This window comes from Mustela nivalis, assembly GCF_964662115.1.
Source record: "Mustela nivalis genome assembly, chromosome: 3".
NCBI lineage: Eukaryota > Metazoa > Chordata > Mammalia > Carnivora > Mustelidae > Mustela > Mustela nivalis.
The window spans coordinates 133,415,257-133,487,345 of NC_139022.1; the positions used below are offsets into that span (position 1 = coordinate 133,415,257).

Consider the following 72,089-nt stretch of genomic DNA (forward strand, 5'->3'; position numbering starts at 1 on the left):
AATAAAAGAATATGTATATTAAGAAAATCTTTGTTTTAGAATAGTTTTAGGTTTACAGAAAAATGATGAAGATAGAATAGAGAGTTCCCATATACCCTACACCCAATTTCCCCTATTGTTAACATCTTACACTGTGGAAATGGTGTATAGTAATAATTAATAAACCAATATTAACACATTATTATTAGCCAAAATCCAAAATTTCCTTTGTTTTCACCTCCTGGCCGTTTCCCCTTCCAGGAACCTATCTAGGATGCCACATTACATTTGGTTGTCACATCTCCTTAGGTTTCTCTGGGCTGTTCACATTTTTTCAGACTTTCCTTGTTTTATATGATCACAATGGTTTTGAGAAGTATTTGTCAAATAATTTTGTAGAATGTGCCCCAGTTTGGTTGATGTTAAATGTTTTTTCTCATGATTATACTAGGATTATATTCTTGGGAGGAAGACTTGATCACAGAGGTAAATCGCCATTCACACCACATCTATCAAGGGTGAAAACCATCAACGTGACTTATCTCTGTTGATGCTGACTTTAAACATATGCCTGAGGTAACATTTGCTAGATTTCTTCACTCTAAAGGTAATCTTTGTTCTCACTGTCTTGGCTGGATGTTTTGGAAGAAAGTCACTGTGTCCAGACCACACTCAAGGAGTGGGAGTTATGCTCCACCTTCCCTTTAAGGATGAAGTCTCTACATAAATTATTTGGAATTCTTTTGAATGGAAGATTTGTCTCTTCTCCCTCACTTATTTATTGATTCAGTCATTATATCAGTATAGACTTCTATTTTATACTTTGTGCTATAATCCAGTACTAATTTATTTTGTTGGTCAGGTTATTCCAGCTTTGGTCATTGAGAACTCTTTCAGTTGTCTCCTGTATTCCACTAACAATTGCACCATTGTGGGTTCTATCTATCATTTATCTATCTATTGATCTATCGATCTATCTATCTATCGAACCTCTACTTGTTTATTCAGCATTTTCATACTTTCTAGTACAAGATGTTCCAGATTCATCTGAAGTACTTGTTGCCCTAGTCCTAGAATCAGCCATTTCTCCAAAGATCCCTGGTTCCTTCTATTGGAGAGTGGTATTTAGAAACTAATATCTGGGTGCCAGGTGTGCTCAATATGTACATTTTTTAAAGTAAAATTATCTTAAAAGGTGTAACTAAAAAAATAGTTCCTTTCCTACTCCTTCCCATAAAATGTAAGCTCTTTTGAGTTGTTTCTTCTTTTTTTTTCTCCTTCCATATTACAAATAATGTACTTATACTGGTATTGTTTGACTGATTACTCTGATCACTATCTATTGACCTCCTCTAAGGGTGACTAGGGTTTGGCTTTCTTGGTCCCCCCCCCCCCCCACTTCCTCTCTGCCTATCTTCCCGATGTATTCATATTATAATTTTGTGTTAAACTAGTAGCCAGAGTTTACATTATCATGACCATATAACTGTGTTTCACATTGAGCAAATATACTATAATTACATATTCTTTCTTATATAATATTTTATCTTTCCTGATTGTAATAATTGTCTCACATTTTCCTTTTCTTAATTTTCCAAGTGTTTATCAAAATTCATCCCAAACCATTCTACTCTTTTTTTTAGTTTTTTTAAATTTATTTTTTATTTATTTTCAGCATAACAGTATTCATTATTTTTGCACCACACCCAGTGCTCCATGCAATCCGTGCCCTCTATAATACCCACCACCTGGTACCCCAAGCTCCCACCCCCCCGCCCCTTCAAAACCCTCAGATTGTTTTTCAGTGTCCATAGTCTCTCATGGTTCACCTCCCCTTCCAATTTCCCATTCTACCCTTTTTTTGTCAAAGATCTATTGAATCTGTTTTCAAAATACCTAAATGCATGAGATGATCTACCAGTTACACTTACCACCACCACCGCAGACCTTATCTCTCTGCCCTTCTGCTCCAGCCTGGTTTGCTCATTGTGGTAACTAGTCCGCAAAGATGCTTCCCCTTTACTTCCAGCGAACTTTCTGATATTCACACTCTCATATTGTTCCCTCTACTTGAATCTGGGATGGTCTTATAACTTACTTTTTGACCAACAGAATGCAGTAGAAATGACACTGAATCATGTGTAAGTTTAGGTCACAACCTTTGCAGATTCTTCCTGAGCTTGTTGGAACACTCATTTTTGAGAAAGCCAGATACTATGTAAGAAATTTATTTGCTCTGAGACTGCCATACTGTAAGGAAGCCCAAGATGCCTTGGGGAAAGGCCATGTGGAGAGAAAGGGTTGCCTATCCAACTCTTAGGTCTTCTAGTCATCCTATCAATTTGCTATATAAGTGAGGGGGAAAAAGTCATCTTGGATTTTGTCATCTTTTTCATAGTAAAGACTTTCCCCACATGTCTCAGATCCTTGGTTATCTGTTTTTACTTAAAATGACACTAATTTGGAGTGCTACACACAAGACTGAGGCTCATGCACTGGTGACTTTATTGAAGGGCAATTGTGTTAATATTATTGGGAAAAACCTAAATATCAATATCTGTAAGTGTTTTATTAGGGCTGTTCAGTTTATCCAGAGAATAAACCTCTCAGTTCCCTAGGGAGAGGATTCCATAATTCAATGGGTATTCAATGGGAGGGTTTCCCTGAGTCCCTCATTTTCATTTCTTCCCCATTTTTCTGGCTTCTCTGAGTCCAGAGCCCCATCCAATATTTGTATTTTCACCAATACTTTTACTGTGAGCTATGCTAAATGTCTGAGGCTCATTTGACTGGTTACAATCAAATGAGGTATTTTTTTGTTTGTTTGTTTTTAAATCTAAAACATTTGTGAATCCTTAAACTCCTTCTCTGGGGCTGGGTGGGATCTGATGGCCACTGGTGTGGGCGTTCCCATGGCTGTGTTACCCTAAGTATCACAGGTCAAAGGAGGGTGCAGTAGTTAGGGGCATGGGCTTTGGGATCAGGGAGACTTGGGCTTGAGCCTTGTTTTCACACCTTCTTAGCTGTCAATGTCATTTATGTAGCTCCCTTAAGCCTCAGTTTCCTCATGTGTTAAATGAGAAAAAATATATCTATTTCTTAGGATTGTGAGAATTAAATAATACTTCTGTATCATGTAGCAGAGTACCTGGTATATAACTAAGGATTCAATAACCAATGATGATGATCTAAATCTAATTAATTAGTTAAATTTAAAGTAGGCTGTAGGCCCAGCATGAGGCTTGAACTCACAACTTTGAGATCAAGAACTGAGTTGAGATCAAGAGTTGGTCGCCTAACTGACTGACTACCCCAGGTGCCCCTAAGTCTCTTTTAGAAAACACAACTGACTAATTTGGTTCTTTCTATAACTGGTTCTGTGGTTCTTGTATAGATCATTGAATTTATAGAGTCAAACCATGTAATCTGGCTTGTGAATTATATTTTATCAAGTGGCTTCACTTAAAAAGCAGTAGAATTGGGTCTGGACCTTGGGTTTCTTTATTATCTGAGCCCATCCAGTAATGGCCACAGTATGCTTTTTCTATTGAATTCTTCTTTCCTTGTTTAGTAGACTCTAATCACCATTATGTGATGGTTGATTGCAGCCCTGCTTTTCTTTTTTCATTATTGGAGTAAAGGAACCAAAGATCTGAGTGAAGGAGAAACAGGTGAATCAGGCAAAGGGAGCAGAGGCAAATTCTAGGCTAACTTTCCTTTGGCCCCTAAGAGGAGTCCATTTGTAAACAGCTGCCAGTGAGGAGAGTTCATGGCATTTTATTCTGAGCTGCACAGTAGCCAGGAAGACTGTAGCTTGAGCACAGCTCTCACATGCACATACACATCAGCACATGCATGGATGCTAACACATAGGTAGGAAATCCCTCGATAAATGTGGACAAAGGAATACACATGCAACCTCACGATCTGTGCACACATTTGGCATACACTAGTGGCTGGGAGAAAAGTGCTCAGCACATTTTATCGTACATCCCAGATTGAGGGAAGCCATTCAGGAGGGGGGAAAGGGAAGATTATGAAGCAGAAAGAGAAATGAAACTAAAATGTCCTGCCCTGTCAGCATTCACTGGAGTATAAGAAATGGGCTTTGGACAGACAGACAGACTCCTGGGGCCTGCCAACCATCAAAATGTCCAAAGGGCCTCTTATTCTCTGGCTGCTGATTGAGCTTGGGCGGCTCTCTCTGAGTAAGTGTTCTGAATCCTTCCATGCAGGAGTCTCTGGATAGCTTTGCATCCTGTGTTGGATTCTCATGGCTGATCAGGCCTCCATAGAGCAGAAGCCTGCTTCATCCCTCCTTCCCTCCAGGCTTCCTTCTTTGAGGGTCTCTCCCCTTTCTTGTTAACACAGGATTTTTATCCTGCAACTGGTTTTGGAGTTTTAGGGTGGGACAATTTGTGTTCATATCAGAAAGGACCATTTAAGAAGAAACACAAAATAAAGGGTCAGATGAGATGGGAAAAAGAAATTTCTTCTGCAGGTACTATTAGCACAGTTGGAGTCTGGGGAATTTGTTCTACAAGAGCTCCTATTATAATTCTTACTTTCCCTCTTGATTTTTAGAAGTTATAGTTTGCTTTTTGTTTGTTTTATTTTGCTGAGGATGAGGCTTCAAGGCGCGGCTTCTTTTCTGTTCATTGTTTCCAGGTTTTGGATGCTGCAGATGTATACACTCAGTTTGGGCAAGCTTAGACTTCTGCATCCTGGCAGCATTGGGCAAAATGCTCTGCACTGAGCTGCCCTTGTGTCTTGGTCACTAACCATTAACATTGGGAACCTTTCGAAAATTGCTGACTTTTCTATGTATAAAATGAGGGGCTTTGGTAAGACCAATTTGAACAATCCATGATTCTGGAACTAGGCAGTATCTAATGTCCCTAGCACTTTCTAAAGTTCATAGTTATTTGCACATGATCTTTCAAATAGGCTGCGTGAGAAAACACCTGCATTCCAAGGAAAACAAATGTATTCTCTCTACCCTTTGAACCTTTGTCATGCTGATTTTTGTCTGACTTTCTTTCCTCTGAAACTATGTGGTCTCCACCCAAGTGAGGCTTTTCTGGAGCACCCACAGCCTCTGGAGCGGTTTAGGTGCTTCTGCTCTGAGTTCTTATCTCCCATGGAGTCATTCATTAGAAAATTTATTACCCTGAGGTAACTGATCATTTAATTGCCTCCCTCCCCTGGTACTCTGTAGGAGTTCACCGAAAGAACACAGTCCCTGTCACTTTATCAGTGTTTTCACTTGTCTTTATCTTGTCCTGAGTAAGTTGAGGTGTGGAGGTTTCATTGTGCTGAAGGTTGCTGGAGTCTAGGTCCACATTTCCTGCTACTGGCTGGATGCTGGTTGTGTGGGCTTCTCCAACCTTACATGTAGGAAGCTGTACCTGGAGAATGGTCTGTTGCTTGTTTTTTCATTTGTACCTTTTCCAAAATGACTAATTTAGAGGAGAGCGACTGCTCAGAATCACAAAGAATCAGTCAGGACTGGAGATGCTCTTGAAAGATGCAGAATGAAGGGCAGCCTGGGTGTCTCACTAGGTTGTGTCTGACTTCGGCTCAGGTCATGATCCCAGAGTCATGGGATCTAGCCTCATGTCAGGAGGATCCTGCTTGTCTCTTTCCCTCTGCTCCTCCTCCCCCTGCCTCTGTTGCGCTCTCTTGCTCTTTCAAATAAATAGTAAATAACCTCCCCTCCCCCCAAAAAAGAAATGAATGAATGGAATGAAACCCTTTATTCTCTAAATGGTGAAGCTGAAACCCAGGTTGGTAAAGGACCTTTTCTGAGGTCACCAACTGGAGAACGAAACCAGCTGGCACCAGAACCTTCATTGCACCTACCATTTCTGAAGAGGGGAATTGATTTGATGCCAATGATTCCTCTACTCCAAGATACTTTTATAATGGCAAGAACAGATTCCCATCCTATTTATAAATTCTGAAATTCTTGGTTACTTGTACCAATACTTTATTACTTTCATGTGTCATTTGATACTTCATGGCGTGTGAAACTCTGAACTATTTCTGAAGCAAGTATTATATATCCCCTTTGTCTTTTGATGGTAATGAAGTCAGGATTGTTGTGGATTTCCTCCAAGAACACAAAAGCAGTAACTGGCAGAATGAGGTTTACAATGTAAGCCTAATGAATGTTTTTCTGCCACACCAAATTGCCTGCTTTCTTTTTTTAATATTAATTTTTAATCAGATTGGTGATATGGAAACACTCTTGGTGAAAAAACAGTAGCCATTATAAAGCTAAAATCCCTTTGACTACTACTTCCAGCTCCAGTTCCTTTTCTCTGATCACAGAGGTGACTGGTACAGAGTTAGGTGTGTATCTCACCAGACATTTTTCTATGCATTTGCCTTCATTCATCTGTGCCAACCAAAAAAAAAAAACAAAAACAAAAAAACAAATTGTCTTATTTATGTTAACAGATACTTTTATATTTTATGTATTGTTATGAATTTGTCCTTTTCATATATTAATAAGAAGTTTTCATGTCCACTGATATAGCTCTCTCTACTTTTACTAGCCTTGGAATGGTTACAGGGAATGAATGATTCATTCATGATTCCTTGGAATGCATATGCCATAGTTTTGCCATTCCCCATGCATGCATTGTTCGTTTCACTCATATATACATGAAAGCTGTAGCAAACATTTGCAAATAGGATTCTTTGCGGATATGTGTTTTTCTATTTTGCATAACAAAACATAAAATTGCTGAGGCTTAGCTAGGATATACCCATGTTTGGTATTAATGGAAACTGCCAGATTGCCCCATAGTTTGGCTCTATCAATTAACTTCCCATTTTATTCCAGTATATTCCAGTAGTCTAAATCATTTCCTAGGTCCCTGTCTGGCCAACCTTAATATCAATGACATTCTAAATTTTTGCCAGTTTCACAGGTGAAATTGACTGGCTGCTTACATTTCCTCATCTATGCCTGTTTTGTCTGCTGTATCTGGTCTTTTCTTACTGAGTAATAGGATGCCTCCTTCCATACTATGATACTAAGAAAATAAACTGTCCAGTTTCCAGCAGAAATAATTCCTGCACATATTTGTTATTAATTTTCCAAATATAAGAATAAGTTCACATTGTAGGAGTTACTAGTTTTAGGAGCATATGTTCTGTGTTGTTAATATAGGTGAAAGTGATGACAATGAATTTCTTATTTATTTATTTTTCCTTCTTTTGTGGTGGGCCAAAGGGACTTCCAGAGCATTTACAATCATTGAAACATTTCTACTAGGATGAAATGAAGAAACTGTGATTTCAGGGAAGGCTCTAGGCTGCTCTGAATTTGCGGACTCTTAAAGTTTGTGCTCACCTTTTTCTAGAGAGGGATATGTGGACATTCCTGACACTTGAGTCAGAGAGGAACCTGGTAATGCTGGCCTTGTCTTAGACAGCTTAGCCGTATAGGTCCACAAAGTTAGTGAATGGAGAGTCTCACAGGAAGTTACGCTGGAGAAAACAATAAGCAGGATCTATAGACCCCAGCAGGTCCAGGATGAAGTCCTAATGGTCTGGAGCTTCAGCCTGTCTTTAAGAGAATTTTTTGTGGGGTGAGGGTATTAGAATAATTGCTGATGCTCTCTTAAACTACTGGGCTTGATATTTGCAGCAGTGAAAATATTTAATAGATTCTCAGAGATGGAAGTAATCGTAGAAGAGCTTGTCTCTTGGTCCTCAAACAGTGGGTGAGAAGCAAGCAACATCAGAATGACTTGGAGAGGGGCACCTGGGTGTCTCAGTGGGTTAAAGCCTCTGCCTTTGGCTCAGTTCATGATCCCAGGGTCCTGGGATTGAGCCCTGCATCGGGCTCTCTGCTCAGCGGGGAGCTTGCTTCCTCCTCTCTCTCTTTGCCTGTCTCTCCAACAACTGTAATCTCTGTCAAATAAACAAATAAAATCTTAAAGAAACAAACAAACAAGCAATGACTTGGAGAATTTGGTTAGGTGTATTTCCATGGCCTCAGAGGTTCTGATTCAGGGTTGGACAATAAAATTTACATTTTTAACAAGCGCCCCAGGTCATGCTGATGAGCAGCCAAAGCTGGCAAAGATGACTACTTCATCTTAGAAATAGTGATGCCTTCCATCTTACACAGCTTATCTGGTAGGACTAACCTTCCTGCATTTCTGTATGTCACAGCCGCCATTGTATCTAATTTCTGTGGTCTTTTCCAGTTCTAACATTAAAAATGTTTTCAAACTCCACCTAACTTCATATTCTCTAACAATGAATAGATGGTCAAGAACAATTAATTTCTGTATCCAGTACTGAAACAGGAGAAGGAAAATAGAATGTAGTTCAAAAGCCCATGTTACTGCCATAGCATTCTCTGGGTTGGAGGCTGGAGCGAGTCCCATTTGAAGCATTTGGGTCTGTAGTACATGCTCACTGCTTATTGAGATACAGTGGGTAGAGTGTTGGTTTTGGATCTGCTCAATAAGTTAGTGGAATTGGATTAAAGTGATGGCCTTTTCATGAGAGAATTTTTTTTGTTTATGGAATGGTACTCAAGATCATTTTTTGAATCGTGTTTTTATTTATTTATTTACTTAAAAATATTTTATTTATTTATTTGACAGAGAGAGAGGCAGAGGGAGAGGGAGAAGCAGGTTCCCCGCTGAGCAGAGAGCCTGATGCGGGCTGGGATCATGACCTAACCAAAAGGAGATGCTTAACCAACCGAGCCACCCAGGTGTCCCAAGATCAGCCAAAACATCTTTTTGTGGAGACAAGTCTGGATACTCACATGGGTCAACTGTCTCCAGTTAGGGTACAAAAGGGTATGGAGTTAGGGACTCAGCAGCAGCTAAGGACATGCCAGAATTTAAGCTAAAAAGATATACACTACAACTCTTTTCATCATCCTGGAAGCGGCTATCTACACAAATGCCATGTAGCATATTTGAGAGATTTTAGAACCACATAGCCTATTTTTCTCATCTTTCCTCACAGGTTCAGCTGCAGAAGAGACTGTGACAGCGTATTTGGGTCAGACGGTGACTTTGCCCTGTATATACTCATCCTGGTCTCACAACAGGAACAGCATGTGCTGGGGGAAGGGTGAGTGTCCCAAATCCAAATGCAATAATGAGCTTCTCCACACCGATGGGAGGCGGGTGCTGTCCAAGAAGTCACCAAAATACGAACTTCTGGGCATTATCCGGAGAGGCCATGTCTCCTTGACCATCTTCAACACCAATGAAGATGACAGCAGTGTGTACTGCTGCCGCATAGAGGTCCCTGGCTGGTTCAATGACGTGAAGAAGAACATTCGCCTGCAGTTGATGAGAGGTACGTGCACAAAAGGGCTTGTATCTGCAGAAGGAGATGAAATCTAAGATGTGTCTCTATGGCTAGAGGAGTCACAGTAGGAAGCAAATGGCATGGGGGCCAAGAAGACCTTAGAAATGAGTGAGTGGTGAGTGGATGGTACATGGAGAAGACTACCAGTGAATTTCAAGATCAATGTGCAGAAAGCATCTGCTTCTTACCTAGGAGATTGTCACTTTGCAGAAATTTGTGTGCAGTGTTTTCAGATCTCCCAATTTTTATGTGCATGGCATTGATTTTTGCATGTTGCCTAAGATTAAAAAAAGAATTACCATGTAAACTAAATAAAATGTGTCCATGGGTCAGCTTCAGCCCATCAGCCAATAGTTTGTGACTTCCAGCAGAGGGGAGAGGGCATGAGATTTGGAGACCATCGTAACAGTTTTCAGGTGGCCTTTCCTTCTGTTAATATTAGTTGCTTTTGAAGAAACTGGAATATGGTGGAACTCTTAAAGATTTGAGATGCATGGAAAACAGCCTAAGGTTGAATTATGCTAACAGTAATCAGCTTTCCTGCTTGCTTGGAATGGAGCCTTTCAGAGTAAGCTCTGTGTTCAACCTACATCAAAGATGGAAGATTCTTGTGCTCTGTTCCTAACTGGGTAGGCATTTTGGGAGGCAGGGTCATATGCTTATAGCCAGACAGTTAACAGGATTCTCAGGGGACTTCAGTGCAGTCTAGAATTTGAGAACAACTTATATGGATGCTTCTCCCTCGAGAACATTCATACATATTAGTATATTTTTCTCTGAAAGTGCTTTGTGATAAAGAAGTTATTTTTTCTGATTTATTGAAGTTAAATGATGCTAATCCAAACATTCTCTTTTCAAGCCTGGTATAACCAGGTATTATTTTATAAAATACTTGTTGAACTCAATGTCCATGGGTCATTTCTAAGCTCTCTGGAATCTGTTAGAGTTAATTGAAATTTGTCATATTTAAGAGAGGGTAGCACATATAGAATAATTGTGGCTGATGGGCCCAAATTCAAATATTAGGGGTCAGTGGAGTTGGTGTAAGTTTACCTATAATATCTGAAAGAGACTATTTTCTCAACCCATGTGGCATACTTTGGGCTCACTTTTTTTAGATTTTAATTTTATCTTATTATGGAAAGAACACCTAAGATGAGTTCTACTCAGCAAATTTTCAAGTGTATAAAATATTATTGTTAATTACAGGTGCTATTTTGTACAGCACAACTCTAGAGCTTCTTCATCTTATTTGACTGAAATTTTGTTTGGTTTCACTTTTTTTTTTTTTTTACGATTTTATTTATTTGTTTGATGGATGGAGATCACAAGTAGGCAGAGAGGCAGGCAGAGAGAGAGGAGGAAGCGGGTTCCCTGCTGAGCAGAGATCCCGATGTGGGGCTCGATCCCAGGACTCTGAGATCATGACCTGAGCTGAAGGCAGAGACTTTAACCTACTGGGCCACCCAGGAGCCCCTGTTTGGGCTCACTTTTGAGGCAATTGTTCATTTGCTCACTGATGCAATGTTTTTGGAACACCTCCTATGTGTCCAACACTGGGGTAGGTATTAGATTTGTGGCAGAGAACAAAGAAAATACCACATTTCCCCTCATGGAGCTTGCAGTCAAGAGGGAGAGAAAGGTGTTAAACCATAATTATCAGATAAAATGTGCAGTTAGGAATGCAATAAATGCTGCAAAGGCAAAGTATGGCAATGCAAAACCAAGAAACCTAATCACAATGGCAGAATATGGATGACCTCCGTGCAGCAATGTCCTTTTAGCTGCTACAAGAGGGTTCAGTAGGAGTCAGCCTAATAAAAGGAGAGGCTAGGGAGTAACAGGTACAAAGTCCCTCCAAGGTGAGATCACTGTTCAGAGAGATGGAGAAAGGTCAGCGGGCTGGGGAAAGCAAGAAGAGTAGAGTGGAGACTTGAGATTGTAAAGAAAGGGCAGGATCAGGTGGAGTTTTGTGGGTCAAGTTTGGGGATGGGGTCCTTTATCTCAGGGGCATGGAGGACCCAGTAAAAAGTTTCAAACAGGGGACTGACATAATTATTTGTCATCTAAAAAGATTATTTTAACCAATCTATGAAGAGCAGATTGGAAAGGCCAAGAGTAGAGGTAAGAAACCCAACTTTCATGGGCAGACAGTGGTTCAGCTCAGGAGACCAGGTAAGGGCAGCAGAAATGAAGAGAAATAGACAGATCCCCCATATATTTCTATGGTTTCCCTTCTCCTCTGTCTCTGATTGGTACCAGACATATCTTCTACTGGTTACAGCCCCATCAACCAGGCGCTCCACAACACGTCTCCCAACCACCACCACTGCTCTGACAACAACCACAGCTGTGCTTCCAACAACAGCTATGATTACACCTGAGCTCACAACCAGAACGCCACTTCAGACAAGAACCACCACTGCCCTCACAACAGTGGCAACGACATGCCCTCCAGCCACATCAACATTTCTTTCTGAAACCACCACAGTTCTTCCAACCACTGAGCTTTCCACAGAGGGGACCATCCTCACTGCAGGTACGTGGTACATTTGGCCATTCTTCCCCTTCTGCTGGTCACATGTATCTTGGTCCCTTGAAACAGGGTTCTTTTTACTGAATGGGGCAATCCAGAGACTTGCTCTTGAATGTGTGTGTGTGTGTGTACTGGTTTGCTAGGTCATAACGAATACTGCACACTGAGAGACTTAAGCAACAGAAATTTATTTTCTCACAGTCTGGATGCTAGAAGTCTGAGATAAAGGTCTCAGTAGGATTGATTTCTTCTGGGGCCTCTTTCCTTGGCTTAAGATGGTCACCTTCTCCCTGTGTTTTTACATGGTCTTCCCTCTGTGAGTGTGTGGCCTAAAGTTATCTTCTTATAAGGACACCGCTCATATTGAATTCGGGCCTTTCCATATGACCTCATTGCACCTTGGTTACCTCTTTCTCCAAATATGGCCACATTCTCAGGTTTTGGGGGTTAGGATTTCAAAATATGAATTTTGGGGAATATAATTCAGCTTATAGCAGTGTATGTGTGCGTGTGTTCATGTGTGTGGGTCTCAGTGAGGATGTGGTTTCACTACCTGTTCCTTTTCTTTGTTTTATGGTTTCCTTTTTTCACTCTATCCCCCCCCCCCTTTTTTTTGAAAGTCATTTTTTTTGTTGTTTTTTGTTTTGTTTTGTTTTATTCTCCAGTTGACCTTCCAGGAATCTCAGAGATATTTACTGAAGAATCAGGAAATGTCACCCAGGGTCAGAATCTGGTTTCAGTTTGCCAGGGGCTAAGTCTCTGCCTGGCCAGTAGAGACTGAGGAAAAGTCTCTAGACGCCTAAAATACCCTTTGATGATGAACAAGTTCTACGTTTATTTATTTATTTATTTATTTATTTGACACAGAGAGAGACACAGTGAGAGAGGGAACATAAGCAGGGGGAGTGGGAGAGGGAGAAACAGGCTTCCCGCTGATTAGTGAGCCCGATGTGGGGCTCTATCCCAGGACCCCGGGATCATGACCGGAGCCGAAGGAAGAATGTTAACGACTGAGTCACCCAGGCACTCCAACTTCCCTTATTTTTTTTTTTTCTTCCTTTTTTCTTTCCTCCTTCCCTTCTGTTCTGTTCCTTTTTTCCCCCCCTTTCCTCCGCCCAATCCTTTTTGATCCTGCGTCTTGGACCCTTGTTGAGTTGAGTTACTAGCTCCATTTCTTACAGGGCCTATCAAAGGTCCTACCATGTTTTAACCTTTGATTCTGATGTAAGAATATTAGAAAACCATTAAGAGATAGTGTGAAGGCTTTCTCAGGTGTCCCAGCTGCCTCAGTAAGGCCTAAATAGTTTAAATAGCTTGACGACATTGAATTTACTAGTCCTTGTACCTAGTAAATGAACTAGGTACTAGCTACTAGTTAGTACTAGTAGCTAGTAACACTACTACTAGTAGTAGTAGTACTAGTACTAGTAGCAAGTACTACTAGCTACTAGTCATGAACCATAAACCAGTCAACTTTTGTATGTATTTTTTATTCTTTTGGACTTTAAAATAATCATCTTAAAATATAAGTTTATAGTTTTCTCCCCTTGATCCTAAAAATTACTTGGAATCCTTGAAGAAAACCTGAGATACATAAAAAAGCACGAAAGACAACTATAAAAATAGGCCCAAATCCCAGCACTCGGCACAAACACTTATTATTTGCTCCCTTTTACTGAACTTTTTTTCTCTTCCAGAGTCAGAAACTTCCTTTCTCTCCAACAACCCTGAGAGAAGCACTGAGGTGACTTCTGGAAGCACTGCCTTGCTGACATCCAAAGGTACGTGGACAATTTCTTTTTCTTTTCCTCATTTCTTACACTGAGGAGAGTAAAATATTGTTGAATCAGATGATTAGAGATGACTTTGCCATGAACCCCACCTAGGGCAAACTGGACAATATTTGTGGCTCATTCACTCTTGTGGCTTTGAGAGAAAGGGGGCTAGGGAGAGAGAGATAAAGAGAGGGAGAGAGATTGGGACTGACTTTGATTTGTTTTTCAGCAATTCTTCATGGTAGCACTCTCTGGAATATTTGCCTTTCCGGTTTAGGCGAGGTAGTGCTTAGCTGTCTCATCCTAATTCCAAGCACAAGGATCTCTGTAGATCCCTTTGAGGGATATCCTCACTTGTCTCACTGGCTTTCTGTAGTAGAGGGAGAATTCTTTCATACATGTGACCTTTCATCCATCCCTCAAGCCTTCTTTAGTATTTACTAGGGCCCAAGGGCAGAGACTACCCTAAAGATAAGGCATGATTCACATCCATGGGGCTGCCAGAGAGAACTGCCCAGCCTTGGCTCCCTCTTTTACTCCTTTTTGCCAGGGGTGTCTCTGGCCTCGGTTTCTTCCCAGGTGAGTTGGAGAGCTGTATAACTTCATGCATCTAATGGTCACGGCTGAGTGCCTCAAGTGGAAGATATTACTTATGGGGTTATATTCAAGAGGAAGGAAGCAGACATCTATGGAGTGTAAAAAAAAAAAAAGCAATCCGTTCTTACATTAGTACAGCATAGGGAGGTAGTATGATGGGGGGGGGGGTCACAGAGCACACAGCTCTGGAGTCACAGTGCCTGGGCATAAGTCCTGCTTCTTATCTGTTGTGTGACTCTGGGAAAGTTATTTTGTCTCTCTGGGCCTTGGCTTCCACATTGGTAAAATGGAACTAATAACACCCATCCTTGTCTCTTTCTGAGGATTAAATGAGAGCATGCATGGATATCACTTAGAACACTGTCTGACATGTACTACATGCTCAGTAAACATTGGCTTTCTTTTATTTTTTATGACAGAAGTTAGTTTAGGAGACAGTGAGGCACCAAAAATAAAAAAAAAGGGAGGTATTTACTAAGCTTGTTTTCTCTTTTCCTTTTTTTTTTTTTTTTTTCCTTCAGAGTCTGAAGCCTGGTTTCTCCAGTCAACATCCCAGGTCTCCATGTGGGAAATGAGTGACCCAGTGACTTTTCCTCAGACAGGAGGTAAGGGGATGTGCTCCTTTGTGGTTTTGTCTTTGGCCGTGGGAACAATCTGATCTGTCATATGCCTGCTTTTCTTGGGATTCAGCTCTTTTGGTTCCATTGTGATCACATCCTCTGTCTTCCCACAAGCTAGGATAAAAGTGAAATGTGCTAACATCTTCTGAGCTGGCTTCTTCCCTCCTCTGCCTTCTTTCTTTTTCTTTTTTTTTAAGATTTTATTTATTTATTTGACAGCGAGAAATCACAAGTAGATGGAGAGGCAGGCAGAGAGAGAGAGAGAGGGAAGCAGGCTCCCCGCCAAGCAGAGAGCCTGATGCGGGACTCGATCCCAGGACCCTGAGATCATGACCTGAGCCGAAGGCAGCAGCTTAACCCACTGAGCCACCCAGGCGTTCCCCTCCTCTGCCTTATTTCTGAAACCCCTCTGCTGGGATTCCCCTTCTTCCTTAGCTGCTTCTGTCTTGAAGGTAGAAGTGCCAGAAAATCATTCATTCATTAAAAAAAAAGTTAGTAGTTTATGGTAGATTGCCCAAATACTGCACTAATGTATTTTTGTTAGGGAGACATAAAAAGAGTAGCAAAGAATTCTCTTTGACTCCCTGTCTTGAATCCCAGCACTTCCTCTAAGATAATCATTGCTATTAGTTGAAAAGGAGCATTCTTCAGATCTTTTTCTATTTGTTTATGTGTGTGTATAGATATAGAAAAAATTCAGCTTTGTTTTGTGTGTGGATTTTTTAAAAAATTCTGTCCTAGCGTACGTAGCCTTCTCCATTTTGTTTTATTCATTTGACGTTATATATTGGACCACTTTCTTTTCCAGTCCATGTAGATTTGCTTCATTGTGTTAAATTGCTGTATGGTATTTTATACTATGGATACTAATAGTATCATTGCCCACTAAGGGACATTGAGGTTGTTCAAATAGCTCATTACCATAAGTAGTTAGCAGGGGTCATCCTTGTATGTGACAGTTGCCTTAAGTGTCTATGCTGGTGTTTCTATCACTAGGGTGGTGACTAGAAGGAGAAATGCTGGACTGAAAGAAATGTCCACTTTTAAATTCAATAGCCATTGCAAAATTGTCTTCCAGAAAGACCTTGCCAATTTATTTTCCCATCCAGAGAGGGTCTGCCCTCCTACATCCTTCCTACACTTGATATGACCATTTTAAAATTTTTTTTTTAATCTCCCAAGGAAAAAATGTCATCTTATGCTTTTGCTGTTCTGATTAACAAAGAGTTTGAGCATCTTTCTATATGCTTACTAGCCAGAAAATGATAGTTCTTTAGCTCTGTGAAGGAGGCAATGGGACATCACTTGCAAAGGCTCAGAAGACACAATCAGAGGGGACAGACAAGAGTGAGTGAAGGGGGGATACGTTTTGAAGGAAGACTACAAGTCAAGATGAAATGCAAGGCTGATCTCATGTTGAAAAGCTTTGGCATGTGCTACCTTTTCCAGCAGCAAAACAGAAAATCTGGACTAGTTGTTGTGAATCGAAGAGAAGCTAGATGCCCAAGTTCCAAACCTTCTTTTTCTGTGGCGTGGGATAAATGTGGGGGGCTATTTTCTGGCAGAAGGGAAGGTAGCCACTAGAAAAATCATGGAGGGTAGGCAAGGACTTTTCAAAAGGTTACCATTCATTCCACTTAAACTCAGACTTATCTTGCACTGAATTGCAAGGGAACAAGAGGTCATCTTGATGTTTTACACTCTTCTGTAATGTCCCTGGTAATTTCATTTCTCTCTTCCTTGATAAATACCAGAGGAGAGAGAACACTTGCCTACACAGCTGAAGAGGAGCTTGTTATAAGAAGGTCTATCTCTGTGTTACCTTTAGTTGTTATGGAAGAGACCAGGATTTATTGAACGCGTGTTACATGCTGGTGTGGAGCCAAGCTCTTCTCATGGGTCACTTCACTCAATTCCTTTTTAGCTGATGCTTATATCCCTATTTTGTGCAAATTTCCCAAGCCACACTGCTCTGAAGTGCAGATGCAGGAAGTCTAGCTCTGAGTCTGTGCATATACATACATACATATATATGTATATATATATATATATATACACACACACACACACATACATAAATACATATACATATATATACACATACATGCATATATATACACATTTATTTATTTATTTATTTGTGCCTCCCCTTCCATTTTTAAATAAAAGGTTATATTCATTTCCTTTACCGTCCTCTCTTCCCATTGATTTTTGTCACGAAAACTTTGTAATAATCATCATTGCACTTCCCACCTGCTGAGGACTCAATTATGTATCAGGTGCTGTAGGTAGGGTATTTTTGTGTGCATTTTCTGATTTAAATCTCACAGTGACCTTCTTATCGGGTACAGAGAATATCCCCCTTTTACAGGCAAAGAAATGGAGGGTCAGAGACATTATTAGAGAAGTTGCCATCCACTGAAGTCTCTGTTTTAACACTGTGCGTGTTAAGCGCATTACTTCAGTTGACTTTTCAAAAATCCTAGGAGATGGGTACCATTGTCACCTCCATTTCAGAGCCCGTGATGGTTATTAATTTATGGTAAATGACAGCCTCCGTGTAACCTGTGTCTGTTCAACTGTGATGCCACTCTGACACCATGTTGAGAGGCTTCCTGCTCCTCTGGAGCCACTTACAGAATAATTCAGAATGAATCCTACTTCTTCATCCCCATGAAAATTGTTTCAACTCATTTCGGAGCCCACATGTTTCTGTGGGTTTTTTCCCTTGGCTAGATATCCCTGACCCCCTCCTCATTCCTTCATGTAATTTTGGATGGCAAGCCTTCCATAAATGCGGGCTGGTTTAAACCCTTCAAGAAGATCTGGTCAAAATTATTATTCCCTAAAATTAGCATTACCCAGCGTGACAATTCTTCATCCTCATTCCATGGCTCCCTAGAATGGAGTTCAGAGATGTGGAGTGACTTGCCCACGATCACACAGATGGGAGAGGGAGAGTTGGGAATCACACCCAGACCTCAGGAATTTTAAACTATGTCCATGGGCTCCTGGGTGGAGTGTCTATGGATAGGCTAGAGGGTATGAACCCCGTGAAATTATATACATCATTCTGTGTGTATATCTGCACACACATTTTTTTTTCAGAGGGAAAAGTCTAGGACATTTCTTGAGATTCTCCAGGAATGCTGCAAAACTCCAGATGGTTTGGAGCCATAATTCAAACACAAACAACAACAATAAAAACACTCATAGGTGTCTCCCCTCAGCTAAAGAGAGTCTGTTCGAGGAATATAAGCTCTGACCCCTTCAGGTGCTTAGGAACTCAAATCATTCTGTCCAGCCTGAGGGTTAATTTCATTGTTTCTTGGCAGCAGGAATGTGTGAAATGGTCCCAGATTGTTCCATTAGGATCTAGTCTCTAACTAGGGAGGGACCCTGAAGCTGTCATCAATTAGCCTGGGATCAACTCTTCCGCTGATTATTACTGAGGTCCTTCTACTGCCTCAGTAACATTTCTGATCCTTTCTTCCTAGTCTTTCCCCCTCACTGTCTCCCAGGTAGCACTGAGTGGGAACTGAGAGCTCACCACAGGGTCTCAAGTCTCAGGCTTCTATCTCAGCTCTGCCATTTTGTGTGTGTATGGAGGCACTGTTGGGGGGTTTGGTTTTTTTTTTTTTTTTTTTTTTTTTTTCCAGAACCTCAGGTGAATTACTTGTTTTATCTTTTCCTAAATCATAGTTTCCTCAAAATGTATAGTGAAGATAATAGGAATGCTTAGTTTATAGGAATGTACAATGAAGAAATGCACGAGACGGACTAGTGGCTGGTAAATGACAGTCATCCTGCCAGACACCTATTTCCTCTTTTCTTTCCACCTCTTCTGTTTTTCCTACTCACACACCTTCATCTGTAGGCCACTCCAGCAGGTGACAAGAGGCCGCTGCCACCAGCTCCCAGCTGGCTTGCTGTTCCTTATAAGTACACAGACACTTTTTGGTTTAAGGATTTTTTTTTTTTTTAAATGCTAACCATACCAGGGAAACAGCCAATGAGTGACAAAATTACAAACTTGGGGAAGTTAGAAAAGTAGTCATTCTCTACTCATGGATGGAGGAAATCTGAGATTCTGAAAGCTCTTCACTGAGTCCCTTTACATGGGCCCTCAGATTTCCCAATTATTGGTTTCATTCCTGCTTCTGGACACTGTTCATCTTCTGCCCCTTGACTTTTGTTCGTCTCACATTGCTCATTCTAGAGAGGTTCCACTCTATAATGTAGGCTTGGAAACTGAGTCATGCTGGAAAAAGAGCTATAGTTGAGTGAGTCATAGGAGAGCTTCCAGATTCATGTTATACCATTTATAAGACAACTACAGGGATGTAACTCCTGCTTCAGTGCCCCCTCCACTTTTAAGGCATTCGCTGCAGACATCATTAGAAGAGGCCCTACCCAGGCTGGCAAATCCTCATGTCCACTCTAAGGCTGCCTAGAAATGATGCTCAGAGATGTGGAATGACTTGCCCAAGATCACACAGCTAGACAGGGGAAGAGCTGAGGCTCACACCCAGGTTTCAGGAGCTTTGAACTTGTGTTCATGAACTCCTGGGGGAGGGGTGTTTTCTGCGGAAAACCGAAAACTAAGAAGATGGGAAACGAAGACCTAGGAAAGGCTTGTGAGTTGAGAGGCCGTGCAGTGACTTGGGAAGAGAGAGGAGACCAGAGGCCAGTTCTCCTGATTCCATGAATAATTGGCCTTTGTTCGAGCACTAGCAGCCACTGTCTCTCAATGGAGCTTTCCCAAAAGGAGATTTCATTTTTGCTCCTAAAGTATTAGGATTCACTTCCTCTCAGCCCCTAGATGGAGCATGTTACCCATCACCAGCATGAAGTCAAAGCTGCAGAAAGGTTTCAAATGTAAGGCACCTATATATGCATGAGGACTTTGCTATCAATCCAATAAAATTAGAAAATAAAAGAACATGCTTTTTTTTTTTTAAGATTTTAAAAATTTATTTGACAGAGAAAGAGACAGAGAGGTAGGGGATGCAAGCAGGGGGAGTGGGGGAGGGAGAAGCAGGCTTCCCACTGAGCAAGGAGCCTGATGTGGGGCTTGATCCCAGGACCCTGGGATCATGACCTGAGCTGAAGGCAGATGCTTAACAACTGAGCCACCCAGGCACCCCATGAACATGCTTTGGTGATAATATTTTCCCCCTCTTAAGAGTTTTATAGTATTTTTTTTTTTTTTTGTCCCAGGGTAGGATGGTGAGACAATGGGGAGACAATGCTTTTAGAAAGATCTGTTCTATTACTGTACCTTTCCATTTTACAAAGTCATCCCAAGATTCACGCTCCAGGGCAAACTGACCTTTCCATGGAGTCAGAGGGTTCTCAGAGGACAAAGTGGTTGGACATGAGATTTTCTGTCTTTATCTTGGCATTTGGTTTGGATACATGGAAATAGGTAACATGATTTTTGGTAAAAGCCTTTCAAATCTGTCATTAATGAAGCATGGCTGACTGAGCGGCCTCTCTATACATGGCACAGGAATAAAAGAGTTGTGACATCTGCTCCATAGGGGTCACACTTTAGTGGGAGGGACAGGCTGTGCATAGCAAACAATCACCCAGTGGGTTTTGTTTGGGGATAGAAGTATGGAAAGTTTTCCTCCTTGGATGAGAACATTTCTTAGTGCAGGGAAGGGTGAACAGGCAGGTAGAATGGCATGAGCAAAGAGACGGGGACTTGTTGAGAGCAGAAAATCTTTAGAGATTGTCTAATAGTTTAGTTTAATCTAGTGGAGACAGGAAGCAAGGTATGGTCTAGGTTCTTAAAGGACTTGATTGATAGGCTGAAGAATTTAGATTTTTATTCCAGGATGATAAGGAACAATTCATGCTTTCTGGGTAGGGAATGACATTTCCAGTTCTGTTTTAGGAGACATTGCTCTAGTTGGAGTGTGGAAGTTGTATGAGTGAGAGCCAGCCTGGGGGCAGAGAGGCTACTCAGGAGGCTCCTGCAATAATTCAGGCCAGGGATGAGTTTCTAGACTAGAATGATGGCAGCAGTAACTATGAGGGGTGACAGAGTCAGAGCCACTTCGGAGTTGAGATCAAGAGGTTTTGATCACCAAAGTAAGAATGAAGGATGATGGATTCTCTGTACCTGGGAGATTAGATCGATGTGACAGGTTAACTAGTAAGGAACTCCAGGAGGAAGAGTGAAATCTGTTTGGGAGAGCTGGAGTTCAAAGGCCCCTTGGAAATGTGGGGCTGGGTTGACTTACAGATGGGGTGGGGATGGGGGTCTTTGATGATTGGCACTTACCTCTGATCAAATAATAATTCCTGTGATTCACATAATTGCTGAACAGGAACTTGCTACTTAACCAATACTTTAATACACATTATCTCATAAGGGACAGTTCAGGGCTATAGATATAATTTGGGGAAACATTGATAGTAAATGATACTTACTGAGTGCTCATTATATACCAAGCCTGAGTACATTGTCTTATTGTGAGGCATTGTCTGGATTTGTGAGAAAAATTCTATTATTATGTCCATTATAAAGGAAAGTGACTCAAGTTCGGAGACGTTAAGAAATTTGCCAGGGGGAGCCCGGGTGGCTCAGTCAGTTAAGTGTCCGACTCTTGATTTCCTCTCAGGTCCTGATCTCAGGGTCCTGGAATCAAACCCTGGTCAGGCTCCACGCTCGCTCATTGGGGAGTCTGGTTCTCTCCCTTGCCCTCTGTCCCTCTTCTAATCCCCCAAATAAATAAAATAAGCTTTAAAAATTTTTTTTCCAGAATTTGAACCTGGGTCTCTTGGTTCTTGAAACTGAGCTCTTAAGCACTTTATTATATTGTCTCATTAGCACAGGAGTGACTAAAGCTCCTGTGAAATCACCTAAAGATACTGTGTGAGATGAAGAGGGAGACGAAGAGCTGGAAGATGGTAAACGAACAACCACCCTGGGAGAGGAGGCGGAGAGGGAGACAACAAAACCAGGAAAGGATCCAGGAGAGCAGGAGTGCAGAGAGGGCTGGGCTGACAAAGGTAATGGAGGGAGTAGTCCAATGTTAGGAAATTCAGAATGGCAGTCCAATAGGATGAGCACGTAGGTGGCTGTGAACTGTGACAGGGGGACCGTTAAGAGAACAGCCTTAGCTCTATGGGTGGAGTTACTAAAGTCCAAGATGTTAAAGAATAAGTCCACACTGTTAAGAAATGAGTGTTAGGTGTTCTCTCAAGGGGTCTGAGGATGAATAATTTAGAAAAGGGGAGAGTGAATAGAGCAAGGGTGGTCCTGGTGTAGGAGAAGGGGATCAGTCAAACATGAGGGAGGTAGGGTTTGGTCTAGAAATGGAGGGAAGAGAAAAGGGAATGAGGCTAGAATAAATGAAGGTATGGAACCATCTGATCTCGTGTTGACTTCCCAGGGGAACAGGAGAACACTGAGGAACCGAGACCTTCAACTCTTTTGGTCATCCAGTCCATGTTTACTAGACTTGGCCTTGGCCTGGAAACATAGGGTGCTTAGTAAAAATATGGATTGCTCTAGTCTACCCAAGACTTGCAGAATTAGGACCTCTGGGTGTGAATCCAAGAAATTGTTTGCTTAACAAACTTCTTCAGGAGACTGTTTTGAAGCTAGCCCATCCCTGGCCCCAAGAAGGCATTCAGGATTTGCTGGTGTAGTGCATACTCCTTGTTCTACATAGAAGGAAACTGAGGCAGAAAGGCATTGAAAAAAGTTCAAAGAGAAGTGGGAACGAAGCCTCAGGTAGGACTCTTTTCTGGCTCTCAAAGCAGAGCTCTTTCCCCGACACTGTGCTATTTTATTAAAGACAAAATCGAACCGTGTCAAAACTTGACATTTTTCTGGGTCCTCAGTTGGTCAAGGACACAAAGAAATTGTAGGGGGATTACCATTTTCAGTCCAAGTTCAGCAGAAGGCACAGAGGAAGGCAGGGGAATGAAGCAAAGCTCATTTTCACTCACAAATGCCGTTGTTAGGAGCAAAGAAATTGGATGCAGTTGATTTCAAAGTCAACATTTTTTGTGAGGCATTAGCCGATTTGTTTTATCTCTCACGGCCACGCTGTTCACAGGCTCGAATCAGCTGGTAGGCGGGCGGTCTGGGGATAAAGGCAAAGGACAAAGAGTGGGTTCTCATGGTTCTTCTCGCAATAGTATTTCTATTCTACCAACTGTACAAATGATATTTTTTCATTAATAAAGTTGGGATGGAATCTGTGTAATTCTAACATCTAACTGCTCACCTTCAGAAAGGTCAACCAAATAAGAACAAAGAGGGTTGCCAAGCTTTAAGAGAGGTATGGCCGTGGAAAGCAAACAGAGTGAAATAGAAAGAAGGTGCCAGCCACTGAAACAGAACTCGGAGTCGGCCCTAGGATGGGTCCTCGTTACTGGAAAACCAAGTGAGCTGGATGACACTCTGCAGACCAGAATGTTCCTCTGACACGGAGCTAGGCACCGGAGAGATCTCTGGTCTCCCAGTGGGGAGGATAAATGACACACCTTGGCAAGTTCTAGGAGGAGGTGAAGCATCTGTTCTCCCACTGTGATCAAGTCATTGGCTTGACAAGAGTCCCAGCCCTGGCAGCCTCTTGAACCCTGGGATGCTCAGAAGCACAGCGCCAGGCGGGGTGTGGGGTCGGGGGGCAGAGAAGGTGCGAGGGGGCAGACGTGGAGTGTGGAAGCAGATATAACTGGGAAAAGTTTTCAATCAACAATAACCATGCCTCAGGTAAACCTGGCTGGTTATGACGCTACCACTGAATAGAGCTTTACTATTTATTAGCAATTGTTACTAGCTATGCAGGCTTGGGCAAGATGTGGGACCTGAGTTTCAGGTTCCTCCCCTTACAATAATTCTGTCCAAATTTACTTACCTCTGCAGATTTATTTTTTAAAAAATACTTTTAAAAAAGACTTCATTTATTTATTTGAGAGAGAGAGAGAGAGAGAAAGCATGAACCGGAGGAATAGCAGAGAGAGGGGGAAGCAGGTTCCCCACTGAGCAGGGAGCCCGATGCGGGGCTCGAATCCAGGACCCTGAGATCATGACCTGAGCTGAAGGCAGAGGTTTAACCCACTGAACCACCCGAGGGCAGCATCAGTAGATTATTTTGAAGTTCAAAAGTAATAATAAGCGTGAAAGTGTTTTGTGTACTTCGAGACGCTTACCTCGTGCTCATTATCATCACCACCAATAATAATAGTTAGAATCTCCTTTCCAGAAACTGCACCCCACAAAGCAGCCAAAGATGAGGTTTCTGTTCCAAATGGATTGCTACCAAGTAGCAAGATATTTACTCTCCAGTACTGATCTTTCCATAGCACGTGTGTGTGAGCGCTTGCCATGTTTTCCAAAGGCTGTAAAGCTCAGAGGATAAGAGCTTGGGCTCTGCAGGTAGATAACCTTGGCTCTGAGATTTGCTCTTTCCTCTCCTAGCTATGTGACTTGAGCAAGTCACCTGACATCTCTAGGCCACAGGATTCTCACTGTGCAGTGAGCACAATAATGGAATTTCCTGCAGAGCATTTTTTGAGATCAAACATGGAAGTCCTTCTCATTATGCCTGGCATGTAGTATGGTTTAGTGCTTGGTATATGGTGTCTGTTTATTATTATTGTTCTTGTTGTTGTTAATACTTTTGAGGTTTCTTGGTAAAATGAGGACTTTGCGATCTCCCTCAGTCAAGATTTATTGATCATCTGGGTGTAGGAAGAGCCTTACAGACATTGCCCTTCAGAGAGGATTCTGTGGGGGAAGGATTAGGGATGGGGTCTTATCTATGCCTCAGTGAGACCCTCAGATATTGGCACGTAAGAGCAGAAGTCTGAGGTGAGAGCTCTGGGTTCTCACAATGATGATGTTTTTGTTGGTGGGGAATCCTTAGAGGCAGTGGAATCTTGAGGCCAAGTTTGGAACTCTGTCTTTTTTTTTTTTTTTATAGATTAAAAAATCTCTTTCTTCAACAGAAAGAAAGAGATCACAAGGAGGCAGAGAGGCAGGCAGAGAGCAGAAAGCCCAATGTGGGCCTTGATCCCAGGATCCCAGGACCCTGGGACCATGACCCCAACCTAAGGCAGAGGCCCAACCCACTGAGCCACCCAGGATCAGTGAGTCTTAGATAATGGTGTTCTACAGTCCCTGGTTTCCTTCTATTATCTCATCAGCATAAAAAGTGAAGTCATCTTACCATTCCTTCTGCTTTGGGAACTACATTGGGTGCCAAAACATTTTGGTCTCTGTTCCCTTCCAGAATTGGAAAAAAAAAAAGGTCCTCACTCAATTTTGCCCCTGGTGCTAAAGAACATCTGACTCTCAGAGCTAATGATTGATCTATTTAAGTACATAGTGCTCTTTTTGATCATTGCTCATATTAAAAACATTCAGTGTGAAATGCCAATTGAATATTACCCCCACCTTAAAAGACCACCAGAGACGTGAGTCAAAGCCAATCAACAAGGGTTGTTTATTGCAGGTTCGAACCTGGACCTCTGCACCGCTCGTTGCCGATAACGCCGAGAGGTCCAGAGCTGGGTTGGTGCAGGGTTTTTATAGACAGGTACAAACAAGTTTCGGGTGGGGCTGAACTGATTGATTGACAGTTTGAACAGGCATACTTGGCGTCAGTGAATTGGGTCAGGGGACCCCGCGCAAAAGCAGACAGAGCAATCTTACAGAAGCAGAACTGGCCGGTTAGCCCACGCATGCGAAAAAAGCACTATTAGGATATTGAAGGCCTGGTTACTATCAAGTAAAGACAATTGGGAATCTCCTGGTGGAATGTTACATTCCTGCTATCAAGAATCCTTGTTAGTGAGAATTAGGTTTAGAAGAAATTTAACTTTATTTACTTTTCCTTCTACCTCCGCCTCCTTCGGTTTTTTATGGAGGGGAGGGTGACATTAGGGCTATCGATAAGGTAACTTCTTTGTTGTAATCTCAAGGACATTTGCAAACCAAGGGAGATTCCTGTCTTGCAGGATTGTGATCTCAGCAAGTTAACTATTTATCGTTTTATGGCAGTCAGGGGTGCCTGAGGAATGCTACACATATGGAGGGGAGCGGGTGAAGGGGCGGGGGTGCAAGGCGCCAGCTTTTGCTTTGTCCTCAGCCAGCCTCCTGCTCCTTCAAGTGGTCTCTGAAATTTAAGGGAAGTTTGTGAAGTCAATAAATGTGTGTTTCTATTTTCAAAAGACTTTTGGAAATTTCAGATCTGTGTGAGTGCTGCCAGGCAAGTTCAGAAAATATGGGTTCTAGTCATTTCCTTTGTTACTCATTGGTGTGAAATCTTGAGTAAATGAAACTGTCTCTAGATTTTAATTTTTCTCTTGGTGTTGATAAAAAAGGGGAGATATCAGAGGAGATAATTTCTAATTCTTTTCAAGTCTAAAATACTCCAACAGATTTGGGCATCTTTTTTCTTTCCTTTGGATTATTTAAGACCATACCACCAGTTTTCCAGAGAGGGGCAGCATAAGCCAGATCCTGAGATGAAAGAACTGAAGGCCTCAGGTTGTCACTTTTAAAAATTCCATGATTATGTTAAGATTGTATCATTGGATTGACTTATATCAGAACTAAATTTGTTTAAAAGTAGAGAGACACAAGTAAAGTCCTTGTGTCTATTAATTTAATGATGAATCAAAATATGTAATAAATGTACCCACAAAGAAGATAGAGTGCTTTTATTTCTAGTTGATTTCTGGCACAGGCCAGAGAGTCTGTATTTTCAAACAGGATTTTAATATGCTCTTTACCTTTTCTCTCGGAGTGGCTATCATCATGATTTTTTGAGTCATTCAGAGTTGGGTTCAAATTTCCTTTTATTGTGTGTGTTACTTTAAGTGAGTGATTTAAACTCTTTCAGCCTCAGTTTATACATCTGCAGAATGGATAGTATAAGCATAAAATGATATCATTTACCTAAAGTGCTTATCACTGTGTCAGGCACACTGACTTAATAAAGGCTCAATAAATTGATGTTGAAGGGAGTACCAAGTAATTTTGAAACCAATTTCTGCCCAGTGGATGGAACAGTGGTGATATTCAAAGTGGATTTTAAAATATTCTCTTATCTAAAAATTCAGTGCCATTCCAGATCTGCACAGAGCACATAGTTTTATTTCAGTGGGTGGGTTCAGGTCTCCTAACTTAGGCATAATCACCTTGAAGGGGAAGTCTCATGATCTTAGGGCCTGAGGGTCTGAAGGTTTTAAGATTAAAATTATGCTCTGATAACTACACCAGAACTCAGCAAACTTTTCCTATAAAGGGTGAGATGGTACCTGTTTTAGGCCTTACAAGCCATGCTGTTGGTCTTAACTATTCAGAGTGGCCCTTTTGTGCAAAACCAGCCCAAGGTAAAGTGAACAGATGGATACTGCCTTGCTCCAACAAAACTTCATTGATGGGTGTGGAAATATGAATTGCCTGTAGTTTACATGTGTTAGGAGTTAGTCGTATTTTGTTTTATTCTCAATCACTAAAAAATATAGAAATGATTCTTAGCTCTCAGGCTGTACAAAAATGGGCATCAGAGTGGATTTGACCTTCAGGCCATAGTTTGCCAACCCTTGATCTACACCACCCAGACATATGACACATTCTTTAGAAAGGGCAGTATTGAGTCTATTTCAACGGGCTCATCTAGCATAGGCACTGAAAACTGCTTCCTACCCTACTGGATTGTAAGTTCTTTAAAGGTAAAGCAAGTGTTTTTATGTTATTGTTTTCACATTTACCCTTAATATTTTTATATTATAAAATAAGTACATGCTCTTGTAAAAGAAAACAGTAAAACAGTAGAAAGTGAATTTCCTTGCATTGCAAACGTTCTCCCCAACTACTCACCCCAAATGACCCAGAAGAAGAAATAATTGCTCTAACAGTATGGTCTATATCCTTTCAGATCATTTTCTTTTTCTTTTTTAAGAAAATATTTATTTTTAGAGAGAGAGAGAGAGCGAGGGAGGTGCAGAGGGAGAGAGAGAATCCAAAGCAGGCTCCAGGCATAGCTTGGAGTCCAATGTGAGGCTGAATTCCAGGACCCTGAGATCATGACCTGAGCTGAAACCAAGAGCCTGATGCTTAACCGACTGAGCCACCCAGGAGCTCTGGATCATTTTCTTTTTCTAATAACATAGTAACATCTATCATTATTTTTTATAAAAATTTAAAAATTTTTTACAAAATCGTTTTGAAATTTGCTTTAACATTTATTCACCAATTTTTGTTTAACAAATCTTTATTGTAAAGCACTGTGTGTCATGCATATATTAGATTGAACCATATGAAATGTGGGTATTTAAACCACTTTTTTTTTTTTTTTAAACTTTTTTTTTTTTTTTTTTTTTTTTTTAAAGATTTTATTTATTTGACAGAGAGAGATTACAAGTAGGCAGAGAGGCAGGCAGGGAGAGAGGAAGGGAAGCAGGCTCCCTGCTGAGCAGAGAGCCCGATGCGGGACTCGATCCCAGGACCCTGAGATCATGACCTGAGCCGAAGGCAGCGGCTTAACCCACTGAGCCACCCAGGCGCCCTTTAAACCACTTTTTAAAAGCTTTTTGTTTTGAGACAATTTTAGACTCAACGCAAACTTGCAAAAATAGTACAGAGAAATCTTTACATTCCTCCAGCTTCCCCCCAACATCTTACCTAACTATAGCACATGGTTAAAGTAGGAAATTGACATTGGCACCATACAATTTCTAACAGCAGTCTTCAAAGTTTCACTTAGACAGTCACTGTGGAGTTGTTTCAGAGAAATGCTACATGAGTTGGCTCTTGACTCAGGCATCTTGCCAAGTTTCAGTGATTAAACACGTGGTATATATTCTACAGTTAAAGTTTTCTCATTTGAGAAGATTTAGAAAGTATACAGGAGTACTGATAAAAATTTTAATTGCCTATAATATTTCCACTCAAAGTCAGATATATTTAGTCTTTCAGTATTTTAAATTTTCTTTGTGGAGGAAGAGGGATGCATGTGTTTCTTAAATATTTACATATTCATTTCCTATACTAAGTATAGCTCCAAATCCTTTTAAAAAAATTACTGTGAAATGATCATTTTCTTGGGTCATTCAAATTTTTTGTAAAAAGGCATCCAGAAATATAAAGGATAAAAGGGACATAGGAGATCAGTTGTGCAATACCATCATTTTCAGATGAATAAACTGTGGCTCAGAGAGAGGAAATGTCATGCCCGAGGTCACCCAGCCGAGAAATGTGGAGCATACAGATACTCAGTGACAGTGAAGGGTAGGGGAGGCCCAGGGGCAGCCTCATAGTGCTCAAGGTCTGGGGTTAAGTTTTGTAGGAATTCCATTTTGCTGGAGTACCCATGCCTATCAAGAATTCAATCAAGAACCTAAAATTAAACCAGAAAGCCAATTTACTAATTTACAATGAGAACTCTGCCTAGAGAGTCCATATTTGGGTAATTTTTTAAATGTAAATACGTTCTCACCCTGTAGGCAAATCTGATATTAATCAGAAGTATTGGTGAGTCCATAGACCTGGGAAAAGTATAATTAAGTTGAAGATTATTTATTGTTATTAATGTTAATTAATTTCTTTTAGATAGAAGACATATATATGGTGAAGGTACAAAGTGTACAAAAAAACATTTAAATGAAAGGTCAAACTTCCCCTCATGTGCCCATCCCCAGGGCTGAGGTTCCCATGGAAGATTTTAATGACCATGAGCCTGTACAGGGTCTGTGTCTCTGTATGACGTTCCCAGGGATGCTGTAAATATTTACCAGAATGTAGTGGTGCAAAACAACGCAAATATATTATCTCACAATTTTGGAGGTCAGAAACCCTAAAGTTGAGGTGTCAGGGGGCCCATGCTCTCTCTAAAGGCTCTAAGGGAAGAGACTTTCTTGCCTCTTCCAGCTTCTAGTGCCCCCAGAATTCCCTGCCTTGAGGCCATCTCCCTTCGATCTCTGCCCATCTTTCTGTGGCCTTCTTTGTGTGTGTGTCTCTCTGCGTCTTCTCACCTTATAAGGACACCTGCCATTGGATTTAGGACCTATCCTAAATCTCGGATGGTTTCATCTCAATATCCTCAAACTAATTACAGCTGCAAAGATGCCCTATTTCTAAAAGTCCGCAGTCGGGGCTTCTGAGTGCTCATACATTTGAGGAGGACACTATTCAACCTACCATAGTCCCCCTCTCCCAGAACTGCTTTTTGTGCAAGTTTGGGGTATGGGGAAGTCCTGCCTTTGCCTGGATGTGCTTTTTTAAGGGTTCAGGGTCTTAAGAATGTCAGGGCCAAGATAGCACAGAAGACCAGGAAACGAGTAGTCTTCGCTTGTCTACCCCACCCCCCAGCTGCTAGCATTGCTGTTTCCCAAGTATCAAACATCACCATCCACTCGTGTTCCTTGCTGCTCTTCTGTGTCTAACACTATCGCTGTGGAGCGCCTCCCACTCGGGCTTTTGGCATTTTCAGAAGAAGAGGAAGAGGAGGAGGAGGAAGAAAAGAAAGAGGAGGAGGAAGGGAGCAGGGAGAGGAAATAGTGTTCGGTATTCCTTGGCAGTGTTTGTGTTTGCAAAATGTCTCTCCTACTAGACAATTCCAATTTAAAATACAGATTAGCTCTGACAAAACTGACCTAGGCTGGCTTTTCTCTTTGATGGTTTCAATTTCGGTCTTATCTATCACAAATGATTGTAATACTACAGGATTTTGACAGAACAGAGGTAGGAGTTTTGAATTCTTACCTGTAATTTCCAGCTCTAGGGAATAATAGCGGAGAGAAAAACAACAATAACTGAGTTGTAGGATATGAAAACACGCTGAATTTTCCCCTCAGAGTTTTAGGCTCATAGGCATTCAACAAGTCACTTTCCCTGTCGAACAAATAAGCTCTCTTGTACCAAATTATGAGCTTTAGAAAACCCATCATATTTTTCTTACACCTGGAGTGCAAAGAAGCTTGAGAGAAACAATGATCAATTTCAGTAATTATTCACCTTGATTTTTATTTTACTCAGGCCTCGAATACGTGTGGCTTTAGGTTCTGTTTCTTTAGGCAGGTTTTCTTGTCCATATGATTCCGTGTCCTTTCTAGGCATTTTCTTCTGTCCTGGCTTATGTGACCCTGGTTTTACTTACTGCTTTCTGCTGTTTGTTTCTCTCTTTTCCCCGCCTTCTCTGTCTACCTTTCAGGAGCTGGGGTTTCTTAGGATCCCCGCTCTTCTTTCTCTGAACACGTGACCGTTGGATTTCTTATACATTCAGAGGATTTTAACTGCTCCCTGGAGACTGATGACTCCCGAATCAGTATCTGCAACTGCAACCTTCCCTAGAGTTTGATTCAAATTCAAATCCATCAACTGCGAGTGAGGCGACTGGCGTTTGTGTGTGTCTCTCAGGCACCTTATGCCATGACTGTGAATTTGAGCTTGGCGTCTGTCTCCCCGGGACGGACCCTTCTGCTTCTGCTGTGCCAGTCTTGGTGGACAGTGGGGCGATGGTCCAGAGTCTCAAACAAGAATCTGTGAGTTATCTAAGACTTGGTTCTTCCTCACCCCCATGTTCAGTGTCCATATCCTCTTGATCTCCCTTCCAAGCATTTCTAGAATCCTCCTCTCTCCCTTCATTTCTGTCAACTCTGAATTTCAGACCTGGCATCAGAGGATAATTGATCTTCTCATCTTGGCTATTTCCTTATCCTCTTAACTGGACCATAGCACGCTTAAAATGTTTTTGCAGTTTCCCACTGCTTACAGAATTAAACGGAGACTTACCAGCATGAAACAAAGGCCTTCCCTGACTGGTTCCTGCCCATCTCTGTGGTCATCCTGGCCATTCCCCCCTCCCACTCATCTTCTGCCTTCACAGCTGCCTGCCATTCCACACGGAACCACGCTGGTTCACACTTCCATGGCTTTGCTGATGCTGCCCTACCTAAAAGGCCTTTACCATCTTTCTTTGCTAATTCTAACACAATCTTAATTCAGCTCAGATGGTAGTCATTCAGCAAACACTTATTGAGCACCGAGTGTGTGACAGGCAGTGTTAGGGTCCCTCTGTTGAGGAAGCAGAGAGGGACATTGTCCTCAAGGAGTTTGATTCTAACAGCTCTCACTGAGCTACGATGTTGGGCTATGTGCCTCTCCCTCCTCCTGTGCTCCCTGGCAACCTCGCATACCCCATCACCACCAGTGGCCTGTGAGGCTGCGATGACCTTCTGGTCTGCCTTCTCTAATGTACTGTGAATTTCATGGTTGGGGGGAGGGGCTGAATTCATCTTAGTATTCTTAGTGCCTGGAACAGTGCTTAGCAGAGTATGTTTTGCTTAAACTCAGCTATCAGTTATAAATAAATGAGTCTATGTCTCAGCTTAAAATTTACATTCTCAAGGACATTTACCCTTGTTCCTCCAGAACAGGTCAGCCATTCAGCCATCCTTGTGGTATGTCCCTAAACATATCTATTTATTGTACTATTATTGTACTATTGATTCCTAGAACATTGCACCGTTGTACTCTTTATTCCCAGAACGTTGCACAATTATAACATTTTTTTAGCTATTCACCTTATTTGCTTAAATTTGTTTTTCTGCATTAACTTGTACGTTTTGTCAATAAGGGTGATAGTATAGCTAGCAGATAAATGCTTAATAAGTATTTGTTAACTGATAGACGGACCATTTTCTTGCTGGATTAAAAACCCCAGACACATTGCTGGCACCAGCTGAAAATTTAGACCCTAGTCGTCTGCTGGCCCAATGCCCCGTCCTACCCATCTATAAAATGGAGATGTTCCTGGAGGATAATGTTGAATAGCTGGTGAGCTTCAGATAAAACCAGCTTAAAACGAATGTGTTGTAAATAAATTATATGAAAAAGGAAAGATGGGATTAAAAGATTAAACATGTCAACTGAAATTCCAGATGAGCTTTGAAATGCCTGTTGCAGGACGTGGTATTTTATTCTCCCAGAGGAAATATAAACATTTCTCCCCCAATCTTCTTCCTTCCCAGCAATGGAGACAGAAATGCCTGTGCAAAATGGAGTTGAATCAGAACAGGTAAAATTTTTGAGAAGTATTGGAAGCATAGGACTTTGATTTTTAGCCACAATAGAGGTTTGCAGAAATGAACTGGGGAGGCAGATACATCTGAGCAGCAACTGTAGGTAGGGGAAATAGTTAAGCAATTTGTAGGCTGATGCCTTGTGTTCCTGGAAGAAATCATGTTTCGATCATTACCTCTCTACGTGCAGACGTTTTAAAAAACAAAAAGAAATAAAAAATACAAAAACATAGAAAAATCATCCTGTGTGCCTTGTGTGTGGCCCAGGATTAGTGACATCCTGCAGGACCGACACTTGCCACCAGCATCCTTCTTAGTCGCTGAGTGTACCCTTCATTAATTTTTATTGTCACCAAAGTGATTCAAGCTGCTTTAAGTAAAAACGGCAGGCAGAATTGACACCTACAAGCAAAAAGGGAAGGCCCCCCGCATTCCTTCTTTCTTCCTTCCCTTCTCCCTCCTGAGAGGGAGATTGCTGGCTCTCCTTGCTGCTGTGTCCGAGAAAGGGCCAGGCAGGTGAGGAAATGGATGTGGCTAGGCAGCAGGGGTGACATGGCCCCCCCCCCCCAGAACTAGGAGCTGCCTGAAGAACAGCCCTTTTCAAACGATTTGGTGTCAGGACCCCTTTAGACTTACAAACATTAAAACGGAAATTGAAAACGATGTTGATGAATTCATTTAAAAGCAAGAATAACAAAACAAATCCTTGACATGCGAACATGAATAACATGAAATACAACTATATTTTCCCCAATGAACCATATTAGAAAAATGGCCTTAGTGGCATTGTCTTACGTTTCTGCAAATCTCTCGACTTTCTGGCTGCATGGGAAGCAGAAAGAATGTCGCATCTGCTTACATATTCTAGTATTGGAAGGATGACCTCAGCACATCACTGGTCAAGCCACCCCGGGGAAGACCTCACTGTCCATCTTATGAGAATGACAGTGAAAATGGCAAATAATGTTCGTGAAAATCATTTTGATCTCATGGGTCCCCTGGCTGCACTTTGAGAACCAGTGCTGTGGAAAATTAGAAATGAGTTCCTTTTTTTTCTTGAATCTTATTGCCTCCGGAGGTCTAAATCAGCTGTGAGGAGAGCTGCCTGGGACTGGGCAGAAGATTTCCTACCTTCAGAACCCTGAACCCTACAGCCCATATGCCTGATGTCATAGAGGGGGAGAATTGGGTGGTCTGGGTAAATATTCCAGATTTGCAAAGATTTCTTAAAAAATTCGGATTTGCAAGGGTGCTTTGCCTCAATCTTGAGCCCTATCAGGCAAAGTTGGAGGTGGGGGGGAAGCAGTGAAGCTGCTGGCGAGTGGAGGGTATGATTGGAACAGGAAAATCATGCGGGGGTAATGTTCAGAAAGGACTAGCCCAATCGCCATCCCTGTGTCTCACCAGGTAAAAATGATCAACTCCGACCGGCTGATGATCATTGCTCCCTCCCTGGGATTCGTACTGTTGGCGTTGCTTGTGGCACTTTCCCTTCAAGGTAAGGAGGGCAGGCCCAGGTGGGATGGTGCCCTTGGGAACTGGGGAGCATCCAGGAGGATGTGGGCGTGGCCTCATTCCGCTTCCTGTTCCTGTGTCCTTCCCCCAGAGTCCCATTTCCATCACTGACTCCATCCTGTTCAGGGCCGTAACAGGGAAACTTATTCTCCCTCGGATGCTAAAGCCTTCATGTATCATCTTCCTGATGAAGTTTATATTTTGGAAAAGAAAAGCAAGAACTTTTCTGGAAACTCAATCACTGACAGTCCTGTTGTTATTTTCCTGATGTGTCTAACTCCTTTCCTCCTCATGACTGCCTTAAGTGAAAAATGCTATTATTATCATAGTCTTAGGGTAGAGGAAACCCTGGTCCAGCCTGCTGCTCTGGCTGGGACTGCCCCAGGAAGAAAGCCATGAATGACCTCGGGCTTCTTCTTGCCTTAAAGCAAGCTTTGTTAACCTGGGCTCCACAGACAGACCTCAGCGGAAAAGGATTCCCTTGGAATCCCGTGCAAAGGTACTTGCATGCTCCGATCTGCACTTCTCAGGGGGTGGGACCCACAGTCATATTAGATTCCCCACCTGTCTGTGACCTTACACCTCCCCACCCCACCACACACCTCTTCAAAAAAATAGTTTTAACACACTGTAAAAAGGAGTCATGGAACAGGGTTTATAGTTGTCATGCAAAGTAGAGGTATGTGACATCTGGTTCTGTTGTAAAATGGGGGGAAATTGTTCTGTAGTCATTAACAGAAACTGTTTTGAGGTGGTAAATGAGGAAATAGAACTGCTAACCATCTTGGCCCTTTCACGCAACAGTAGTGAAACTTGCATGTTTCAATACCTGTTCCGTGAACACGGACAAAGGAAATTCTGATCTCAGTAGGAAGCCTGCCATTAGCCTTCCCGCAAAGCCCTTTGTAAAGGCAGAGGCCACTGGTCCTCATACAGTTTTGGAATTTGTGAGTATGTCTCATAAGGAAGTGTTTTAAAACTCAAGTGAGTGCTTCAGCTCTGCGTGGCCAAAGACGTAAGAATGAAGCAGCTTAACATTATTGCCAACAATACGGGAACAGATGCGTAACCGATGGGCACTGCCTTTGGGCCCGAAGAAGTAAAAGGAATGGCTTCGTCTGCCAAAACCAGCCCCTAAATTCTCACCTTTGGCCCAACTCTGCTCTTGGTAAGGCAGCTTTGGGCTTTCCCAGAATTTCACATGTTCTAGCACGGCTACCCTGCTTACCCATGGCCTTGTCTTTTCAGGGAAAGTCATGAAAGCCAGTTGTTTCTCGAAACACACAAGGTAATTCATCTTGCATGACTGATTGTTGTAATGACTGCACATGCTGTTACAAATGATTAGATACTACTCAGTGGTTTAATGACTTGTGCTTGTGTTCTGTTTAAATTAAGGGTTAAAGAAGTGTCGTATTAGAGGTGAAAAAGATGTGGGATTTAACTCACATTAACCTTTGTCTTGATTAACACCGTTATATTTCTCTTAAATATAAATACAAAGGCAGGTTGCATTAATAGAAGCACGGCATGCAAAAGAAAGAAAGTGATATGCCTCTGTCCTCTGTGCTCAGAATTGTTCCACTCTGGGCAATTCATTTTTAAAAGGACATTATTAAACAGGAGTTTATGGGGAAAGAGAGTTGGCACTGTGGAAAATGAAAAGAATATCATTCTTGGGGTTTGGTTCCTCTACCCAATATTAGACCATCAGAACAGTTTTGTTTTGTTTTAAATAGTTTGAAGCATCTCTGGAAAGAGATGTTGGACATCTGTCCTGTTCTATAGCTTTTGGGAAAAGAAATGAAAAGAAGACTGTTGAAGACTGTAGCCTTCCCTTAATTACATCAATACTAAATTATCTGTTACCAAATAAATATTAACAAGTAGGGAAACTGAGATTCAACAAGGCAGCTTTCCAAAGTCATACACACATTGTGATATTGATTTTATATTCTGTTAATATAGAAACGTTTAATTCCCTTATTGGAATAGACTGGGAAAAGTCCTTTATCTCCTACAGTATCGGTTTTCCCATGTGTGAGTGAAGAGGCTTAGATGGGAGGAGTCTGAGCCCTTTTCAAAACTCTGACAACCGTGGTTAGTTATGTTGTGGGTGAGCAACGTCCATTTCTTTCCAGTCATTGCGTTTTCCATTCTCAGACTCCCCTTTCTCCTTGCAGGCTAGACAATGTTGGAGAATGTAAGAACAACTTTGGTGACATGCAGCATGGAAGAGAAGACGAAGACGGTCTTTTCACGCTCTAATACGCCACCTTTCCTCAGGATGGAGAACGGGGACATGATGTGGGAATCTTCAAAAGAAGTCTTAGAATGTGTTGTTTTGTTTTTAAAGCCCTGTTGATTCCACTGGTGTCATGGTCCAGTCTTGCTTTAATTTCACAAATGGAAGTACTTTAGAGACCTTTAGCACCTTCTCTCCCAGGTGTTTTAATCTCCCAGGTAGCATCATCCTAAGTGATCGTCCAGACTGTGCTTGATTAGCTTTGGTGATGGTGAGCTCACTACCACATCTAAAGGAGATCATCCCATCTCAGGACAGTTCTGAGACTTAGAAATATTTAAAGCAAAGTCTGTCTCCAGATAACATCTGCTTCTGGGTCATAACTAAACTCATTGTGTTTACACAGAACATGTGTAATCTCTCTTCTCTCTGGCAGCTATCCGGATATAGGAAGAAGGACCTCATGTCTCTCCAAATTGCCTTGCGTCTGGGACACAATTTGGGGTTCCTTTTTGACCCTAGTTGCCCTTGCCTCCTATGCATTTGTATCTCTCTGTTTATGCCCAACTTTTGGAGTGCATGCCCCCCTCCAGGGATGGTCGGAGCAACCCTGGGTCTGGGTCTCATCAGTAATGCCAGAAGCAATATAGAACTTCACCATCATTTCGGCTCACATTTTCTTTTTTGAGAAAAGGTTCTCCCTTAACCAGGGCTCTCTGGGGACAGGTGTGGTGGCACAGAGTCAAGAGTTTCCTACAACAGGAGGTAAAGGTCCAGGTGGAAGTGGGTGTCAGAGCCCTCATTTAAGCTGGCGTGGTTGGACTTCCTGTCTTCAGTCCTCCCCCCTCCAATTTGTTCTCCATGCCATGGCAGAAATCTCCTTTTCTAAATGCAGATCAGAGAGTCCTATCTCCTGACTTCTAGCCATGGTGTGGAAGAAGCCCCTGGGCTCTGCCTGAGGCCAGGCAGCTACTACAGATGAGTGAGGCTAGGGAAGTGCCGGTGCTGTTCAGAGTGGAAAGCGTCTGTGTCCATTGGACGGACTTACCACTCCAACTTAGAGTAATGTCCTGGGCAACCCAGGATGACAGGCTAGAGCAAGGAAACTAGTCTGAGACTCCAAAGTCTAGGAGGCAGGGTATGCGTTTTACCAAATGAAGAATTAAGATACATAAATCTTTAAGCTGAGACTCCCTGGTCAGAGGAGACTGTTGGTCTAGTAATTCCTCTTTCCCTCTCCATGCAATCAGGATGAATTGGTAGCCACCTACAAATAACTTCCTAGTATCCAGGGCCCAGGAGAGAGGATCGCTTCCCTTAGAGAGCTTAAACATTTAAATGAGATGAAACATACATGGGAAATGCAACAGAATGGAATCAGTGTTGATTTGCCTTTTGCACAAGGAAGGACTTTGATGGAGATGTGGTTCTTATAGTTGATTTTTACATGGTGGGTCCACAATCCAACCTTGAGGATTTATGACAAACTAATTCTGCAACCTTGACCTTGGTCTTTCTAGGTTAAATCAGAGATAACATCCAATCCTTAAGCAGCATTTGCTATGGTCTAGGTACTTGACTGTTTCAAGGCCATTTCTCACTGAATCCTCACAGCAACCCAGCAAAAAGATATATTACTCCTGCTTTTGGAGTTGAGAAAACAAAAGCAGAGAGAGGTGAAGGAACTTGCCTAAGGTCGCATGGACCAACCCCCTATGACAGAGCAGAGCCTTGAACCAGGCTGGAAGGACTCCACGCTCTTAACCACTACCCTGTACTTCACAACTGGGGCCTTAGTTTAACATTCAGTGCATACAGAACTGCAGTATTGGCCTGCGTGGGTCCCAAATGGATTTCAGTTTGCTCAAATCCACGGCGACCTGAGTGTTTTGATGGTTCTCCTATCCCAACCCCATCCTAACCCCTTTATAGCTCAATCTTCCCTTGTCTCCATATTATTTACTCAGAATCTTATTTGCATTTGCAGAGGAAGCCGCAAGTGGAGAACCTGGCAGGAACCTTAATGAAGCCAGGTGGGACACATTTAAATGGCAATGTGTTGAACTAACTCATGAAGAGTTGGAGCCAGCTGTCAGCGGGCTTAATGAAAGGTTAACAGGAATCCAGCAATGGGTGGCTGGGGAGACTCTTTGTCTCTCCAAAGAAAACAAAAAGTTGAGAAGTGAGCTCCCTGGGTGAAGGCAAGATCAGAAGGAGGAAGCCACTTGTAACCAAAAGGCTGGGTCTCAAAATAGAATTTCATTTGGATTTGTCAACATGTTATCACCATTAAAAAAAAAAAAAAAGGCATCGTGAATTTCTCAGCTCTCTGAACATCAAAGTACAGTAAAGAGAAGGATGCTGGAGTAGGATGAATGCTGGTATTGTTATGAGGGTCTCGGGGCGTGCTGGAGCTAGCTGCTTGTGAAACAGAAGATGCGTTTATTTTCCATCTGAGCTGGAAAGGTGCTGTTCTGCAGTTGTGTGCTTTATCGGTGCTGCGTGGGGATTGGGGGCTGGGAGTGTGTCCAGGAAAGATCCCGACACATCCAGTAATTCAATTCTCATGTTTTACCTGTTGAAACTGAGGCCCAGATGAGGGGACTGAGTTACCCCAGGCTACACAGAGCCAGAGGGCAGACCTAAACCACGACTCCTGGACTTCTCTGTGTGGCCATGTCATAAAACTGTTCTTGGATTTTTCTAGGTCAACCTGGATCTACCTGATTGTTTACCCTTTTGAGGTCACATTAAGTTCCTGGTGCATGCCAACTCAGTGTTTCTTTCCCTTGAACCATCTTTCCCAGAACACCCTTGACCCCTGTGGTGGACTGCTGTACCCAGAAAGAGGAAGGAGAATGTGGAACTGTGAAGCTTGGCTGTTCTGTTCCTTTTTGAAGAACACCCTGTAATGAGGGTGACCAACTTGTCCCCCCCCTTTTTTTAAAGATTCCATCCATACTCCTGACAGAGAGAGACACAGCAAGAGAGGGAACACAAGCAGGGGGAGTGGGAGAGGGAGAAGAAGGCCTACCACCAAGAAGGGAGCCTGATGCGGGGCCCGGTCCCACGACCACAGGATCATGACCCAAGCCGAACGCAGATGCCCAACGACTGAGCCACCCAGGTGCCCCACTTCTCTCATTTTAAAACTCAAGTCCCACCTGCTGGGAACCCCTTCAGGAACCCCTAATGACTATAGCATGTTTACAAATCCAGGCAAACTGGGATGATTTGTCCACTGAAGTCTGTAACTAAACCAGACATGGAAACAACCACCCTGAGTTCCTGACTCTCTTGCGGTGATCATTTTTTCTCTGCTATGGTCCAGTCTTAAAATAGACTATTAAATCTAGATGCTAGACCCTTGTTAATCAAAACATGGGGTTCAGACCATATCATGGTCATCACCTGTGAGCTTGTTAGCAGTGCAGAGTGTCAGTCTCCACCCTAGAGACCGGAGTTAGAATCTGCATTTTAACGAGGTTTCCATGTTATTCGTATGAGCATTAAAGACTGAGAACTGGCCTAAAGCATTGATTGATTTTCAAAGTCAACTGTACACGGAAATCATATGGGGATTTCAGTAACAAAATATAATGATGTTTGACTCCCCTCTGAGATCCTGATTTTAATGGGCATGGGGGAGACCTGGCTATCAGGGGAGTTTTTAGATCACCTCAATACGCAGCAATGACTGTGAACCACGATTCTAAAGGGAGGGCAGCTTTGCGCCAGAAAGAAATGTTGCTAATTAATCAGGATAACTTTTGGCCTAAGTTACAAGTTTATGTGGGTCTAGTACCCCCGCATGATTTTGCTCAAAGAGATGATCAATAAAATTGTTCAAGAAGATCTGAGGAGACATGATAATGACCTAAATGTCCCAATTACTATGGATGAGGCCCATTAAAGTATTAAAAACCAAGATATAATATTTGGTTTGTGGAAAGTGATAATGAGAAAACAGAAAAGATAAACGGAGAGAAAATGTCTGGGGGTCAAGGTGGTGCTATTAATCTTTCAGAGACATCAGAGGGGTAATGGGATGATGCTAAGATTATAAGAGAAACATGGAAGACTGGTTAAGTGGAAACCTTCGTTGCAGAGTAAAGAACTTGGAAATAGGCAACTCTCTGCCCTCTTGTATCTAAAAATAATGGGAGACCCTTCTCAGGGCACAGTTATTCCTTGTCTTAAAAAGATTGTATTCAGCCGCAAGTAAGAGAATACTAAAAAGTGGTGACTTAAAGACTTAATTATTTCATCTAACTAGAAATCTGGATATAGTCGGTTTGAGGGTTGGCTCAGCAGCTTCATGGAAATGAGATATTAAGAGTCTCTGTGACTTCTTTTGGCTCCTTCCCCGTGGTTGCAAGATGGCTGTCACAACTCTGATGTGCCCTCACACAAAAGGATCCCAAACAGGAAGGAAGGATATGGAAAGGAATAGGACTTTTCCCCTAATATGACTCTTACCCTTTATCAAAATTGGAAATCTGCTGTAGAAGTTACCAGAAAACCCTCTTGTATGTTTCATCGGCCATATACTTCACTGGACCACATGCCTACCCTTTGGCCAAGGCGAATGAGATATCTGGGCCTAATTTACACGAATCATGACTCAGCCCCAGGATGTACACATAGCCATTTAGCCAAAACTTACAATCAATCAGCAAGGGAGAAACTGGGAATGGTTGTTGGGTCAAGGACCTTGATTTCTGACACATTCATCCAATGGAAGTATCCTGGGTGTCTCCTGTGTGCCAAAGGGCCCTGTTGGGTGCTGGGGCAGATAAATGATCGGGACAGACCTAGTCCCTCTTCTCTGACGGCTTACAATCTACGGAACCACTTCCATCTGTAATATGCATTTGGTGATTCCAAATGTTTGGATCATTTTTAATGTACCTGAGTAGCAAAAAGAATGGAGGGATATAAACAGGATAAAAAGCTTAGAAATTCCACACACACACCTTCTTGAAGCCAGGAAACTGAACCTCTCATGCAGATGTCAGGCATCAGTAGAAGAATGAGGCAGATATATTCAGCCCAGGTCAGTGAAGAAAATTGTGACAAAAATTCTTAGCTATGGTGAAACTTTGTAAGTCTGTCAGAGAGTAGGCAGCTAGGAGTAAAAGTGCAATGATAGAGTAAGGGAAATAACCTCTGCTGTATTTCTACGTGCTTTCCTACTTTTCTAAAAGTTTCCAAACCCACAATACTGTCAGAGCAAGAGCACATCCCTATTTGATAGGGGAGAAAAATGGAAGCTCAGAGGAGTAAATTCACAGCCTGTGTTCCCACCATGGTGAGTGAGACAGGACTAAAAGCAAATGTCCTGATTTCCCCTCAATCCAATGGGGTATTTTCATGGGGTGCCCACTGTGTGTATGTAGTTTTGTGCCTGAGCCTAATAACAGCACTAGAAGTCATCCCTAATATTACTTGAGCCCTTTCTGGATGTCAGACTCTACCCTAAGCCCTTTACATGCATGATTTTTATAGAATCGTAAGAATCTCTCTATGAGGGGGTTGCCAGTTTTATCCTTGTTTGACAGCTGAGGAAATGGAAGTTCAGATTCATAAAGTAGGTAGCCCGCTGCTGCACTGGGGTTCAAACCCTGGAGCAAACCCTTCAAAGCCCACGTCCTCGACCCCGGCACTCTGGACCTTCCAGGTGTATGAAGGGCCTTAGTGAGCTCTTCATGACTCTACTCCCTTGTGAGGTAGACAGGATTGCACTGGGGATCTTAGGTTCAGGGTCTTCCCTTTCTAAATCTGTCTGATTGGGCCAACCTGGAAATGGATGGGGGAGTATGAAGGGCACAAAGCCAGAGGGTCTCACATTCTTGAAGAGACTCAAGTTTAGCCTTACTTAAATGGGCCTATTTGGGCTCAGAGATTAATCAGGATCTGGCACTTAACTTATTCCATGAGTGTGGCTCCCTCGCCCTTTAAAAATGTACCTGAGAAAAGAGAAAGCAGAGGGCCTGGGTCCCACTCTCCCGCAGAGCCCCTGATCCTGTCTTCCTCTTCCCTGCCTCTCCCTCATGCTGCCTCTTATCTTTTCTCTCTACCCTGTTTATCTCTGTTCCCTCCTCAGCTTCTTTCCTTCCCTTCTCTGGTCCCTCTGAGATGTGTCTTATCTCCCTTCAGCAGCTCCATCAATAAAGTCCTATCATTTTTTTTTTCTTCTGCTTCAGGATGCCTCAGCATCATTTTAATCTGTTCCTCTGAGCTTTGCTTTTCAATCTCTTCCCAAACTTAATCTCAGCCCCTTCTTCACTTAGATGAAGAAAAGGCCAGAACAAGATTACATTACCTGACAATACCTTCTGGCTTGGGGATCAAGATGATTAGAAAAGACAGCAGAGTCTTGCTTCACCACCGTGCCCTGGGTATGCTGTAGTGAGAAAAGTTTTTAATTAACCTAAGACTCACCGTCAATTAATGCTATAACCTCCACCGCCAGCCCCCTGCTTTTTTGCGTTGCTTTTTTTTTAAAAGAATTGTTGAAAATTTTGCAACATGTAGGTGTGTGGAAAGAGCACAGGTCTTGGAGTTAAATGGGCTAGAGCCCAAAGCTGCTCTTACCCAGTGGGTGGCCCAGGACAAGTTGCTTGCCATCTCTCAGCCTCAGCTTGATCATTTGTAAATATGGGATAGTCATGGGAGCGTCCTTACATAGCAATACCAGAAAAGCAGTTGGCCCAGTGCTTGGTACAACTCTATGACTAGAAGGCACTGTTGTTAGCTCAGGTCCACAGCCCTAGTCAGTGTAGAGTTATAAGTCTATGTTAACTGGAAGATGCTGGCAGGATCTGCAGAGTTCCGCACTGAGGATACATATGGTGCACTTGCAGAACTGGAATGTTGAACTTGTAGACTTCTGGTCTACCTCAGGAGCTGCACGTGTGTCCCCTGATCTGGGTTCTCATACTTTAGATGGCCTAAGACCTATCTGAGAGTATGTTAAAAATGCATTTACTTGGGTCTACCCCCCAGAGATGCTGATTCACTGAGTTGGAATTGGGCCCTGCTACCTGAATTTTTAATGATCTTGGTAGAGATCTGAAGCATGGGGCAATGGATCCTCTGAGAGTGTGTCTCACAGGTTGACATGTAAGCAGCCGTCATGGTAGATTCCTTACCACTCTGCCCTGACACCTTTTCCTGGATTCTGATCCTGTTTTTACCTTCCTTTGTCTTCAGATCCTGTGCCCTGCTCTGGTTTTGCTCTGATTCTGTCCTTTTTTGGTTCACCATAGCCAGCCCCAGAACAGTCTCACCCTCTGGTTCATACCTTCAGCTGCCCCTACCTGCCTGAGCTTTGGCTCTGGCTTAATCTTGTGTTCCACACGAAACTGTTCCAAAGTGACCCTGTCACTCCTGAAGCTTCTATGCACTAGTTATGGCTGTCATTTGCCATCGTCTCCTGCTCTCATGCATGCTTTTTGTACTCGCCATCCCTCTGGGCTTCCAATGGGATGAAGATCTAGAAAGATGGCAGGGGCACCATTTTGAATTTGAATCATAATTTTAAAGCACCAGAAATGTGGAGACTGGACCCTGCACTGAATTTTTATTGCCCCTAAGATGTATGCTGGGTTACTTTTCATTTCAATTTTAAATCCACCTCATATATCTTGGTTCATTGTGGGGGTGTTTTCATCCCTGCCAAATGGTGAAGAATATAAGAAAAAGGTGCTGGGTTCTATCTGGATTCTTTTTTTCTTTTTACATTGTGGATATATAGGTAGATAAATAGATATATAATTTTTAAAAATTGTGGAGAGAGAGATATATATGTACACTTAAATATATTTTTACTTAAAATGGGTAAAATGAAAAAAATTCATTAAATGATATTTATTTATTTCTGTTATTTATACTGTTATTTATATATATATAATATGAAATTTTTCATTTTAACCATTTTAAGTATACAAGTCAGTGGTATTAATTATATTTATATGCTCTACAACTATTACCATGATCTATTCCCAAAATGTTCTGTCATCCCAAACAGAAACTCTATAACTATTAGGCAATAACTCTCCATTCCCTGTTCCCTCAGCCCCTGGTGATGACCATGTACTTTCTTTTTTTGCCTCTATGAATTCCCCTATTCTAGATATTTCATATAAGTAGCATTGTACACTATTTGTCCTTTTATATATGGCTTATTTCACATAGTGTATGTTTTCAAGGTGTGTCTGTGTTGCAGCATATATCAGAACTTCATTCCTTTTTATGGATGAGTAACACTTCACTGTAGGTATATACAACACTTTGCTTATCCATTCGTCTAAAGATGGACACTTGGGTTGTTTCAGTGTTTTAGCTGTCATGAATAATGCTGCCGTGAACAGTGGCATACAAGTCTTTATTCAAGTACTGGCTTTGAATTTTGTTGGCCACATGCCTGAGGGTAGAATTGCTGGGTCAGATGGTAATTCTGGGTGTTTAGTTTTTTGAGGAGCCATCCTGCCATTTTCCACAGTGACTGTACCTTTTTAAGTTCCCACTAGCAATGTATGAGAGTTCCAATTTTTCTATCTCCTCATCAACACTTGTTCTTTGCCTATTTGAAAAAAATATATGGTCATCCTAGTAGGTATGAAGTGATATCTTCTGGTTTTGATTTACATTTCACTAATGACTACTAGTATTGAGCATCTTTCATATGCTTACTGGTCATCTGTACATCTTATTTGGACAGATGTCTTTTGAAGTCCTGTGATCATTTTTAAGTTGGGTTTTTGTCTTTTTGTTGTTGAGTTGTAGGAGTTCTTTATATATTCTGGATATTGATTTCTTCTCAGACATATGATTGGAAAATATCTCCCATTCTATATTTAGTCTTTCAATTTAATAGTGCCCTTTACACAAATGTTTTTAATTTTAATCAAGTCCATTTTGTATATTGTTTCTTTTCTTGCTTGTTATCTTAGTGTCATATCTAAGAATCTATTTCTTAACAAAGTCACGAAAATATACCTCTTTTTTCTTCTAAGAGTGTTTTGGTTTGGTCTTATATTTAGGCCTTTGGCTCATTTTGATTTGTGTGTGGTATGAGGTAGGGAGTCCAACTTTATTTATCTATTTATTTATTTTGAATGTGGATGTCCCACTGTGCCAGCACCATCTATTAAAGAGATGTTCCTTTTTGCCATTGAATGGACTTGGAATTCAAGCTTAACTTTATTTCTTTGAAAATACTATGCATGCTTATCTGTTATTCCACTCTTTGGGGTCTTTTGGGCTCTGTTTTTGTTGTCTTTTGTCTTGTCATATTCTTACTCATGGTGTCTTAATTTCTTGTCTGCCTGGCTATCTTGACTGTATAAAGGTATTGCATTTGGTACAATTTACATTTATTTGTAGGAATAATTTGAGTCCTAGCATATTGTGATCTTTTCCAGAAAGAACTTGCATTTGCTATATTGTGTGTTATGAGTCTAGGACCATCATAACTCAAGTCTACTGCTTCAAGCTCCATGGATTACGTCGATGACTTGAAGTCAGATTGTAAGCTCCTGAGAGCCCAGAGTTCCTACTGGTTCACCCATATCCTGAGGGTATAACCCTTTTTGATCTAGTTCTTTTTGATCTAGCTAATACTAAGAATGGTTTATCAACTTCCCTAAATTTGATGAGTTCTACACCCTACATTTTTCATCTAACTTCATGAGGCAGCCAAAACCACAATTTAATTTTGTAGATATATTTTTCCAGATTAGAAAACACTTCCAAAACAAAGGCAACTTTGAGTTCTAGAGTTCCTTTCTGATTTAGCATGTTCTTTCGTTTTAGGCCTAGTGATTTTTCATTATTTTGTTAGCTCTTTGCTATTTTATTTTATTTTTTTAAGTTTTTATTTATTTATTTGACAGAGAGCGAGAGGTCACAAGTGGGCAGAGAGGCAGGCAGAGAGAGAGAAGGGGAAGCAGGCTCCCTGCCGAGCAGAGAACCTGACCTGGGCCTCAATCCCAGGACTCTGACTGAGATCATGACCTGAGTAGAAAGCAGAGGCTTAACCCACTGAGCCAAGCAGGCACCCAGCTCTTTGATATTTTAAAGAACACTGAGAAGCATTTTGTTTGGGCTTCTCTGTCTTCAATGGTTAGTCCAAATTACCCAATGAACATTTTCAGAACTCATTGGTCTTAAAAATGTATACTTCCCCAATAGCCTTGCCAATGCTAATCATTACCAAATTTATTAATAAAACCATTTTCTTTGAAACGAAGATGAAAAGAACGAAAATATATTTACTTCTACAATAAGATTCTACTGTCTAATAGTACGCATTGATTTATTTCTAATCCTAAAAGTCTTCTTTCTGGCATGTTGGTACATTTAACCAGAGGAGAACAGAGCAAGGGAGATTTGATATGTGTTACAAACAGTTGAAGAACCGCCACTGAAAAGAGGAAGTAGTCTTGTTCTATGTAATTCCAGAAGGCAAATTTAGGACTGGGAATTTTAAATTCCAGAAATCAATTTCTATCTAATCAAAGGAATGCTTTTCAATGCTTTACTTTGAATATGTGGTGAGTAGGGTTTTAGTTACCTAGCATTCATCTGTTCTGATTTCTTTGATACTTCTCTTTCGCCTTTCCATTATTTGTAGTTTCCTTGCACCTGACTTATCCTCTATTCAACCGAGCCTGGGGGATCAGAGCACTGCATCACCCTACCCTCTTCTCTGCACTAATGAGTAGGTCAGGGATGGACACAAGACCCAAGTTAGGCCAATTAAAGCCCCAAGGACCCAATTCCAAGCTTTTTGTTTCAGTTATGCAGGATGTTGATCTTTTCCTGCTGACTGTGAAGAAGAGAAGGGGAGGCTGCCTCAGCTGCTGTGCTTGCACAAACAAGGGCGACTCTTCAAGGGGAAGTGCCGCTCAGACAGGAGAATAAAAAGCAAACCCTGGTGACACTGGTTGAGTCTCAATCATGCCAAGACTGAAAGTATAATCTTAGACAGTTCTTGTGGTATATTATGAGGAAATAAATTGCCATTTTGCTTTTACTAGCTTGAGTTGGTTTTTCTGTTCTTTTAAATGTAGAAAGTTTTAACTAAAATGGGTAGGAAACTCCATAATCACGATAGTATTCCCATAGAAGGGGATGACCAACCTTCAGAGTAGTTATGGAGGGGACACCCAGATTATGCAAAAGGCTGACTTTGAGAACTTCCAACTCTAAGTTCTTAGCTTCTCCAAAACTCTCCTTTTTTTTTTTTTTCTTTTTTGGTTTTTGTTCTGCCCACCAGACCTCGTAGCCTCAGAGAGGCTCCAAGAACACGGGGTTGGCTACCCCTTGGGGCCATCCCTCACAGCCAAGCAATACAGAAGTTAATACATGTCCAGGCCTGGGATGCATATATAATGGAGAAATCCATAATGTTTAATCCCAGAATGAATGATTTAGAGTCGGATTATTCACTTTGCACTAAATTAAGTTGTCTTATTTAGCCAAAACAAGGCTTCTTGACAGGATTTTCGTCATAGCCTTGGCTGAGTAACGAGTTTCTTTGGCAGGATGAATTATTGATAAGACCTTTGTATTATCTGCCTGGCAGATGAAGGAAAACTTTAATTTTAAAAGATGTTCGTATTCAGATGTATATGCAGAAAAGAAGTTTTGAATACTGTACTTGAACGTCCCATCACTAACCTTCCTATGATTATTTATGGAACAGGATCCAAGTTATATGACAGTGTTGGGTTATTTTTAGGCCTAAATAAGTAATATTCCCCATCTGTGGATGGAAACGTTTTCTCTCCTTTTGTTGTTATAATTCTGTATGTTTAGATCCAGATGTTTAACTTATTTTAGGAAGTGGGGAAATTTCTTTTCAAGTCAACTGAAATACCAAATACTTAATAATGATGACTTACATTTTTATGATGTGTTTAATTTTGTCAAATGTTTTCACATCAACTTCCTCCATGTATAATAGTTAATTAGCACTTAGAAATGTACCAAGCACATTACAGGGATTATGTTATTTAATTTTCACAAAACCCTACAAACCAGCTACTCTTATTATCTCCATTTTATAAAGACATTGAAATGTTGGCTGGGTAACGAGCTTGCCCAGAGTTACAAAGACTCACACAGAGCCAGGGTTTAAACCCAGATGTTCTGGCTTTGGGCTCAAGGTTTTAAACCATAGCCTAAGCAATATATCGAATGGTTATTGAAGATGTAATAGGGTCCTCTGCATGGGATGCCACATCTCTTAAACATCACATTGGCAAAGGTCACCACTACTTTGTGGATCACCTCCATCCCCTTTTCATTCTAGAAGAATCTCTCAATTTTTTCTTTGGCTTTACCCATTCTGTTTCGAGGGCCATCACCCCTTCTCTCTGCTCTTCCTGCCATTTCCCAAGTCTGTCAAGGAACATAGGATCCTGGAAAACAAAAGTCAAGAATGTTCTGAGAGCAACTTTGTTCTTAATTTTGCAACACAAACCACCCTAGAAGTGTGGGAGCACAAAGGTCCCCCTACCTGGTCTGGGTAGCATGGTGAGACAAAGAGGAAGCACAAAACATAAAATGTATCTCAACACATCATCCTTCCACATCATGCCTTCCCTTCACCTCCTTCCTGAAAAAGAGCGAGAAAAACAGCCATGATGGGTCCTGCTCCCTTCCACAGCCAAAGTACAGATGTCAAGTCCAGGTGCTGTTGAAACGACGTCTTAGGAGGAACTTAGAAGGAACTTAGGAGGATGGGACACTTCATTAGAAAACAGTAGCTGGAAACCTACCCCGAAGAAGAGGGGCTGGGGGACTTTATGAGGAAGAATAGACCCAGTTGGCAGAGTGACCAGAAGTGACGCATAAGCTGAGGGAAACTTCTAGAGACCTCTTGGAGATCATTAGTTTCCCCCAAATCAGGGTACTTAAACAGTGACTGAAAGATGTGCTTGCCATTGTGTTCTAAAGGGGATATTTAATTAATAATTGGGGTACTTGATCTTTAAGGAGACTTTTCACCCCGGGATTCTGTGTTCAGGGTAATCAGCTGGGCTTATGTTGTGGTAGATTATTATCACTACATAGCAAATATTAGCAGTTATCACCACTTAGCAAATACCAAAGAAGCTAAACTATTTATCTTCATAAACTCTCTCTCTGTGTATTGGTGCAATCCCTCCTTCTGTGAAGGAGCCTTATGTCCTGAGAGAAGCTTAGACTTTCATAATCTGTGTCTTTGAGTGACTAAGAGGTCCCCTAAAGCAAAGAGTCCTGGAAATGCAGACCAGGCTGGCCTCTAGGTAAATCTGAGTGATTCTGGCACAGTGATAGGCTGCTAAGCACAACCAAGAAAGCCTGAAAAATCAAAACAGGCTCCGGCAAGAGGGCCTTGTCTAATCCAGGGGCCAGTGAAGGGGGGAAATTGAAGACCTCATAGCAGATATTGTTCTTGTCATGGATAGAACTGTGCACAGTCACTGCCTTAGAAGATGGTCTCTTTCTAAAGTCTTCATGTCACTTTCAGGGAAAATGAGATGCAGAAACGGCAGAGAACTTGCCTGACATTAGACTGAATTAGTAATTACACCTGCAACAGAAACTTCACTGCAGTGTTCCTACTTCTTCCACCCCTTGGCATGGGCTGAACTAGGGAGGCCATGCTTCTCGGCAGGAGTATCTTCCCAAAGCCTCCGTGCCATGCCAAAATTTGAGAAAATAATAAATTTGGAACATTCTGCAAGCCTAGGCTGAAAAGGGAGGCATCTCCCACCCCCTGCTTTGTATTCAATGCAGCACTTCTCATGGCTGCTACTTAGCATCAGTACAACTCAAATTATATGTGCGTACAGATAACCTGGGGATCTTGTTAAAATGCATCTTCTGAAGGTGTGGGATAGGGCCCATGATTCTGCATTTTCGACAAGTTCTCAGGGGCTGCTCTGCCTTTTACTTGGCTTGCTGGTGTGAGAAACAGCCAGAGCCCCAGGCTCAGCCCTCAGTCCCTCTTAGGAACAGCTGTACCCATTTCTGCCCCTCAGTGACCTGCCCGTGGGGGGCTCACCTGAGGGCCTCACAGATCTCTTGTGAACTCAATATAAGGGATAATGAGCCAGGGCAGGCCTTTCCAGAACAACTCCCTTTCTGTACAGGGAAGGCTGCTGAGGTCAGAGTTTGACAAGCCATCCTCCTTCGCTGGAAATTGCAAAGAGGTTCTTCCAAAGGTAATTCTACAGCGGGCACCATTGCAACTGGTTCCTGCTGCATTTCATTCTAAAATCTCCCAGACACTGTGGCTTCATGTTTGTTGAATGGAATTAGGGTACATTCGCAGAGGCTCTGGGGACTTCCTCACTGTTCTACAAAATCAAATTGGGTCCATCAGACCTTTACACTCTTAATGCTTGCCTTTCCTCTCTTTGCCCGCTTCCACCCTGCCCAGAAAACCTATTTGGAGCGTACAGAAGTTCATTCTGAGAATTTCATTACCATTGTGCCATGTGTAATTCATTATTTAACCTTGGTGGATGGCAGGAAGTACGATCTTGAATAGTCCCACTGGAAGAAAATCACAGGGTTAATAATCTCTGCTCTTTGTGAGTAATTGGAAAAATGGTATCCTGGTAACAAGACACGAACAGAAAACTTGTTTTTAACAATTTCCATAGAATAGAAGTCAAGTAGTGGCTAGAATCCTTCATTTCCTTGTTAAGTTTTGTTTCCCCCATACCCCGCCCCCCCAACCCCATCCCTGGGACAAGCCTGTGGGCGCTAGTTCCAAGAGTGACCATTTGTCATTCAAGAAACAGTGTTGTGCCCCAGCAGTTGGATACAAGTACCCAGAGTCTCTTCTCTGGCTCAAATGGTGGTAAAACACACTGTTAGCAGTTTTCTTCATTTAACTGAGTGTCTAGGGATTGTTCCATATCAGTGGTAAGTAGATAAGCTTCGTTGAATTTTTAAGTGTTGAATGGCGCTGGACTGCATGGAGGATCCTTAATTTATGAACCGATCGCAGTGTTGCTGGACACTTAAGAGGTTTTCCATTATTTTTAACTGGCAGTTTTACTAAGTAGAGAGTGGGACAAGGGAAGAAAGCTCATGGTTGCCTGAAGCCAGATAAATGAGTGACATGTGCCTGAATGTTGGGGTCCATTTGAGTCTTTGGGAGAGCCTCACTGAGAGGAAGACCTTTTCCCTGATTGGGGGCCATGAAGATCTGGGAGAAGAAGGTTCTTATCAAGGCAGAGGAATAAAACGCTAGTGTTCAAGTCTTCGGAGATGGGCTGAAAGGGAGGGGTCGACGAAAACCCTCTCTTGGGGTCAGGGCAAGCCGGCCCCCCTCTGTCTAGCTGCAGCATTTATCAGCTCACCATACCCTCCCCCCAGGAAAGAGGAGCTGGGTTATAGGATTAATCTAGTAACTGGCTGGACACGGTCGCCGAGGAACCCACGTGCACAGCCAAGGGTTTTCTAAGCGAGGGCGGCATATGTGAAGCCATTTCCAGGCCCGGCTGTCGGAGCAGGGCTACTCCTGAGATCTCTTCGTGCTCTTTGGTTTTTGCAGCAGGTGGCATCTGTTTGGTTGTATAGACGAATTTGCTGTGTTAATCCCTCCTATACAGTTAAAGGGGCCTGGCACCTTGCAGGAAATCCATGAATTTTAGCTGATTCTGATTCTCTGGTTCTGTATTTCCGATAACCTGTTCCTCATTTTCACCATCATGTCCCATTGTTCCAAACAGTTCTGGTCCAAATGCCATTCGTGGAAACCAGCATGTTCCAAACCAAGCCTCTTATCTCACTTCTCCTTCCAGAGCTTCCTGGGATCTACCCTCTCCTCTCCTCTGCTTGCTGCCAGGCTCCGGGCTGTCCAGTACCCCCCAAACTGGTTCCTCTGCCTATGGTGTTTTCCCCCGTCAGTTCATCAAGGATCAGCTCTCCCAGGGAGCTTTCTAAGTCATAATTCCAATCAAGGCCTTTCTTTTCTTCAAAATCTTTGGTTCACCTTGCCCCCCACCTCCCTTTCCAAGTGTAGCTCCTACCATTTCCTTGGAGTGCCTTCTGTTCTGCCAAAATGGTGAAAATAGAGGTGAGAACCCATACTCTCGTCACTGCCTTGCTAGTTGATGTCACTGCTTTTTATCCTATAAGACCATTTCAGAAGCAAGCTCCACATCTTAATACACCAGAATGTGTGGGGATTGGCATTTTCTGGGTGAACTGCATTTCCTGCATTGTTAAAAATTTCTTTTTTCCTTAACCTATCCTCAAATCACAGCTAACTCCCCTGGATTTTGTTGTTAAAACCATTTCCAAATGTTTATTTTCTACTCTCTGAGTAATTGCTGACATGACAAAGAGAAAATTTTATTAGGGTAACATCCTGAACCTCAGTAATCATTGAAGACTCTAGGTTGAGGGAAAGAAAAAAAAAAGGTTGAAGCAATTAAGCTTCAGTAACCTGACTACATTTAAAGTTTCTTTTAGATCAGTTACCCAGGATGGTCTTCTCTGCGCCGCACACCCCCACCACCCAACCCCTCCTGTTTGGCCCCTTCTCTGAATAAAAAGCCACTTTTAAGACTTGGAGCATAGGAGCCACAGGAAACCCTGAATTCATATAACCATCATTTACTGCTGTGGAAGTGAGAAAGTGAGGAGAGGATTTTTGAGCTAAAACTTGAAAACAAAAAGGAAAGACATACCTGCATTTGTGGTGTTTTGAACATTAGAGGCCATTCGATGGAAAAACAAAATAACAACAACAAAACCCACAAAAAGACAGGAGGTGCTCACATGAATGCAAACTACCCCAGAAATGCCCTCCCACAGATGCTTTTTATTTTTTGCACTTCCATGATTTTCCATCAAGGCAAACCAGAGCTGAACAGTAGTGAAAGTGGTAAAAATGGATTTACTCAGAACGATTGCAACAGGGAACGAAGACCTCAGTGTAGAACTGGGCTCAGTTCCAAATAGAACATGAACAAAAGTATCTGCCTTGAGCTCAGGTCATGATCCCAGGACTCTGGGATGGAGAGCCCCACACTGGTCTCTGTGGAGGCGGAGAAGAATTAAGGCCATCCCACCTCCAGTTTAGCCTTAGCATAAGTACAGCCATCTTAGCTCCAGCAGCCATCTCAGACCCCTGTGCCCAAGGGCTGAACTTTCCCCTACTTTACTTTAGTTCCAAGAACCCCACCGTGCTTTGGTTCCAGAGACCCCCACCCTGCTTTAGTAACAGGAAGCCCCACTCTGCTTTGGTTCCAGGAATCCACACCCCTGCTTTAGTAACAGGAACCCATAAATACCCCTGCCTTAACTAAGCTCGGGGTCCAAGTCCCTACTCCCCTGTGTCGGGCATACTTGGGCCCAAGTTTAAGCTTAAATAAACCCTCATGTGATTGCATCGGTGTTGGCTCGTTGGTGGTCACTTGGACGTGAAAACTTGGGTACAACAGGCTCCTCGTTCAGCACAGATCCTGTTTCTCCCTCTTCCTACCCCCTGCTTGTTTGCTCTCTCTTGTTCTCTCTTTTTCCCAAATAAATAAAATCTTAAAACAACAACAACAAAAACAAAACAAAAAAAAAAAAACATGAACCAGTGGGGATTTTAGAGCCAAGGAAAGGGTGGGGGTCAGTGGATAGGAAATTTACTAATAGGACATTTCTGGATGAGTCAATGTCACAGGAGGCTTGCAGAAGGCAGGCCAGAGTGATCAGGTATCACCTGGGTGTTGGGAGGGATGAGGAATTTGGCTAGATGATCAGCTCTACCACCTCCCATCCCCCACCACCCCCAGGGGGGTAGGGGATTCTTGTACTTGAAAACAAGGCCCAAGGATAAGGTCTAACCAAAAAGGGCTTCAAGAAGTCTAACATTTGGTTAGAAGAGAATCTTTGTTAGGTTCTTGCTTTTTTCATCTACAGTATTTCTCATGACTGCTCTTCTAAAACCTCTACTCTGCCCTTGGGATTTATTTAAACAATCCTCCCACTCTGTGTGAGTGTGTGTACATGCACACATAAATAAACAAATTTTGGTCCTCAGGCATGAGATATGCTTGGCCGGGGCATCTTTACTCATGAAAATTGGTCTCTGGGGGAAAACAAGAGGATTTTCTATTGCTTGAGGATTTTGACTATCTAGGGTCCAAAGGCTTGAGATACTTTATTGGCCAAAGAATTTTGGAGCCAAAATGATCAAAGTTGAATCACTTCAGCTTTGAAAACTCTGCTGTCCACATTGTGACAAGATTTTTGAAATACATCTACTACTACTTGTTGGGCTGGCAGGAAGGGCTACTAAAGATGGCGAAAAGTTCCCGCCACAAGACCTGAGCTCGGACAGGAGAACAAAGGCCCAAGCAGGAATCTGAGACCCCCACCCCGGGCTCCTGTGGACCAATGGGATCACGATGAGCAGGCGGGATATCCAAATAAGGGAAACTGGCCAGAAGACCCCTTAAAAGCCCCCTCCTCCCTGCCTTGGGCTAGACTTCCACCATTCTGCTTTCCAGAGTCGCCAAGGGTGCCCACCTCCTCCCGGCACAACTTTCCTGGCTCCCCTTCTCCTGAGCCCTGAAACTTCACCAGAGAGCGTTTTTAATAAACCTTGCCTTGCACCCACTTTGCCTGGTGTTGTGTTTATTTCGTCGGAAAACTTTACATTTGGTGCCGGCACCCGGGAAGGAGATTGAGCCCCCCACACAGTGGGGAGGCTCTCTCCTTTCCCTGGGCGAACCGGACCTGCCTTTTTGAATGCCACTTCTGAAGCTGTGGTGAGTTTCCCCGGATTCCGCGCCCCCTTCCGGAAAGCCCTGCCCTAATCGCGGCTGCGTCAGGGCGGATCCCACCGGTCACCAGGTGACCTCCGTGACTCCGAGAGGCTAGGAGACGTCCTAACCTCTAGGGCAGTCGACACAGTTTTTCTGCAACCCAGTGGTGGACGAGGGGACGCCTTCCTCCAGCCCTCGGGTTGCCCAGCAACGAATCGTGGGGACCTCCCAATCCAAATTCGACCCTAAAACATCCCGGGGGTGTTTTAGGCCTGCTGGCCAATCTTAAAACCCTGGAACTGGACCAGGACCTGTGAAAACGACATTACTGTATTGTCGCTTGGCCACAATACTGATTAGACAATCAGTCCCAATGGCCTCCGGAAGGCACGTTTAACTATCAGATTTTCATGGACCTTAAATAACCTCGGCAGATACCAAGGCAAATGGGTCGAGGTCCCTTATGTCCAGGCTTTCTGGACTCTGCGCTCTCGCCCCTCCCTCTGCTCTCACTGCTCCAGCTCACAGGTCCTCTTGGCCCGCTCCCCTCCCCTGCCACCCACTGCTCCCAAAGACTCGGACCTCTCCTCCCAGTCTCCTCTCTCTGAACCCCCAGAGAGCTTCACCCACCCACTGACAAGAGGGCCCCTGGTTCCTCCTCCTTACCGTGATCCCTTACCCCAAGGTCCCTTAAGTTCAGGATTTCTGAACCAGCACCCTCATCTACCCTTCCTCCTCCCCCTCCCCACTCCTATCCAAACTCCTGACAAATTTATCCACAGTAAACGGGAAACTCAAATCAAAGTTTACTGAAGGTCAAATAGGTTCTTGTTATTTGTTAAAATCTGCTAGCAAAGAGATGACTAGAACTGATGGTTACTTGTGTGTCTCAGAGTTTTAATGGGTAATTCTTAAGGTAGCTTTCAAGGTCTTTGGTAACCTTTAACAGAATGGGATAAAATACCAGAGTGCTGGTCGCTGGAACTAGGTTTATGCTTTTGAAATCTGTTGGTAAACATCTTTTGTGCTTAATTGAATTCTGGCTACTGTTTGAGCTAGATCCTTTCGTAAAGAATGGAAGGGGAGACTGATCACCTCCCATTAGCCAGGGATACCCAAAGGGGAGGGTGTCCAATCTGTTTGAATCTGAAGAATGACTGACTGTGTGAATGTGTCTGTATGGCTCCACCCGCACTAGGGCTCAACCCCCCCTCCCTGAGTTAGTCTGCCCCCTAAGGGAGGTTGCTGGAGTTGAGGGAGTTGTTTGAGTTCATGTGCCCTTCTCTCTACAAGACCTTTCCCAAACTGAGAAACGTTTGGGCTCCTTTTCGGCCAGTTCTGATAACTTTATTAAAGAATTCCAATATTTGGCTCAAGCCTATGACCTCACCTGGCATGATTTACTGATTTACATGTGGTCCAGACCACCACCCTCACCACAGAGGAGAGGGAACGCATCCAGGCTGCTGCCCGGGAGCATGCGGATCAGGTCAGCTCACTGATGCTGCCATGCCAGTTGGAGCCCGGGTGGTCCCAGCTGTAGAACCAGGTTGGGATTATCAGGATGGCCAAGATGGCCACTGGCGCTGCGACTGCATGGTCCAATTTCTCATAGCTGGCATGCGGGCAGCCTCTAATAAGGCCGTTAATTACAAGATTAGGGAGATTGTCCAGGCCCCTATGAAAACCCCACCATGATTCTTAACCAATTGACTGAGGCTTTAACCCAGGACACTCGCTTGGACCCCACCTCTCCTTCAGGGGCCACGGTACTGGCTACTCATTTTATCTCTCAATCGGCACCGGATATATGGAGAAAGTTAAAGAAGGCTGAGGAGGGCCCTCAGACCCCCATTTCTGACTTGGTGAAAATGGCATTTAAGGTTTTTAATTCCCGTGAGGAGGTGGCTGAGCTTAAATGACAAGCCAGACTCCAGCAAAAGGTTCAGTTGCAGACCCAATCCTTGGTATTAGCCCTGCGGCTGGCCGGCTCCGGGAGCCAGCAGAGAGGGGCAACCAACCGCACCCCCCCGGGGGCCTGTTTCAAATGTGGGGCTGAGGGACATTGGGCTCGCCAGTGCTCCAATCCAAAGCCACCAACTCGGCCTTGCCCTCAATGCCATTTGATGGGCCACTGGAAATCCGACTGCCCTAACCTCGGGGTATCTTCAGCGCCTCAACGTGGGGGGACCCCCGAGACCGTAAGTCCAGCCTTTCAACTGCTTGGATTTGAGGACGACTGATGAAGCCCAGACTCAGGCCCCCCTCTCACCCAGGCCGAGCCCAGGGTTACGCTCCAGGTAGCGGGTAAGTCCATCTCTTTTTTGCTGGACACGGGGGCTACCTACTCTGTTCTGCCTTCCTACTCGGGACTTACTCGAACCTCACCAAGTACTGTTATGGGGATCGATGGGACCTCCTCCAACCCTAGGGTGACCCTTCCCTTTACCTGTAGCCTGGATGGGTTCCCCTTCTCCCACTCGTTCCTATGATTCCTTCCTGCCTGGTCCCTCTACTGGGGAGGGACATTCTCCAGAAATGGAGGGCAACTGTCTGCCTCTCCCCTTCCTCCCCTCTATCCACCTCAACCTGTCTCATCCTACACCTCTCCACTCCCTCGACCCTCACTCCAGATGACCTACCTACTATAGATCCTCAGGCATGGGACATCTCAGAGCCCATCATTGCTTCCTACCTTACCCCGGTTAAAGTACAGCTTAAGGATAACTCTAAGTTTCCCTCAAGCTCAGTTCCCTATTTCCTTAGCCCACCGCCGGGGCCTGAAACTATCATAGAATGGCTTTAACGTCAGGGACTCCTGATCCCCATCATTTCCCCCTATAACACCCCATCCTCCCAATACGCAAGCCCTCGGGGGCTTATCGACTGGTACAAGACCTTAGGCTTATCAACGAGGCCATGGTCCCCCTCCACCCAGTCGTTCCTAACCCTACTGTCTCGCGTTCCCCCAAACACCTCTCACTTGACTGTACTGGACCTAAAGGATGCCTTTTTCACCGTCCCCTTACACCCTGATTCCTATTTTCTTTTTGCCTTAACCTGGGAGGATCCCGACACGCATGCTTCTGGACAACTAACTTGGACTGTACTACCCAGGGGTTCAGGGACCGCCCTCACATTTTTGGCCAGGCCTACAGACTTAATAGCAGTTTGTCCTTAAGGCCAGTACTCTACTACAATATGGGGATGACCTCCTCCTCTGTAGCCCCTCCCTCTCGGTCTCCCAAGATGACACCTCCACCCTACTTAACTTTCTGGGAGCCAAGAGATATCAAGTCACCCCCTCTAAAGCCCTCAACATGACCTTAGGGCAGCCCATCACGGTCTACTCTCCTGCCGACTCACAGACCTTAGCCACCTATCCCTGGCCCATATGACTCCTCCTCGTCTCCAGCTATTCCATGTGCTATTCCTAGAAAACCCGCATCTCTCTCTCTCTACCTCCCCCAGCTTAAACCCTGCAACTTTACTGCCTATACCCTCACCAGATAAGGGGTGGATCTACATTCAGGACAGGATTGCCCTGCCAGGCAATCTGGCGCACACCTTGATTACTGACTCCACCGATCCCTCCATAGTGGCCCATAGGCTCTCCACTAATTTCTTCAGCCATTGTTCTATCATCCTTCCTTATCTAAGGTAATTGAAGTTGTCCACAGAGCTTGCAAAACCTATTGCTCTGTGAATTCACAAGGAGGAATCCACAGACCAGGGCCTAACCATCAGCTCTGAGGTCATCAGCCAGGGGAAGACTGGCAACTGGATTTCACTCAGATCCTCGCCATAAAACCTTTCACCACCTATTAACCTTGGTTGATACATTTACAGGCTGGATCGAGGCATACCCCATGGCTCAGGAAACAGCAGACGTGGTGGCTACAATACTCATTGAGCACATCATCCTGAGGTTCAGATTGCCCCGGACCCCCCAGTCAGACAACGGACCTGCCTTTATCTCCAGTGTAACCCAACAGGTAGCTGAGAGCCTCAACATAACCTGGAAACTTCACATCCCATACCACCCATAGTCATTGGGGTAAGGTAGAAAAGGCCAACGGGCTGCTCAAAGCCCAACTCACCAAACCTACCCTAGAAACCCATCTTTCCTGGCCTACACTTCTGCCTATGGCTCTCACCAGACTCCTGGCTACGCCCCACCGGGCCTTCGGGCTTAAGCCCATTCGAATTAGTATTCCGCTGGCCCTTTCTTAGAAATCATAGCCTTCCGGCCATTTCCCCGCCTCTTTTATCCTATCTACCTTACCTCACTCTACATCGTAGGGATACCCCTCCCTATTGACTGGCCACTCCCCAACTTCAGGGCCACAAATAATACGGTCCATATTGGCCCCATCGGGGGAAACATACTTATTATTAATGTGTCCTAACCCCCTTACCACCGCAGCTGCCATATCACTATCCCTCCCATATTGTACTCCCTCGGGAATATTTCTCTCATGCCCTCAGGGAACCTATCGCTGCCTGACCACTAAGGACTCCCTGGGCTGTATATTCATTCTACTATCTCCTTCTACCACCATCTACTCTGAATCCCAGCTGCTGTCCATCCTATTCCCCCAACACCGTGGAGGAAGGGCTGCCTTCCTCCCATTCATAACGGCAGGAGTAGCCACAGGGGTGGCAACTGGAACAGCGGGGACAGGGACTTCCATAGACTTTCATGACGAACTCTTCCAAGCCCTGAATGATGACATGGAACGGGTTGCTGACTCCCTCACAATCCAACAGATGCAAGTCACCAGCCTGCAGCCTTAGCTCTACAGAACCGATGGGCCTTAGACCTTCTGACTCCTGAAAAAGGAGGGACCTGTCTATTCTTAAATGAAGAATGTTGTTACTTTGTTAACCAATCAGGTATAGTTACTTCCAGGATCAAAGAACTCAGGGATCAGATCCAAGCACAGCGGTGAGACACATCCTCCTGGGGCCTGGAACTGTACAACTGGGTAACCTGGCTGCTCCCTCTGGCAGGACCTGTATGCATAATCCTCCTTCTAATCTCAGTTGCTCTCTGCCTTTTCCGGTACTTGCAGGGTCCCCTACAAGAACTTGCCTGAGTATCTGTCAATCAACTCCTCCTCCAGCCCTACTCGCCTGCTGACTTCCTACTATCCCTATGAGGACACCCCCCTGTCAGCAGGAAGTAGCCAGAACCCAGTTGACGCCCCTGACACCATTATATTAAGCAAAAGATCGGAATATTGGGCTGGCATGAAGGGCTACTAAAGATGGCAAAAAGTTCCTGCCACAAGACCTGAGCTCGGACAGGAGAACAAAGGCCCAAGCAGGAATCTGAGACCCCCGCCCCGGGCTCCTGTGGACCAATGGGATCCCGATGAGCAGGTGGGATATCCAAATAAGGGAAACTTGCCAGAAGACCCCTGAGCTTTCCCCAAGACCCCTTAAAAGCCCCCTCCTCCCTGCCTTGGGTGCGACTTCCGCTACTCTGCTTTTCAGAGTTGCGGAACCTCGCCCGAGGGTGCCCACCTCCTCCCAGTGCAACTTTCCTGGCTCCCCTTCTCCTGAGCCCTGAAACTTCACCGGAGAGCATTTTTAATAAACCTTGCCTTGCACCCACTTCGCAGGGTGTTGTGTATATTTTGTCGGAAAACTTTACACTACTTTACCACCTGTAGTTTGCAACAAAACAACAATCTTCTCCCTGATTATTTCTGGATTGGGACCTCTTGAGGATGAAGCTGAGGTCTTGGGAGGAGAGGAATGAAAAAGTGGTGGAGCAGGGTGCAAAGCTGTGTTTAAGCAAACCAAATCTATGCCAGTAGATTATTTACAAATACGTTGTAGTGAAAGCTCTTCATTCCTAGCAAATAATTGAATTGAAGATCAATCTTAGTGGTTTTTGTCTGAAGCTGTTATTTTGATTTGCTTCCAAGTTCTATCCCTGCCCCCACTATCAGTAAATTTTCTTGCAAATATGCCTCACAGGAAAGACTTGAAGGTGAGTTGGGTGTGTGGGAAAGGGTGTTAAGCATTTCTGTCCTGCATAACTTTACCAACTATAGTGCCAGATTTATTACTGCATCTTTTCTGGCATTTCTTTTTGGTCTTTACATTTTCCCATTGGGGTAACTGATATTTATATACAAAGTAATTTAAAATAGTTACGACTACCTTTAAGGCATGCTGGATAATTGCATTTTTTTAGGGTCTTTTTTCCCCTTCTCCCTCACAAATGTAGCATTTTTTTCCTTGCTAACAGTATTGCTTTCTCCTTGTTTGCAACAAATATTTGTTGAAGAATGGATTTGGATAAACAGTCTGGATAGCTCTCAGCTTTACAAAGGGAGGGGAGATTAAGAGGGCATCCTTGTGCTTAGCTGCCAACATTTTTGTAGGAATCGGCCAGTTTCTCTGGTTTCCCTGAAAAATAAGAGTCAAAAATTTAAAAAGGAATTTTGAAGTTTGTATTTCAAAATTGACCCTCTTTTGGTGGTGGGAGGGAGAGGGAAGGGCAAAATTTTAGTTTTAAGTGGCCTATGTGATACACAGGAACATTTTGACAGCAAAACCGTAATTGGATATTACAGAGAAATAAAAACGGTAATTGACTTCTAATGAGTTTCTAATACCACTGCTAAAAATGGGAAAGAAAACTCTGCCACTACCACATTTTTTTGAGGTTTTTATGCACACAGAACCACACAGTCACACATATATTTATTTTTCATTTTCCCCTGATGTTTATTAGCTATAAATTGGTGTTCCCATGACCTTATATTTACTGCTTTAAATGCTCACAAACCTAGGACCTTAGCTTTGTTCTTGTGTTAAACTTTTGAGTCAATCTATTTTCTGTCTTCAAATTTCTTATGCGGGGGGGCGGGGACCCAAAACTCTGGATTATAGGAGAGAGTTGGCTATTAAAATGCAACTCCAGACCTGTTGGTCTACCAAACTCTGAAAAAGTGACCGGGCATCGCTCGATCATTGATCATATGAGCTTGTCTGAAGCACATCTTGGTGGAGGCAAATGCATTAAAAGAAGCTCATGAATTGCTCTGAAAATACCATGAGAACATAGAGTCCTGAGGCTCTGTCCTTTTTCACCTTCCTACAATATTGATGGATATGGTGTGCAGGAGCGTGAGGAGGCTTCTGAGACCAAGGATATGTGAGCAGGCTTTTCCATCCTTGTTGCCAGCAACTCTATTGTAAGAAGACCATGCAGAGCAAATACCAGCTACTGTAATCACGTAACCAACCTCTCTCTTTTCCTGTCTGTGCATCTCCTCTAGCACTTAGTGATGGGGTGGGATCTGGGGAGCTGTAATGGATAAGAGAGGAGCTGATTTCCCCCAACACCTGATTACTGCTAGAAACTTAGACCATCCCCCTGTAAGTATCCTAGACAACTTGCGGGAAGACCTGATCATTGACCAAACGGGACTCCAAATGTCAGAAATGCTAGGATTTTATGGACCAAGTAGCTTCCTTGGTTGCTGAATATCTTTGATTACCACCTTCTGGGGGAATGCCCACCGGTTCCTCCCTCTGCTTCTTGAGGGCAATGGGTAAGAATTAGGAGTCTGCTTTTGGATTCTGTAGGCCACTTCTTATCTACTAACAGATGTGAGTATGATGAGCTACATAGGATAGGGAAGACCCTCATGAATATGAAAATACTTGCTGAACTACAGAATGGGAATGTATCAAGTGCTATCAAAGTATAATTGGAAGGTAATGGCTAATATTGGGATTAATATTAATAGGTTGGTTGTAAGTTTTATAACAACATCAGCTATAGAATTGAAACCCACCGCTATCAGAGATGGGTTAAGCTAGTATAAGGATTACTGGGATTGGGTGTCAAAATATGTGGCTTCAGGTTCGTCCCTTAGCCCTGTCTCTCATGTGTGATCTTGGGGAATCACGTCACATCTTCGGATCCCAGTTCTCTCGTTTGTAAAAGTACCTGTCTGCCTCGGGTTATTGGAAATGATTAGGAGTCTTTTTGGACTGTGCATCATGATGATAGGGGACTGTACAACTGGCATTTAGTTGAGAGAGTCCATGTTTTGTAATGCAGGGAATCTTGAAGCACAAAGAAAAATCTCATTTAAAATGTTAATGGTGCCCTAGCTGAGAAACACTGTGATGACTTTGACTTATTATAGCCAGGCTGTCCAGGACTAACAGAGCTCATGAGAAATGCAGCCTAGGACAGAAACAAACCATTGCCAGAGATCATTTGTTTTTTGTTTTGTTTTGTTTTTAATAAGGTGCTTTTGTAGGAAACAAGAAAGCCAACATTTTCAGTCAGCTTTAGAATTCTTCATAGTTCATACTGGCCTCTAAGACTTTTTAGAATCTTCTTTTTATCCTTGTTGGATACATTTTTCAAGAAGCTCTTGAGGTGTTTCAGGAGACCCATGATGCAACCGTAGTCAAAAACAGAAGTGTTCCCATTGCCCTTAGCCTGTCCCTGCCTGGTGTGTGGAGGCTGCCCAGTCCGGGCCGACCCAGAAGTCCAGTGTAAATAGCAGGCTCCTGCTTCTACATGTGGCTCGGAGATTAAATTTTCTAGAACAAAATCAAATAATGCTCTGTGGAAACCGTCACCTTGGTCCCAAAGTGATGGGATAAAAATACACTTTTTCATGGAGGAACTGGGCAGACCCAAGCTCAGGAATGGGCATGGAGATGGTTGTTCAGAAAAACCAGTTTCTGCATTTGTAGGGGAAAAAAGCTTGAGGGTATCCAGGGCTTACCTGAGGTCAGACAGCAAGTTTGTGGCCAAGCCAGCCTCCACAGTAATGAAAGGTAGAGTATCCTGGTTTTGTACTAGACCCTCCCTAGATTTATTCTTAGCAGAGTCTGATTGTAGGTGAAGCCTTCACTGCAAAGATCAAAGTGTAAAGGCCCGTGTGCTTGCCAAACAGCCAGCATTTAGGGTATTAGCAATTTGTGTTTCCCTGGCACCAGGAGGAGGGTTATAGAGGTACCCAATGACCCCAACCTGGTCTTCTTTTGCCAGAGCAGATGAAGCTATTATAATGGCCAGGATTTCTGTTGGGAATGGCAGAAACCCAGTCAACTTAAATAGTCAAAACTTATCAGCTTGTGTCCTTAGTAAAAATGAGAGGTTTTGTGAGAGGCAGGGCACAGGGAAAACCATCAAGATTCCCATTTGCTTCTTTCACCATTACCTCTCCCCTTCCTGAGGGTGGGTCAAGTGTGTGTATCTGAACAGGCCCATTTGGCAGGATGTTGGCAATCCTAGGGTTTCAGAAGCTTTTAGTACCATCACAGCAAAGACCAGAGATGATCATTTTCACTGGTTCTGGCAGATGACCCTGGAGGAAAGTTTTTGTTAGGTTCATGTTCTTTCTCTGAACCGACTGCTGTCACCTTGGAACTAGAGTTCTCTCATTGAGTTAAAAGCTTGAGTGGCACCCTGGAGGCTAGGGGACAAGGTGGGGAGAGTTCATGTTTTCATAACCATAGGAAAACTGTTTTGGTCATCTAAAACCATAAGTATACAGAGCCTAATCAAGGGCTAAGAACATAACATAGGAGTATGCTTATGGTTGGGGCTCAAAAATAGGGTAAGCTTTAAGTCAGGGAAAGTTTTATGGATGGTCTAGGACTTGACCCAGATTTCCAGCTTCAGAAAAGAGTGGAGGCATCAGAAGAGTAGGATTAGGTAAGCCTAAGTGAAGGGACCGATCTGATGGGATGGACAGTTACCAAAGAAAATATCTGGTCTATTAGCAGTATTTCTCTTTCTAGGTCCTTCTTTCCCTTGAGAACACAGGAGATGTTCAATAACTGTTGGATGAAAGCTGATTGGCTGTTATCATATTTTACGGGGGCTAGTGACGCTAACTTCAAACTCAGGAGACTGCATATCTTTTCTGTAAAGGGCCAAATAGGAAATATTTGGGGGTTGATGGGCCATATAGCCTCTGTCTTGACCACTGAACTCTGTTGTTGTAGTGTGAGAGTAGCCATAGACTATACAGGAACAGGAACGTGCAGTGTTGCAATGAAACTTGACATACAAAAGAGGCAGCACAGCCCACCAGAGTCGGCTCTCAGGCTGCCGTTAGATGATCCCTGTTCTCCCTCCTCTTCCTGCTTCCACTCTGACCAATCTCCAAGCCAACTCTTCATGTTAGTTGCCAGAGTGATCTTTTTTCAGGGTATCCTCAGAACCTGTTAGTCCTTTGTAACTGCGATGTGTAGTAGCTGCCATATTTGTTTTGGATAAAAGGCCGGCTCCTTCCCGTGTGTCCAGACCGATGCCTGGTCTGGCCCCTGACTATTTCTTGAACCACACCTTCGCTCCTCTCCCTCCTCAAGGATGTATGCCAGCCACTCTGGTCTTCTGTCCCCACGACTTACACAGCATAATCCTGCTCAGGCATGTCCGTATCCACTGACCTCACTCAGGATTGTTCTTCTCTTGTTCCTTCTCCTTTGGTTTTTAGCTAAATTGAACTTCCTCATAGAGGCTGTTTATAATCACCTTGTCTAAATTGAGCAAAGCCCCTTCACCATCTTTATCTCAGCCCTACATGCTTGCTTGTCAGAACACTTTTTTTTTTTTTTAAAGATTTTATTTATTTGACGCAGAAAGAGATATCACAAGTAGGCAGACAGGCAGGCAGAGAGAAAGGGGGAAGCAGGCTCCCTGCTGGGCTTGATCCCAGGACTCTGAGATCATGACCTGAGCCAGAGGCAGAGGCTTTAACCCACTGAGCCACCCAGGCGCCCCTGTCAGAACACTTACCACACTGTAGAACTATATTCACTTGTTTGTTTATTTCTTGTCTGGTCTTCCACTAGGCTGGAAGCTCGGAGTTAGGCACCACATCTGTTCAACCTTATAACCTCAAGACCTGAAAAAGCCCCAGGTATACAGTAGAGCTCTATAAATGTCTTCAGATGATTTAATTGGCAGCCTCCTGATTGTTCAGAGTTTTGTTCCTTACCTTAATCTCACTTGACTTCAGATTCCAATTATGAGCTCTTTTTAGCCCCCACACCAGGCTGTCCAGAGCTTCTAATTCTCATGCCAGCTGGACTTCTCTCTTCTCAGTAATTTGGGTTTATTTTCAAAAGTATGATCTATTTCAAATCCATAGAAAGAGCCACGTGCCTACCACTGAGATGCTAGTATTTCCATGTTTATTTCAGATTCTTTCTGTATCATCAGCATTTTAAGTTAATTAAAAAAATTTAAACACTTCTAAATTAAGTACAAAGTTTTAAAAAAGCAACTTATTATTCTTTTTCTAAGACTTTGTTTTCAAAGTGGAGATTGTTTCAGAGAAAATCCTGGGTGATCAAGGACTGAATGAATCTCTTTTAGCGCATTTCCTGGGTCAGTGTATACTCTTTCATCTTCGAATAATAATGTATTACGTTCTGCCCACTTGCCCAAAAAGAATATGAAGCCTGATCATAACAAGACACAGTTACCTCATTTTGCATAGTTTTAGGTTTTATTGTCAGGGCGAAGCTGCTTGCTGAAATTCTAAGCTAAGGAAATAGATTGAAATCAGACGTAAAATGTAACCGAGTCCTCTTACAGGCAAAGTAGAAACACCAGGGCTGTCTTTCAGTGGCCTCATGACAACACAGCGATTCGTCAGAAGACAAACGGTTTCCTTCTTTAGTGTAGAAGACATCAATTTATTCATTTCTCATGTTTATTCTGAGTTCTCTCCATCATCTGCACCTCCAGACCTCTGTCTCCCCATTTCTCTCCTTCCTCCTTTTCTTGACACTACCCTCAGCAGTGACTGTGTGGGGAAAGCCCTCACATGGGTTTCTGCTCCTTTGTCCTCTCTGGGGTGAGGGAAGGAAAAAGCCTGATGCTGCCAGAGCGCTACTGTAAGGTGCTTAGTGTTACTGCAAGAGGCACTTTTCAGACATTAAATCCTTAAAACTCACAAAGCCTGCCTGATCCACAAGAGGTCAATATTTAATATTCTCCTCATTGTAACAGATGGCAGAGTAAACTGCAGAGCAGCTGTGACACTCACTTCTTCAGAGCTGCCATCGGAGATTTTGATCAACTCAGGCTGTCAGTATTAAGGTGGCTGCCTATGAAATAAATGCTCTTCTGTTGGTGGCAGGGGGTGGATAGAAAAATCCTTCCATCACAGGGAGTCTTACAGAGGACCTCTGAGAACACAGTTGTGATGAGCTCTGTTAAAATCCCACCGCTGCCAATTATACCTGCTGTGTGACTCTGGGGAAGTTACTTAACCTCTCTGGGCTCCCGTTTCCTCTTCTGTATAATAGAAATATTAACAGCATCCCCATATTGGGGCTGCTATTAGAACTAAGCAGGCGGAACTGCTCAGCACAGTGCCTGGTGTGTGTAAATCCTTCATAAATGTTAGCTGAAACTTGACACCCGTGGAGGGGAAGCTGTTTCCCTAGGAGCCCCATCTGCTGTTTGTCCCCACTGCCCACCACTTGTATCCCTGAGACATTCTCACAGAATGCCTAGGACTTTGTAGAGCACATTGCCAGTTTTCCCCTGAGGTTTTGGATTTCGTGGTTTGCTGCAGATTAACAGGCTTGTCCTTCTACAGTAAAATTTAAGATGAAATTCATGAAGCAGCTGCCCCATGGTTCTCAGGAGTTATGAGCCGCAGCTCTAGAACAGAGCCAAGCCTTCCTAATGGCCCCAGATACATCGCTTCCTTCCTAGGGGGGATGGAGGTGGACTGGCCCACCCATCTGCCTTGTCTGCTATTCAGGTTATAGAGAGAGAGCTCTGGGACCCTCTCATCTTCCACAGCACTGCACTGGAATCTCTGGGGTTTGCCAGGTGATGGGGGCCCTCCACGGGTTCCAGCCAGGTTACAGACCAGTTCCCAGCAGTGAACCTCCTGTCCTGGGAGGTGAGAAGATTACCTTTTGCAAACTCATCATTGTTAGGCTATCAGATGGCCCAGATTTTCTCATGGGTATCCTTGGAGGCTGTTTAAAAACTCATCCACAGCCTCACCCCCTTTTTTACTCCTTTTTTCCTCTCCATACTCTTCATGCAAGTCCATACTCTTTGCTGCATACCCCCTGGCACGTTGACAGCACCATCTAACTTCTTGCTTCTCTCTCCTGGTTTACTGTCTGTTTTTGACAATGTGGCTTCAATCACAGGCAGCCTCAGAGGAGCCCATCCATCACACCTGCACCACTGGCCTGGTGATCCTCCGCAGCACCAGGGTGTTTGATCTTTGTCCTTCTCAGGACTTTTCCCCTGGTGCTCTGCCCTTCATCACCTGATGCCTCATCGACTTAGATTGGTGACATTCCTAATGCACACACACCTTCAGGAAGCCAAGGTGTCCTAAGGTTTATGAAAGTTGTTTTTCACAAATGGGTACAATAGGGAGGCTGAATTGGGAGATAATTATCATATTGACTATATACATAGAAATTCCTGCTTCCAGTTCCTAGCACAGGGCTCCCCAAAACCTTGTAAATGGGGGGGCTAGGAGAATCTTTTGTATTAACGTTTAGTTATGGACCCCAGTTCCTGATGGAGACCTACTAAAATCCTTGTAATGTTCTAAGTGAGAAGAGCACTAGGAGTATCTTTTATTCTAATATTTTGGTCTTTGATCCAGGTTCCTGACCTAGGGCTCCTAATTCCTTGGAACCTCCCGGTTAGTAGGAGAGTCTTTTATTCTAACGAGGTGACTGTATTCCCAAATGGCGGCTGGTCACCAGAAAGATCAAGCTATAGTTAGAAGTTTAGAATTTTCAGTCTTGTCTCCTACTCTTTGGAGAGAAGAGAGGGGTTTAAAATTCAGTTGGTAATTGATCATGCCTCCATGTGAAAGCCTTAATAAAAAAAAAATCCCAATAGTATGAGTTCAGGGAGTTTCTGGGTTGGTAAACTCATCATGTGCTGAAGACAGCACACTCCAACCCCATAGGGACAGAAGCTCCCATGTTTGGGACCCTTCTGGACCTTGCCCTAGGTAGTTCTTTATCTTGCTGTTCACTTATAACCTTTACAGTATCCTTTATTATAAAAAAGAAAAAACACTAAAAAACGATAAATGTTGGTAAATTTTCCCTGAGTTCTGTGAGATGTTCTAGCAAATAATAGAATCCAAGGTGTGGGAGTGGTCATGGGAACCTGGTAACCTGGGACATTTTACTTGAGGTTGACATCTGAAATGGGAGGCCATCTCTCCTGGGACTGAGACTTTGACCTTGGAGTCTGTGTTAACACCTTTTAGTGTTAGAGCACTTAGTGTTAGAATTGAATTATAGGACACCCAGCTGGTATTAGAGTCACTTGATGTGTAGAATGTCCACCCATCTGGTGTTAGAAGTATTGTGAGTGGGGTGGCAGTGGGAGAGTAAGGGAGACACACAGGAACGTTTGCCTTACACAGAATGTCTGTGTTTCTTAAATTCTTTCAGGCTGGGTTGACAGATTCATTTCCTATGAATCCAACATATTGTCTGTTGGTTGAGTAGGAGAGTAGGTCTTAAGAATTCTGAAATTTATCATCCTTTATTCTTACAGTTCGTAGGGAAGAAAACCTCACTCTTGGGAGATATTTGACAACTCTTCTTGGTACATGGGTCCATATATCAAATCATAAGATTTGATGTCCTGAATGCATCCCTTCTATCCTAGGGGTAATGGAGGGGGACTGGCCCACCCTTCTGCCTTGTCTCTTGTTCAGGCCCTAGAAAGACAGCTCTGGGACCGTCTTGTCTTCCAGAGCACTGCCTTGGAGTCTCCGGGGTTTGCTAGATGGTGGGGATAAATAAGGGTAGTTCAATAATGGTAGAGAACAGGGGCCAGGTCGAAGAATAGGGCCCTCATTCAAAAGTCAGTATATAGTTTTAGATCTACCACATACTCAACTGGTTACTCCAAGCAAATCCTGTTCCTTCCCTAGGCTTTATTTCATCATTCATAGAATGAGAATCACTGAAATTTGAAGACGTTTGTAAGGATTGAATATAATGGTGTACTCAGCACAGTGTCTGATATTTTGTAGAAACTCAACAAATGTTTTTCAACTGTCTGCAGCTAAAGAGAGGATGGAATATGATGGTTTTTAGGTAGGACATCTGAATTTCTTTCAGTGATGGATTAATTTACCTTTTTTTGTTTTGGGGGGAAAAGTTTAAAGAATAACATCAAAAAGTCTTTTTCTCATCAACCAGGATGAACATTACTGTCTTGATATTTGACATCTCAACATCCATTCTACCTAAAATTACATGTCTAAGACAACCATGATGACCTCAATCCCCTTGCCAGTATCTGATTTAGGAATGCATATATTTGGTTTGGGAATTGAGTAATGTAACAGGGGCCATGAAGACATGAGGGTAAACTTTTGGGGGAATTTTTTGAAAAGGTTTCCTAACTTAGGAGAAGATAACTTAGGAGGAAAAAAAAAAAAAAACTTAGAGAAAAAGAAAAAAAAGGAAGATATTTATTTACCCTTTCTGCTTCTGTCATCACGGATTCTGGCTCTAATACCCAGAGCTGTGGCAGCCATCTTGTGGCTATACAGAGTACTGGCCCCAGGGGCAAAGCCATCACATTGAGGATGCAGAATAGTAATACGGCAAACCTGATTTTTTGATGATGCTGTCAAACCACAAAGTTAAGCAACCCTGAAAGTAACTCTACTTTTGCATTTCCTATTAAATCACTTAAGCCATTTGAGTCACTGTTTTCCCATTATTTGCAGTTCAAAGCATCTATTTGTTACAGTAATTACTGACACTTGCTCTGTGTATCCCTGCATCAAATTATACATTGTGTTAATTAATATGGCTTAATTGTAAATGCCAATACCTGGTGGGGCAGTCCTTTTATTCTTTTTTATTATATTTGGTTATACTTGGTTTATTGCTCTTTCACATAAATTTAAGTTTCAGCTTGTCCATTTATATATGCACACACACATACACACACATTCACACTTTTAAAAAGCAATAATAACAACTAGAACATTAACTACAGTCCTGTCTGCACAATTTAGAGGAGAATGGCTATCTTTATAATAACATATCATGTTTATAGTATTTGTATATATGTATAAGTGTATGCATGTGTATATATATTTATATATACATAATATATATATTAAATGTAGGACTTTAATGTTTTATAGCTTACGTTTTTAGAAAATGCATATATAAACAATACCTCTTCCTGTGAATGTTTTTAGTTCTTCTTACTAGGCAGTCTTTATACTATATAAACAGAGTATATGGAGGATACATTCCTAGAAACATATACCCTACCAAGACTGAAGCGTGAGGAAATAGAAAATCTTAATAGACCAATAGACTAGAAAGGAGATTTAATGAGAAATCAAAAATCTCTCTTAAAAAAGCCCAGGGCCACATGACTTCATGGGTGAATTCTACCAAATGTTTAAAGAATTAAACCAATTCTTCCCAAACTCTTCCAAAACACTGGAGAGATCCCAAATTTATTTTAGGAGTCCAGTGTTATCTTGATACCAAAGCCAAATAAGGACATTACAAAAAAAAAAAAAAAAGTCCAATATCCTTGATGAATGTAGATGCAAAAATTCTTAACAGAATACTAGCAAACTA

At 42.9% G+C, this 72,089-nt stretch overlaps 1 protein-coding gene across 1 annotated transcript; it reads left to right on the top strand.

Annotated features, from left to right (window-relative positions):
* Positions 1-4,080: 4,080 nt before the first annotated feature.
* Positions 4,081-37,341, top strand: TIMD4 (T cell immunoglobulin and mucin domain containing 4; the record flags this gene model as incomplete). Its single annotated transcript, XM_082725029.1, is given in 10 exon segments — positions 4,081-4,110; positions 4,112-4,187; positions 8,983-9,321; positions 11,618-11,872; positions 13,567-13,650; positions 14,763-14,846; positions 32,868-32,914; positions 34,326-34,416; positions 35,682-35,721; positions 36,617-37,341. Coding segments are annotated over 10 exon segments (1,131 nt in total). The 3' UTR covers positions 36,702-37,341.
* Positions 37,342-72,089: the final 34,748 nt, after the last annotated feature.